Genomic DNA, 72,089 nt, shown 5'->3' on the forward strand with positions numbered 1-72,089 from the left:
AAAGTGCTGCACTGCTGCAGCAAAAGCTGATGGCTCTTACACGCGCACACATTTTCAAAATGCTTGGCACTGGAAGAACAGAAGGAGTAGCTGAAGCTCAGTCATTGACTAAATGTTGGCCAATGTCACACTTGCCGCACTAGACAATGCGCATAGACAACTTCACTGAAGCTAAACATTTGTACTGTAATACATTGTTGGCAAGCCGACTGGATTCAGAGTGGTCTAGGGACTGTCTCCCAAAAATAAAATAAAATAAAATAAAATAAAATAAAATGAAATAGAAGAAAATAAAATAAAATAAAATGAAATAAAATGGAAGAAAATAGAAGAAAATTGAAGAAAATGGAATAAAATAAAATAAAATAAAATAAAATAAAATAAAATAAAATAAAATAAACCAAGAGGGACATGGAGTACAGTAATGACAGCGAAAGCTCAATTGTGAAACTCCTTTCACTTTCACTTAGCTTGACAATATTTAAAATTATTATGAAACATTGACTCAGTAACAACATTTTAACATTCTTATATGGTCCATTGACCTTTCCATTTTTTTCTATCATAATGTTGAGACAGATGGTTATCCAGGTAAGCAGGGCACACATTTTCTATGTGATATTGGATGCCTTTTATATTGTTGTATTTAGGAAATTACACTACTGTTTATTTTTTTCAAATTTAATTTTTAAATTTAATAGCACTTTCGCTCTGATTGCTTGAAAAAAAAAAACGTTAGTGACATTATGCACACTCGTGGATGTTTTTTTTTTTTAATTCAAGTTATCAAGGAAGAATATAGAAGCTTTTTAGGCACAACAAAGGTTTGAGTTCACGCGCTCTCATATGGGATAACAGAAAGTCTGTCACAGGTGAGTATCATTCTCGAGATTTTTGCAGAGTGACAGCACGAGCAGAAAAGGCTTGCAGAGGAGGACGAAAAGTAGAGAGAGAGAGCGAGCGAGAGAGGAGGTTGACCCTGGAGGTTGCAGTCCCCTTTAAAAGTCCCATCCCGCTTGGATACGCAGAGCTCATGCAGGATCTGCTGCGGCACTCGGGGAACACTGCTGAGCTGTGCACTTTGGGCTGCCAGGAAGCGTGCAGAGGAAAGGAAGGCAGGGGGGGGGGGGGGGAGTGGGGGTGTCCACAGAAGAAGAAGGGGGTGGGAGAGAGAAAGAGAGAGAGAGTGCAAACAATGTCATTTTGTTCTGGAGGTAATGCTGCAGTCAACTTTGCAGCACCATGAGGGCACATCATCATCACACCGAGAGGCTCGCTGAAGTTTTCCTACTGACAAAACCCAACACTCGGTCTGCAGGTACGTATTTCACACATCTCCTATGCTGTCTGCTTGCATCTCCGCATCCATCCTACACTTTTGCCTCACAGCAGATGATATAAGTACATGCATGCCTACAATCTCATCACTTTCCTCCTCCTCTGCACCACCGGGCTGTCGTGAGCCGACTGTGCTCCTCTGTTCTCTTGTCCACACAAGCTACTGGCTTGAAATGGCAACCCGCGTCCCCGCTGAAAGGGTTCCCCTTGGAAATAAGAAGTTTAGAATGGCTAAATAAGAATACTTCAGACTTTTGAGAGAGAGCAATCCACATTTTCTACTCTTTAAAGGTGTAGTTTTGACATTTTGAGCTACGAAAACGGATGCATGAGTGCTAACAAGGCCGGTCGGAGAGTGATGCTAAAGTATCCCGAGTGGGACAGGGGAACTATGGTGCAGTCATGAAGTTAAGTGTGACTAGTACTTTTCTCGAAAGACAGCTGCCTACATACTTGTATTGGATTTGACTATAGAAATAAAAAAAAAAGTCTTCCAAATTCAAAAGTATTTGAATTCATACGATACAAGCTGTTCTCCAAGATACCCTCATTGGTCACCATATGACACTTCCCGGTGAAGCAAAAATTGACCGTGCAGCTTTTGACAGAATGAGCTCAGTATGCCGGTCAACTCTACTCTGAGTTCATGTCAGGTAACTGTGCTAAGACCTTGGGAAGTGTCATCAAGCGGCTCTGCGTGAAACGCACTCCTCCAGAGAGATGTCTCCTTCCTGGAGCCCCTTACCCTATGAAAGGGTAGGGGGGAAAAAGCTAACTTGAGTATCATTTAGACAATAATAATAAAAATATCCAACACCACATCCGGAGCCTGACATCCGCAGTTACCCCCCGTCATACTTCTAACAAAGACGGATGCAAAGAGATTCTGCCGCACTCACCTGATATTCCTCACACTCCCCCCCCCCATTTACCTTCTCCTCCATCTCTACTTTCTAGTGTCTCTCAAAGGTACAGTAAGCACAGCACAGCGACTTAACCAGCATGCTTTGCAACCTTATAATTCTCTCCCCGGTCTCCCCCCCCCCCTTGCTGAAAAAAAGTATGCAGCACTTGCACTCATCATCACCATCCTCCTCCTTGAGCAATTTGCCTGAGTGAGGAGGAGAGGGGGGGGAGAGCAGCAGTGCAGCAATCCTGCAATGCCCTACAGAATCAGCTGACTTCCTGCAGTGCTGACACACGCACTGCAGGAAGGCTACCTCACTGCAAATGGGACCTTTACCTGAGTTGTCAGACAAGAGCCACATACACACACACTACAACACCCCATCACCACCTTGGGATGGTGCATTGTCCCATTCTAGCACTCCAGTTGCGATGATGTAATCAATGCAGCAAGCTTTGAAGGACAACTGACGTCTCCGGACAAGTTGTGTCCATAATTTGTAAAATGGCTTCAAATGACTTCTACTGAGCGTATTTTACAAAGATTCCACCGCATATAGCTATATTTTACGTTTTAAGACTTGCACTGAATATTCCGGAAATCTTGTTTTTGAGTTGGTGACGAGTCCTCACGTTACGTCACTGAAGGAACGCCCCTGACCAAAAAAAGGACACATTGTAGCAGTCCTTCCATCACGTCAATGCATTTTGCTGTACTTGTTTGGTCTGACTTCGTGTTGCACCAAAAAGAGGCAGAAGAGGGCGACAAAGCTCCGTGTAAGGAATTAATCAGCCTGTGGAAACGGGCGGATTCATTCCTTACGTGGAGCTTTGTCGCCATTTTCTGCCTCTTTTTGGTGCTACATTTCCCCCACCTATTGCCTCAAAATGGCACAGAAAAAAATATATAATCGATTGCAAACATGCATGCTTTCCTCTTCAGAACTATTTGAATCATATTCAGAACTAGATGAGTAACAAGAAAGCATCTTCTCTGAATCTGAAGCCATTGTTTTGATTCTCCAGCAAGGCAAGACGACTTGGGGTGACACCACAAACAAGGGGGCGGGACTTTCTGAAACTGGCCACTTCCGGGTTCATTTTTTTTGCACATTTTGGACACTTTAAGTCATTTTTATTGGTGTTTTGCATTTGACTAAATATATCATTGGGTATTTTAGATGCTATAAAACGTTTTTCTGATGTCAGTTAGGAAACAAAAAAGTGATGTCGGTTGTCCTTTAAACTTGCCGGCATTCGAATTCCTCTCTTTATGCTCTTCCGCTCTCCTCCACTCTACTCCAGCAACGTCCCATCAAATGCAATCAATAAATAATAATAGCGAGAAAGAGTTCCCATAATACTCGTCTATGTTTTGCCCAAACAGTTGACGATCGCGTCCATTTTGGAACTTGTTTAAAAAAAAAGTCAGATTTCCCCAGTGCACTGCGGTGTAGCGTGGCATCATTGGCTCCAATAAAAGAAAGCAGTGGTCTGAATCCTTTTTTTTCAGCATCAATTCCATTTCCTGTCAGCGTGGAAAAGATAAACAACTGTGTAGTGTTAAAAGTGCTTTCAAGGCATAAGATCAGTGACTTAGCTCTTCCATTGATAAAGGTCATCATCAGTCTGCTGCCTGATGCGGTGAAGAGAAAAGGTGCACTCGGCCGCTTCCGGGATGCTCGGGGAGCCAGACTGAACATATTGTTGCAGGTGAGTTTTGCTGAGCTGGTTCTTGCCGCTGCAACGTGATTCTGCCTAGTGATCAACTTCCACTTCAGCATCTGTGATGAACTGGCTTCACCCTGAGGATGGGGGTGGGGTGGAGAGGTTGTACGCAAGCAGCAGAGTAGCACTGCATGAATCTGCACATCTGATCGAGATTTTGTGTGTCAAGTTGTGGAGGAGAAAGCCTGTTTAGCATATTTGGATATGTCCGTATAATGCATATTTATGAATGAGTAAACCTTGTCTGAAATTCATATGATGCCCTATCATGAATTAGCATACTGCTTCATTGCAGTTTTAAGGCGCTATTCATTTGACAGTATGTTAAAGAGCAAGTTGGCGATTGAGAAAGTAAATAAATTATATTACCCTGACATAATTCTGTATTTTAAAGATTAAAAAAAATGTAACTGACTTAGAAAAACAAAAAAATGACAAAAACCAACAACATTTTTAATATACAGCATATGAAATACAACTCACGTGGCTCGCCTGCCTTACTGTACACATGGGCCGTCCATTTTGGTTTTCATTTTTTTTCATGTACTGTACTTGATTGCCCCCAAAAGGGAAAAGAAATAAATATATAAATAAATAAATAAATAAATAAACACTAAGGTCCAAATATTTGCTAAAATGCAAAAAGTGTAGAAGTAAAAGTGCATTCCTAATTGATGATTTAGTTTAAACTGAAAATGACATTGAATTGTCAGACATTAAGTTAATATTTATTATTATTATCAATAATAATAATAATAATAATAATAATAATAATAATAATAATAATAATAATAATAATAATAATAATAATAAATTTATAAGTGCCTTTCAAAACTCTCAAGGTCAGTTGCTAAAATGCAAAAAGTGTAAAAGTAAAAGTGCATTTTTAATTGATTATTGATTGATTTTAAGCTTAAAATGACATAGAATTGTCAGACATTAAGTTAATATTTATTATTATTATTATTATGAATAATAATAATAATAATAATAATAATAATAATAATAATAATAATAATAATAATAATAATAATAATAATAATAATAATATGTAATTTATAAGTGCCTTTCAAAACTCTCAAGGTAACTTTACAGTCAGTTTTGAAATTATTTATGCATGTATTACGTGAATGTTTCAGGTTTTTGACACTTTACAGTGATACTTCCAAGCAATAGATACCCATTCAACATGAAATTCTTTACTATATTCAATATGGTAAAGATATTTACACCTTTCCATTTTTTTTAGAAAAGTGTATGAATTATTTTGGCCTTTCCTGTATATATTTACCATAATTTTAAAGTTAAATGATAGCGCCAGAAAACCCTCCTCTCTGGTCAAACAAAAAAGACAAAAAGGTCATTGCCCGCAGGCAAACAGGAATTCTGTTTTATGACCTATACCTGTCCAAAGCTCATTACGTTGGCTTTCTGTCACCAATCTGTTTGTTCAGACAAGAAAAATAGGCTACTATCCATGACATCTTAATGTCCTGTATAGAAATAAAACGATTAAAATGCTGCAATGGAAACCTACTCAAGCAGGCTGAGTCATGCTGGGCCTTTTGGACTGACTACCCCCTCCTTCACAGCTCTATTCCTCCCCTTCTGGTCTAGGAGCAGCCTCGTGCACCAGGCCGGCTGCCGTGCAGGAACATGCCTTGACTTGTTACGGTGGCCAAGTGCACAAGAGCAAGAGAGAGACACACACACACACACACACACAAGAGACTTTTTAGTCAATGTCTGCAGAAGACCTATGGACGGATGACTGGCTGGTACCAAATGTTGACTGAGGAGCTGCTTGCTTTTTCGCCTTGGGTGAGTGATTTAAAGTCCCTGACATAGAATGTTACAATCCTCCTGTACACGTCCGGATTAAAGGACAACCGACGCCACCGGACAAGTTGTGTCCATAATTTGTAAAATGGCTTCAAATGACTTGTACTGAGCGTATTTTACAAAGATTCCACCGCATATAGCTATATTTTACGTTTTGAGACTCGCGCTGAATATTTAGGAAGTCTTGTTTTTGAGTTGGTGACGAGTCTGTACGTGACGTCACTGAAGGAACGCCCCTGACCGAAAAAAAAAGACACATTGTAGCAGTCCTTCCATCACGTCAATGCATTTTGCGGTACTTTGTTTGTTCTGAAAATTTCATGTTGATCCGTGTTGATGGCGAAATTAGAAGGAAAACACATAAATAACGTGATGGTGAATCGTTGTGTGTTGCACCGAGCATCTATTTGATATTCGCTGACAACAATTGTAAGGAAAAAAATCAGCCGGTTTCCACGGAGCTTGGTCGCCATCTTCTGCCTCTTTTGGGTGCTACGCCCCCCCCCCCCCCCCCTGATACCTCAAAATGACACGAAATTCTTTAATCGATTGCAAACATGTATGATTTCCTCTTCAGAACTATTTGAATGATATTCATAACTGAATGAGTAACAAGAAAGCATCTTCTCCGAATCTGAAGCAATTGTTTTGACTCTCGAGCAAGAAAAGACGTCTTGGCGTGACGTCACGAACAAGGGGGCTTCTAAAACTGGCTACTTCCGGTTTTAAATTGAAGTACTTTTTAGACACTTTAAGTCATTTTTATTGGTGTTTTGCATTTGATTAAAAATATCATACTGCGTGTTTTGGGTATTTTAGATGCTATAAAACGATTTTCTGATGAACAGTTAGAAAACAAAAAAATGGTGTCAGTTGTCCTCTAAATGTGAACTGGTGAAAAGCAAACAAGTAAAACTCCTCATGATCAGAATTGGATGATCAAAATCTGAATGTCATGGCTTTTCGCTTCAGCAAAGTACGTGTAAGTTGATCGCTATAGGGAAATCTTGACCTGTAGTGCTGTCAATGTTGCGAAAGCATCAGCGTCGTGACGCCAAGATGACACCATGGAAATGTCTGTAGGTTACTTGCTGTTCAAGCACCTTTTGGTTTGTTTGTTTTTGACACCAGTGATTTCTACAAGCAGATACAATTTCTAGTACAAGACAGTCATTGCAATATAAATTACTAACGATCACACAATGATGAGGCAGAATTGTCATTGCTGCAATATTTTGCGGATTCACACATATGAAAAGTTAAAAATACACATACTGTCGTACGCATGTGAACTTACATTGTGGCTGGGTCTCAACTCTTCCCGTTGCAGTCGTATACTCCTCGGTCTCGATGCTGCTGCTGCAGTGATCAATTCTCTTGTTGCCCTTAGTTGTCTTTACGATGATCAACAGCCACATTCTAAATTTGGTGGACCATTGTCATCCGCTGTTGCTGTTTGGATAGCGATGCAGCAACTCTGATGCGTTCCACTTGAATCACTGGACCTAGTAGACAATTCGAGTGTCGTATTTCAAAATCCAATTCTAATTTGCACTTAGTTCTACATCGTTGACAGAAGTTCGGACAGACGATAGGATGTGACATCAAAGTCCAGATTTCTACAAATAATCACAGACGTGTACGAAGTAGATTGCACAAGTCCTACTTTTTTAAGTTTAAAAAATGTTGACCCAACAACTTCTCATGATCATGGCTTGCACATTTTGTGAATATGACAATCAATAATTAACAAAATGTGTTGTGACATGGCTAAATAAACACTAATGAAACCAACTTACTCCCAATGAAGACTTCGCATCACATAGAAAAAAAATACCTGCAATGACAGCCATAATCAAGGATTTCCAGAGTCAAGAGATAAAAATGTATGACGGGGCGAAGCTGTGTGACTCGTGTAGTATTATACAATAATATGGCACTGCGGTAAATAGTGATGTCATTGTTAGCTACAACGTGATTAGATTTGTGGGACGGGATTGGATGAGGGGGCATGACTGTTGTTAAGACAATGGAACAAGCAAATAACAGTGTAAGGCAGGGGTGTCAAAGTCATTTTTTGCCGCGGGCCACATTGTAGTTATAGTTTCCTCTCGAGGGCCGTTATGAATTTGGGGAACCCATTAGAATGTTTAAATCCCTTCAAATATTACATATAGAGCACACAGCAAATTAATGAATAACTCATTTTCAAATCTGAAGTCAAGAATAATGACTTTTATTGTGGTTGACATCCAAAAATATGACATTTTGGCTCAGATTTTAGCAATCATCATGGAATTTAACAAGTATGATTTGGTTTCGCGGGCCGAAAAAAATGATGTGGCGGGCCGGATTTGGCCCGCGGGCCTTGACTTTGACACCTGTGGTGTAAGGATTAGCTTGGACATCATGACAAAGTAGTGAACATGTGGTATGTTTCAGTAGATAAGCCATAAAAAACAGACAACAACCACATTTATCATGCTACTCACAGGCAGAACATTGATGAAAGCAGGGGGTGACAACCTACTCTTGAAATGTATCACTTCTATTATGTACATTCCACCATGATGTCCCTGGTGGAAAGATGCTTTGATCCTCTCCTCTTTCATCTAGAACTGCTTCATGTAACAACGAGGGTACAGAAAGTGCTTAAGAATCAATGACTCTGTGTCTTTATGTTGTCATCTTGTTGTCATATTATTTTGTTATTTAGTTTTTTTTGTTCTTGTGACTTCAAGACGGCGCCGTGAGAGTGGCTGCCTTTCCATCATCTCATGTATTTTGTTTTTCCAATTTCATTCCTTTCATCACTTTGCTGCTGTTAAGTGTCAATTTTTCCACTGCGAGACTAATAAAGGCAAATCCATCCATCCATGTTCTCCGTCTATCCACTAGATGGCAGTGTTAAAATACGTTTTATGATGAAAGAGGAAGGAACGGTAATGGCGACTGGTAGTGAGTTGTACGAACTCATTGCAGGCTCTTCATAGCCTTGTCAGAAAATACAGTGTTTGGCTACACTTTTGCTTTGTTAGTTTGTAGAAATCATTTGAAGCGATTTTACAAATTATGGACACAACATGTCCGGAGGCGTCGGTTGTCCTTTAATTGTTTGGGATAATTCTTCAAAATGCGTTCATTTCATTCCAAAAAAATTGCAGCTTCCACTGTTGTCTTTTCTGTGGAAACCGGGTCCACAAGCTTCTTTGAGTGTAAAAGGTCACCGACCCCTTGTATAAAGAATCACACTGTCTGCGCATCCCTGCACTGTTTCCCCAGACAAAGCGTGTCTTTGTGTTGACCCGTGGTCATTGTAAGGGACTTTGAGAGGTGGAGTCAGCGTGTGCGCTGTGAGTGCATATGCAGTAATCTGCAGTGCACTGTGTATTCTGACACCTTAATCAGGAGCAGACCATTGACTTCTTCAGGAAACCCGTGCACTGCGAGGAGATGTGTGGGATCAGACTACATGGAATAACCTTGACTACGTACAAGGATATCGATTATTAGGTTCACATACAGAGTGGAACTCACGCAACATAGCTCGAGAAAGATATTAAATCTGATGAGTGCGTTTTCCTTAGTACATGGTTGAAATGTGCCAATTCAATATGCATCATGCTACACTGCCTGTAATGACATCTAAAAAGTATATACAGTAAATACCAGAGAGATTTAGTTGTTGACACAACAAGGAGCAATTCATCATAAATTTGAACATGTACACACAATTCTGAGTAAACGAGCCACAGTCATTTTTTAAATCACAATTGAAGAATTTATCCTGTTTTGACGGGTAAATCATATCTCATGAAAACGAATGTCCGTTCACCTCACCTGCTCAAAATATGACTTTTTTTAAGGTGCAAAACGGCTTCTTCTCCCCCCCAAAAAAATATTCCCATGTGTAATAAATAAGCGATATACAGTGAGACCTCAACTTACGAACTTAATTGGTTCCCAGACAGAGTGTGTAAGGCGAAAAGTGTGTATCTCAAAAAAAAAAAATTCCATAGGAAACCATTAAAATGGGAATAATCCGTTCCAGGGTTTCCATAAAATATACTTTTCAACTAAATAAGCCTTAAAACTACACACAACATACCTTATTCTATGTATAATAAATGTGCTATTGTATTGTAATGATAGAAATACACTGCATTGTATCATAAAGTCACTTTATTTACATTTGTGATGGTCATTTATGGCTTGATGGAATGGCGTTGGAGGTCGAAGGTCAAAGGGAATTGCTGTTTGGAAAGAGAGGCGCATTACATGACCACTGTAATTAAAGAAATAAACTGTGCTGTAAAATAAAGTTTTATTTACTTTTTTGACGGTCGTTGATGGCTTATGGAAGGAGAGTCACCTTCCATAAGGACTGTTGGTAACTTAACCTCTGGTGCTGTTCGGTCGTGTGCTTCCGCCGAAGATCACGCCGCCAGCCGTGGTGGGTGTGTATTATGAAAATAGTGCTTATTATAAGGTTTAATTTTCATAAATTTTATGTTTGTAAGACGAAAAGTTTGTAAGTTGAGGTCTCACTGTATTATAAACATTTTCTGATGACCAACAGTTATTCTTGACTTCTTTATATGGTTTCAGTCATCACGGACCTCCAAATTAAACGGGAACTAAAGTGTGGCCTCTGTCAAAAAGTCAGACACAGCAGTGATCAGATTAGCTAGTGAGGCTAACCACACTGCATATCCACACGACAGACATGTGCAAACACGAAAAGACTGTTCTGCCTTCCTAGTTGGACATTTTGCCTGGCCAAAGACAGTCCAGCAAGAGCATTAGAGAGTCAAGTCGAAATCACTCTGTAAATTGGACGAATGAACAAACAAATGACAAAAACGTGATTGATGATTAATTAATGAATGCTTTAAATGACGATTGGTAGTGTTTATCCCGCCATTAAATTATGGCAAACCAAAATTGACGAGGTAGCGTTATAATTCTCGAACAATTAACTCATTCACTGCTAGACGATGTGCAAAAATGTGTTCATTCCAGTGCCAAGGTTTTTGTCATTTTCACTCAAATTCAGGACCCACAGATTATTAAATTTTAGGCCTACATCAACATTCTCTTTTTTCATTAGAAAAAAAGAGTTAATTCCTTAGTTATATAGATCTGGAGTTATCTGAGCTTGAAATAGGGGTGGCTGTACAAAATACAATACATATGAGATTTATATAGCACTTTAACAACAGCTGAAGCTGCAATAAAGCGCTAACATGCACAAAAGGCAAATGCTACCCCCCCGTGGAAGGAAAAAAAACATTGTCAGAGGTCTGACCAGCACTTTATCCCTCCCCCCGCATGAAAAACCAAAACCCGAACTAATTCGGGAATGGCGCTCCACATCATGCTTTTCAATTCTCATATACATTCGGGAATGGCAGTGAATGAATTACGCGGGAGTTGTCATTGCACTACTTTTGATCAAATTAAGCTTCTGAACTCACTTCAACAAGCCTATTTTTCCAAACGAAGCACCCTAAATCACATCAACATAGCACCTTTGCGTCAAGATGCCAAAAGATAGCGCCCAAGCAATATACCTATTGCTTTCTGTGGCAAAATGGCTTTTTTTAGCCAAAAAGACGTTAGGCAAAACAATATATAATGTCCCATCATTGTAATGTCAGTTTAGTGTGGACTCGGAGGACACGTGTGACAACTAAAATCAGGCCGGCGTCAAATCCACTCTTCCATGACCAACACCTTGCGCAACTCTTGCTGATGCAAGATGGGGTGAAAAGTGTCCGAGCGCCAGTCAAGGCATGACTTTCTGGTTACACAACCAGAGATGGATCATATGATAATGGTTTCCTGAAGCTTATTTAAGACATATTTGCCTTGCTCGCTCATCTCATTGTCCTTTAGAACAGACGACCAGAGTGCGATCTTTCGTGCCATTGTCATCCTTTCAGCAAGCGCAGTCGGTTGGGAGAAGACCATATAGACTAACATTGTGCGAAGATTGCTAGTAGACTTTTAACTTTGTTAGACTATGATCAAACATTTGCTTTACATGAAGAAACCGGAAGAAATACAAACACGTCGCTACAAATCGAGGTAAATGAATCAGATCGTTTTGATGCAAAATCATGAGTCATGATATAAAAGTCTATTTTTGGATCAAGGAAGGAACGCTGAAATTGTGCAATCTCAAAAGTGATGCTGCACACCAGACAAAAAAAGGAATAGGTTGGGTATCAACAATCTATTTGAGGAATATGCTTCCGGTCACTTTGAGCAACCGTGTGTCAGGAGTGTCACGAGAATCACGAGTTATATAAACCATGGTGGGCGGTTAGGATGCGTTTCATCATCTATTTAGGTATTTATTTGTTCTTTTAACCTGTAACAACCACACTGTGTCTCTTTTTGCGGGGAACAGTGATAACCTTCTATTTCTCTTTTAGAGCTCGTCAAACCAAGAGCAGGCATCCGATTGCTGTGGGTGTTTCTCTGGCAGTGTCTTAGCTGGTTGTTGTGAGGAGTTAGAACGAAGCAATCAGCAAGTATACTGCCGCAGAAATTCTTTGCAATAAATGTCATCGGCAGCTGCTTTGACGAATCTTAAGTTGTCACGTAAATACATAGTCGAAATTTCTGTCATGATAAACTGGAAAATGCCATTTCAAGATTGTGTTGGTCTCACGTTGTAGTTGATAAAAGGTCCTCTGCTGCCACCGGGTGGCTAAAAAAAGCTCGCAGCATGAAATCAATATAACGTTTCGCTGATGTGCCAGTGATCGATTTTTACACGAAATGCATGTTGTCACACTTGCTCAACAAATCACAAAAACTTGCACAAGTTAATGAATCAGCTTTTACAAAATTAATCATCCTGCATGCTTTCTATTTATCTATGTGACTGCTTTATTTCCTGTATATGATAGTTGTCCATGATAAGCGCTTTGTTACAGCTTCAGCGGTATTTAAATCAATATGTATTGTATTGTATCCTGCCTTACGATCCAAAAATGTTCATTTAACACAATTCTAACTGTATTTTTGAATTGCGTATAACTGTAAACCGTCTTGAAGTTAATTAAAATAATTTCACGTGAGTATGTTGAACAGCTTGGTGTCATGCACTATCGTTTGTACAGTATACGACATTGAAAAACGCGAGTGTAACAATCAAACATCAACAAAATGAAATAGATATTTCAGTGTCAATCACAGATGAGAATCATTATATTTGATAAGACTCTTGTGTGGGAATAAAATGGGATAGAGAAAATTTGCATCAGCTGTTTTTCTTTTTTTATGGCAGTCGATGAGGTCTGTTTTTTTCCAAACATGATGAGGATAAGACAATAACATGATCAAGGATAGAAAAAAAACACATTAACTCTTAAGCAACATCATCATTAGAACTATCCAAAAGTGTTTTTGTTTAGTAAGACTTGGTGTAAAACGTTTGACAACCAATGAAATACTGTATTGTAAAAGCTAGGGCTGTGAAAATTCTGGCCTCTGGTGGATTTGCAACCTGCTGTCCGGTTTGTTGACAGGCCGCTCCGTTTACAAAAATGAATATTTGACATGCCTTGTGTCACATGTAAGTATTGTAATATAATATTTATTTTGTGTACTGGGGTCGACGCAGAAGAAGATACTGTAGTTTGTTCTCATCTTTTACTTCCCTATTTTCAATTTGTGACACATTATTCGAATGTTATCGTAGCCCGTTGTCTATTTTTTCTGTCCCCATAAGAAATATTAATGGCTTTAGAGTTCATCCAGATACTGCAGGATAAATTCATTTTGGGATTATTAGTTGCTACGTAACCATTTTAAATCCATAGTTCAAATCTCGATCCCAAAATAGCCTCGAGTACTGACCGGCTGAGTGTGATCTCAGCTATAAGAAGAGGAAGAATAATAGGAGGAAAGGCTAGTTGGAAAGGAAGCTGATTTAAAACGCACTTTACCTCGCTTTTTTGAAGTGAAGCGGACCCATTGAGCTCCGCCTCCATTCGTTTTAGTGGAAGTCAAGACTTTGTTGCGTGGCGAACATGAATCGCCTGTAGTGAAGAGCAAGCAAGTAAGAAAAAACGATGGCAGCGTACAACCAAACAGTTGTGTACTTGTCCGAACAGGTGGTCGTGTTGTGCTCGTGCGCCATGTCGTTTGTGGGCTCGACGCTCATTATCGTCACTTACATTAGTTTGGCGGATTTGAGGACCACTCCGCGAAAACTGCTCCTTTTCCTCTCGGTGGCCGACTGGCTCTCCGCCGTCTCGTACGCTTTCGGAGTATGGAAAGTGTTCGATTCCGACTCTCCAGACTGCATTGCTCAAGGAGCGATATCCACCTTTGCCAACACCAGCTCCTTTTTCTGGACGGTGGCCATTGCAGTTTACTTGTATGTGTTCATCGTACAGTCCAGTCAGAGGGCTGCTGACAGCCTGATGTTGGTCTTCCACCTGGTCAGGTAGGTAAGATCAAAAACTGCGATTGTCTCTTTAAGACGCCACTGTTATTGTTGTTTTTTTTTAAATTTATTTTTACAGAGGATCATAGAAACAATGCGAATCAAAAATAAATAACAATCCAAACAATACACAACAAGAAGGTAAACAAATACAAAACAAAATACGAACATGGCAACCACATGCATCTGAAACAAAAAAGGTATGCATTCAAACATCGACGTGGGATTCAGCTCAATTAACATTCTCATTATATTTGTTTCAATGTTCTCAAATCATTAAAAATATATTTTAATGTCACTAATATAGCCTTAGTCTTTCTCCGTTTGGCACAATCAAAGTGACATTACCTATATTATCAATAACATAATGTTCATCACGTCTGAGACTGAAAACTCCAAATCGTCCACAAAGAAGACAATCGGACCGAGTTCAAATTGTAGAATTTTGTTAGATTACATTAGGTTAGATTAGATGAGCCTTAATTTCTCTCACAGTGGAGAAATTTACATTGCACAGCAGCAAAAACAAAGTACAGGAGCTGCTGTAAAGGCAGTCACTACTGCGGCGCCATATTGAAGCAAAAACAGACAAAAAAGAAACAAAATAACAAATAATGTGAATAATGTAATTTAATGTCCACCTATTTATTTTAAATCTCCATCCACAAGCAGTGAGAGATCAGGCAAAGAAAAAAAAAGCCAAAATGACCCAATGCTGCTGTGTATTCTAGCTGGGGGGTTCCTCTGACCATCACCGTTGCAGCTGTGTGCCTTAACAAGATTGGTTATACTGCATCAGAGGTGTCAGTGGGTTGGTGCTGGGTCAGAATCCACACCCCTGACCGTGTCCTGTGGATGCTGCTGACTGGAAAGATATGGGAATTCTTGGCCTACCTCATCCTCCCCGTCCTCTATATCCTCATCAAACGACACATTCACACAGCGGTGAGTAACCAAGGAGAAGCTCAACAATGCAGTGTTACGCAAAGAGTTGTTTGGTATACTCGGATTATGTATGTACTACTATCCACCAATATCTTTCCTTCAAAAAGGAAAAAAATACTACATATTTTAGTACCAGTACTTCTGTGCAGTTTTGCAGGTAACGAACAAGTCTCCCACGTACTGGTTTCAAATGTTTATCCAAATGGACTCTCAATAGGCCCATTGTGACGGAAGCCAGAGGGCAATGATTTTAAATTGTGACTGTTACTAAAAACTTGTGTGCATTTTTCACTGAAAATGCTGTAAAACAGTGTTCTCTTTATGCTAGGATCCGTCTGGAAACAAAAGAGCCTCACAGAGAACCAACCTCAATGTTTGCATCGACCACCTCAATATCATGAATTGTGACTAACAGGGTCAAAATTTCGCAGCAATTTTTGTTGAAAACAAGACTTCCTGAATATTCAGTGCAAGTCTTAAAACGTAAAATATAGCTATATGCCGTGGAATCTTTGTAAAATACGCTCAGTCGAAGTCATTTGAAGTGATTTTACAAATTATGGACACAACTTGTCCGGAGGCGTCGGTTGTCCTTTAAAATACTTCCATTTTAAGTTCCACTATTTTCATTGATCTTAGTATTGTTTCTGTATCAGTCTTATGGTGCGTTATGCTGGTATGGTGTCAAAGTCAAATTTTTAGTATCATAACAACTGTCATTACTGATTTTCCAAGAGTCAATAATTTCCTGGTGTCCTTTTTATTGTTTCTTATCACTCACAGCATGCAGCCCTTTCTGAGTACCGTCCACTTTTGGCCAATAGGACAACATCATACTCCTTCTCCTCCATGGCAGACATGAAGCTGACTCTCATCCCTATTATCTTCATCCTGTTACGTATTTGGAGTACAATCCGTTTCATCCTATTGCTGGTTGGCTCCCCGGCGAGACAGAACCCTGTGCTGGTGATGCTACATGTAAGTGCATATGACATTACGATAATTTTGTTATCATACAGCCACATTTAAATTGAACTACAGTGGGACCTTGGCTTAAGAACTTAATTGGTTCCCAGACAGAGTGTGTAAGGTGAAAAGTGTGTATCCCAAAAAATATTTTCCCATCGGAAACCATTAGAATGAGAATAATCCGTTCCCAGGTCCACCACAAAACACAATTTTCCACTTTGTAATTTTCTAAACCTTAAAACTACACAAAATATACCTTATTTAATGTATAATAAATGTGCTATAGTATTATGATTAAAGAAATAAACTGTACAATAAAGTCATTTTATTTACCTTTGTGATGGTCATTAATGGCTTGATGGAATGGAGTGTCCGGTTTCCTCAGCATTCAACACTTGATTAAACGCTGTATTATTATTGTCATGTTCTTACAGTATTCTGGTAGTGTTCAAAGAGAGCATATTAGGCCCACCGCACTATGTGTCACTGGGCCACGGCCCCCGCTGCATCTGCAAATTTGGTTACAATATACTCACCAAAACCAGGTGTAATTTGCTGGTGCAGCTGCTTCATTGGGTTCATCTTTGAATCAAGCAAGTTCAGCGCTCTATACACAAGTACGGTGGACATCAGGGGATTTCATTCATAAACATGAACATCAGTCAATCCCTCTGAATCATTGTCAAAATAATTTCAACAAAAAATTGCTTCAAGATGTGTTGTTCTTTGTCTTCTCTGGTGGCACAACAGGGCATTGGCAACACGTCACAGGGAGCAGCAAACTGCATCATGTTTGTGTTATTCACTGCGCCTGTCCGCACGCGGCTCTTCGCTTCGCTCTGCTGCTGCCGTGTGGGCTCATCAGAGCGGCAAAAAGCCCAAGACGACACTCGTGGGCTGTCTCCTGGACTTCATACTTCAAAAAGAAGAGAAGTACACTTCACGAGTGATGTCCACACTGATAGGTGATGCTCAATTGTATGGATGGTGGACTTATAAGTAGTGCATATGTCACGTCCATATGCAGAGACGTTTACAATTAGAACATAACATTGTAAAGTAAAAAGCATCATACCTTTAAGTTGATGTTTCTCCAAGATGATTGAATTTATCATGAAGCTCATGGACTCTCTTTGTCGGGTTCGTCATATGTGCATTTTATATTGAGTTTCATCAAGTATTTTTGAGGGAGGAAAAATGTATGAATGCATTTGACTATTTCATAGAAATAAACATGATTACAATTTAGTGACTTCGTTGTTTAATCATGTGTATCATATGATATTTTGAAAGTAAGCCACACCACTCACAGAATGATGTCACGTGTTATTCAGTGGTCCTTTATGTTGCCAAGAATAGGCAGCCAGAACTAAATTGGATACAGAAGAACCGCCAAAGAGGAAGTTCTAATATTGCGCAATTTTTCAGTTCAATGAATTCCATATTTACAAAATATTTGTAAAAAAACTGAGCAACATAAATAATTACTGTATGGCAACAGCTAAATACGGATTAAAGGACAACCGACGTCTCCGGACAAGTTGTGTCCATAATTTGTAAAATGGCTTCAAATGACTTCTACTGAGCGTATTTTACAAAGATTCCACCGCATATAGCTATATTTGACGTTTTAAGACTCGCGCTGAATATTCAGGAAGTCTTGTTTTTGAGTTGGTGACGAGTCCGTACGTGACGTCACTGAAGGAACGCCCTGACCGAAAAAGGACAAATTGTAGCAGTCCTTCCATCACGTCAATGCATTTTGCTGTGCTTGTTTGGTCTGAAAACGTTGTGTTGCAGCAAAAAGAGCCAGAAGAGGGCGACCAAGCTCCATATAAGGAATTTATCAGCCTCTGGAAACGGGCTGATTAATTCCTCACAGGAGGTTGGTCGCCATTTTCTCCGAATCTGAAGCCATTGTTTTGATTCTACAGCAATGCAAGACGTCTTGGCGTGACTTTCTGAAAATGCCCGATTCGCAGCTCAATTTTTTTGCAGATTTTGGACACTCTAAGTCATTTTTATTGGTGTTTTGCATTTGAATAAAAATATCATACTGCGTGTTTTAGGTATTTTAGATGTTTCGATGTTTCTCTGATGTCAGTTAGGAAACAAAAATGTGATGTCGGTTGTCCTTTAAGCGGATGAAATGCTCTTCAAGCCTAATTTGCAAAGACAATGTTTAATTCAATCTTATCTTTTCATTGTCACTATTTCACTTTCAATGGTACTCTTTTGACAAGCATGATGATGCAGTCAGATGATTATTTCACTGATGTCACTGACTGTCCTTTGTTTTGGGAAAAACCTGTGGGCTCTTGCCCATTGATGTGTTACAAAATCATTGTGTTCGATGCGTGACAATGACTGTTGTCAGGATGTATGACCGTTCATCACATGTCAGCCTTCCTCCTTGAAACCGGAGCCTTTCTTGACTGCGGAACCTCACTTCTCCTTTGACCCCTGCTGATGTTAGCTGAAAGCATACTAAGTGTGGACTCTAAACCCAAATGAACTCAGTGCCCGGTAGAAAAAAAAGAAAGGCCCTTTCTTTGTGGTAGAGAGCATTGTTGGCTGCAGAGTTTCCAAACTTTGATTGCAACAAGGTGCGTATTTTACACAGTATCCATCTATTTTTAAAACACAGATTTATATTGCCATAATTAGAAGTCTCTCAATTGTCTTCATACGCATTAGGCTAGCTTCGTTTAAGGGGCATCTGATGTTAGCTATGTGGAAGTCTTTTTGGCCTCGAGGGCGCTGTTTGAAAATGGCCATATACCAGCTAGACCATAAACGAATCCATGTTTGTGTCATTCCTTCATTCTTACGTAATGTCTGTTTTGTATTTTGACCAGTACTTGATACTCGTGGTTGCTATGCTGAACCTACCAATGAAACCGTTTCTAAGCTTTTTCTGCTGCTATTTATATATACCCTACATTTGACAACTCGTGTTCAAAGTAATGCATAAGCAACATACCTGTATTCACATTTGCATTTTTTTTTACATAATGAGATGTCATTTCAAATATGCACTGTGCACATTGTGGGAAGAGTGGGCAGCGGAGTTGTGTTTAAAATAGCATAACATTGTGAAGCGTAACATTATTTGAACTTCATTTAATCCCACTTAAAGGACAACCGACGCCTGCGGGCAAGTTGTGTTTATAATTTGTAAAATGTCTTCAAATGACTTCTACTGAGCGTATTTTAATAATATTCCACCTCATATAGCTATATTTTATGTTTTAAGACTCGCGCTGAATATTCAGGAAGTCTTGTTTTTGAGTTGGTGACGAGTCAGTACGTGACGTCACTAAAGGAAAGCCCCTGACTGAAAAAAAGACGCATTGTAGCGGTCCTTCCATCACGTCAATGTATTTTGCTGTACTTGTTTGGTCTGGGGACATCGTGTTCCACCCAAAAGCTGCCAGAAGAGGGCGTCCAAGATCCATGTAAGGAATTTATCAGCCTGTGGAAACGGAGGTGGCCACAGGAGGTCGCCGGACACTTCCGGGTTCATTTTTTTTTTTTTTTGCAGATTTTGGGCACTTTAAGTCATTTTTATTGGTGTTTTGCATTTCACTAAAATATCATACTGCGTGTTTTGGGTATTTTAGATGCTATAAAACGATTTCCTGATGTCAGTTAAGAAACAAAAAAGTGATGTTGGTTGTCCTTTAAGGTTTTAACTGAGCTAAGTACTGTACACGCATTCTAAACTAACATATACAAATAACTAAACTACATACATATATGGAATAACTAACTGATAAGAATAAGTAGAAATGAAATAACATGGGACGTTTTTAGGATGTGTATATAACTAGTTCCAACAGATATGACAAAGACTATTGAGCTCGTGTTGCTCTGCTGCCCTCAAGTGCTCGTTGTCAAAATGGTTTGGGTTGTGAACTTTTTTAAAGTGCTGATGATTGAAAAAAAAAAAAAAAGAATTGCTCAAACAATACAACCTCAAATCCGCAACAACTAAAATGGAAAATAAATTCAACATCGATGTTGAAGTTTTTTTATATTGTTGCGTATTGGATGACAAGGCTGATAAACAATTTTCGTGTTTTGTATTATGAAATGGAAGTTAACTACGTATCAAACATAAGACAGAAGCGTTAAAATTCTGACACTCTCGAGCATGCGCAGTAGACGCCAAAAACAAAGCAACCGAATCAATCCATTCATCACTATAGTGAATAAACCACACGTATCACATTATACAAAACAAAAGTGGTTAATTTTATAATAATAATAATAATAATAATAATAATAATAATAATAATAATAATAATAATAATACATTTAATTTCAAGCGCCTTTCAGAACACCCAAGGACACTTTACAATCAAAACAAAGCACAAAACAATAAAACCACAAGTAAAATGATAAATAATAAAATCGCTGATTGAACTAGACCACGAAGGTAATTTTAAACAGATGGGTTTTGGGGTGGAATTTATGTTGTTATGAATGTTAAAATGTTATCTCAAACATTTTGTGAGTAGATTGAATCTAATTTCGACGATTGCTTGCTTGTGCTATCAGGAAACTGTGACATGGATGCCTTACGTCAGTATAACGTGTGTCATCGTCTACATTACCGGTCATGCTATCGGACCTAGTGAGTGAAGACCTGAAGTAGCATTCAAGTGAACACACTTACCGTGATGATGTGCCTCAAATGTTCCTCCTTTGGTTGACCACATTGGCAGGTCCCATCCCTTATGTGGTGACCACTGAGATGTTCCGGCAGTCTGCTAGGCCCGCAGCCTTCATGGTGGCCGGCTCTGTCCATTGGCTGTCCAATTTCGCTGTTGGCCTACTATTTCCTTTTATGGAGGTCAGTTGCGCGACCTGTAGTATATTCCAAAATGAATCTTTCAAAACAAGTACCTGTAGTTATTTCTGAGTCAATCAAAACATTGTACGACAGTGAACAGGATATTGCAACAGAACTGCAGTGATTTATTTCGAAGATCACTAGAGAGAGCCCATGTACCAGTGTTCATATCACAATTAAAATAACCGTCCTAGAATATGCTAGAACTTCTGAACTGCGCATTGAGATGTCTCTTCCACCTCCAAAACATCAGCTTCATTATTTGTATAATTCAACATTATTTCGTCTGTTAATTATGGCACAAATAATTATAAATATATTTTTACATTTTATGACCAAAAAAAGTTCCACCTCATGGATGATGATCCAAATGAGGACTAGCACTACTTGTATAGAAAATTGATTGATGGCTTTAAATCAGGTTAAAAAACGAATAGTTTTTTTAGACACAAATATAATGACTTAGATAATATCAACACTTCTAGGTTAGGGCAGTCATGGAAGGAATGTTAAATGGTGCTGCATATTTCCTGTTTTTTTCCTTTGTATGTTTTGTCATAACATTTAAAAAGTGTCACAATGAGATGTCTTTGTTTGCTACCTCAACCCTTCCCCAATCTTTCCTCAGAGAGGCCTGGGCCCTTACAGCTTTATCATGTTTTTCTTTTATTTGTCTGGCCACATTGATCTACATCTGGCCGGTGGTCCCCGAGACCAAGAGCAAGACCTTTCTGGAAATCTGCCAGATGTTTGCCAAGAGGAACAGAGTGGAAATCAAGCTGGGTGATCGACCACCGAAAGGGAGAAAAGAAAACCCGTGGGATGAAGAGAAGGTCACATCCTTTTGAAGACACCAATAGATCTTTCACAGAAGAGGAAGTCCTCACTTTGGGCGGCCAGGGATTGCATTACACTCCATTTTCTTTTCATGAAGTTTTGCAATGTCTTTTGTTGAAAAAAAATAATAAACAAATACGGCACTGCATGGTTGGACATTGAACCCATTTTATTCCCAATACAAAGGTGATGAATGCAAGGATGAAGCTCAAATTGACTGTATTAACCGATATTTTTGACAGATTGGCACTTTTTTTTAAACTGGCTTTTGTGAGCATCACACTCTGTGCCAGGACTCATCAACACGCTGCCACAGTTCACGTCACATTCTTTTTATTATCTTTTAACACATTGCAATGAAGCATCAAAAGCCCCCAAGTCACCAGTGAGAAACAGTCATCTCTTGCTATTTGCAGGGAAAAAAAAATCTGCCATTTATTTTTGTTGCCACTGTTTGGCTAGAAGGTGTTACAGCCCCGTCAGAAATCTCTAAAGCCCCAGTAAAGCCCCTCGAGCATTGTATTTGCTATTCTTAAATATATTAAGCTAAAGGATTTCTTCAACATCCCTACGGATAGGTCAAGCCTCCCTTTATCCCCAAGAGAGAAAACAAATTCCGTGTCTGTTTGTTGCACTTTTGATTTGTTTTTATCAAGCACTGAGACGTGCAGATAAAATGTGAGACTTTGAACTAGAACACGTAAAATAAAGTGATCTCACAGAAATTTGTTGTAGTGATGCATCTTGACTGATAGACACCAAGTACACCATGGAGGAAATATCTTGAGTTTAAAATGGAAGTGATGAGTTTTCATATTGTAAGCCATTTAAAGGACAACCGACGCCTCCGGACAAGTTGTGTCCATAATTTGTAAAATCGCTTCAAATGACTTCTACTGAGCGTATTTTACAAAGATTCCACAACATATAGCTATATATTACGTGTTAAGACTCGCGCTGAATATTCAGGAAGTCTTGTTTTTGAGTTGGTGACGATTCCTGACGGCACGTCACGGAAGCAACGCCTCTGACCGAGAAAGGACACATAATGCATTTTGCGGTACTTTGTTTGGTCAGAAAACTTCGTCTTGATCCGTGTTGATGGCGAAATTACAAGGAAATACATAAATAACCCGATGGTGAATCATTGTGTGTTGCACAAAGACTACTATTTGATACTAGTTGACACAAATTCCCACGAGACAAATGAGCCCATTTCCACTGAGCTTTGTCGCCATATTCTGCATTTTTTGGGACACTACATGCTGTCATTGATGGCTCGAATTGATGTGGGAGGACTCCTTTAATCGATTGCGAACATGTATGCTTTCCTCTTCATAACAAGAAAGCATCTTCTCCGAATCTGAAGCCATTGTTTTGATTCTCGGGCAAGGCAAGACACCACGAACAAGGGGCCGGGACCTTCTGAAATTGGCCACTTCCGGGTTCAATTTGAAGTCGTTTTTAGACACTTTAAGTCATTTTTATTGGTGTCTTGCATTTCACTAAAAATATCATCCTGCGTGTTTTGAGTATTTTAAATGCTATAAAACGTTTTTCTGATGTCAGTTAGGAAACAAAAAAGTGGTGTTGGTTGTCCTTTAAAGCATACATTGGGTCTGAAATATCCGATTGTTTTGGCATAATCTGTGGTATATTTATGTTTAAATTATTATTGGTTTGTGAAACATGAGGGTGTTTCAGGAGCATCTGTACTGACTGTCCAGTTGCACCCCTTCATACAGGCTAAGTTGGGTGTTCCCCCAACTGAACACATTTCCCTGCGCTGTGCTGTTGCCCTCACATGACATCTGGTTGCGAATATTCCCCGTGGTCAGCACGTGGTCCCACACATTCACGTCGGTTAGCTTTCCCACAAAGTAATCCGTGTTGGAGATGCCCAGCACTCCGTCCTGATCATTTCCAAGGATGAACAACCCCCCGGGTATGATTGTGTAACCGCTTTTGAGGTAGCGTCGCTCCCCCACCATGCCGTTGACCCACAGTTCGACACCGCCGGTGCGGGATGTCCACGTGACGCAGTAGTTGACCCAACTGTCGGATCTGCCGTTGTACGGTAGGTTGACGAATTCATTGCCGATCCACAGGCCCACCTCTTTGGTGTCCCTGTCCTCGCTGATGGTGATCATCAACTCGTTGGGGACCCCTTCGCTAGCGTAGGAGATGACATTATGGGCTCCATCCTTCTCAGGAAAGACGTGCATACAGATAGTGAAGGAGTCGAGATCCATCGGATGGCTGAGGTGGCCTATGGCGTAACTGCCCAAATTCTCCCACAGGAAGGTCAGCACCAGAGGAAACAAAGCTTGACGTTCTAATCAAAACAGAAAGACACCTCCACTATTTTTACAGGTGTTGCTTCTGGATATTGGAACAGCTTCCAAATTTGAGCCACGGTATGTAAAAACTTCATGGTCACACAGTGACGGACTGTCAAGGCCTGCAAAGCCTTCTCTGGTGGCTTACAAATATCTGAATCACAGACTGATGTTAACTCCTTTACTGCCAGACAAGTACAAAAATGTGTCCACTCTCGTGCCATGGTTTTTGTCATTGTCACTTGAATGACAGGACCCAAAGAATATTGAGTTTTAGGACTACATACATATTCAATGTAGCGTAAGAAACCTAGACTCTCCTCTTATATCAGGAAAAAAGTTAATTCCCAAGTTATATGGGTATGGAGTTATATGAGCTTGAAATGAGGGCGGCTGTGCAAAATACAATCCAATACATACATATTGGTTTATATAGCGCTTTAACAACAACTGAAGCTGGAACAAAGCCGCTAACATTGGAAAAAAGGGAAATGCTTGTGGAAGAGAAAAGCGCTTTATCGGCACCCAAAAAAAAAAACCCGAAAAAAATAAAAAAATGGTGCTCATTTTATTACTTTTCCCCTGTTGCGCTGCTTCCAGATGTGTGTTTTCGTATTTAAGCATTTAACCAATCACATTTCAGCCATCATTTGTTACCAGGGTCGCAAATCTACATGGATGTCTTCCCAATCAGTCCTGCGGGCCCTGTTGCATCAACTGTGTCGATCAAACTGTTGCTCTAACCAATTAAATTTCAAGTTGGCAACCCAAAAGAGATAGCAGCGCCTTCTTGCGGGCGCTGGTCAACGTCAAAGTTTTCGCAAACTATGATTGGCTAGTGATTAGCCAATCATAGTGGACTTGTAGTAGATCACACCACACTTTTTTCAGTCTGGATTGATTCAGACATAGCACTACTGAAGGCCTAGCGATGAAATCCACGGCCCGCCACTGTGGGCACATTATCAAACAAAAAAAATCAAAAAGGATAACATTAAACCGGTACAAGGGGCAAAAAAAGGTGAAGAACGCTGGACTGGAATACAACAACAATACAGCAACAATCATCACTTTCTGTGCTGGAAATTGGAAATAAATGAGCTCACCATACGTGTTTGGCGGCGAGATATGTCGTCCACCTAAGTATACACAGACAACATACAGTAGAAGAGTGAAGAGTTAAAAAGATTGCTTTGATTTTGATTCAGGCAACTTGTGGTCACTTACCTGAGTACAAGTTCTTCCCAAGAGACGTGATCAGGCCTTCAATTTTCCGCAACTTGGATTCAATTTCATCTTGACGGCAGAATGCTGGTGAATTGAAATGACATGGCAAAAATTTCATCTCATTCTATTTTCAAATGACAGTTTAAAGAAGTATACAGGGGAATACACACATCCTTTCCCAAGTCGAGGCAGGAATGATGACTCCACCACTCGGTCATTGAGAGGCTGAGCAATGCGGTAGTCATCCCGGAGCGTCTTATTATGGATGTCCATCAGCGTGCTCTCTAGTTTTCTGATCTGGATGCAACAAAGGCAGGAGGAGGCATCTTAATCATATGTTGAGGGGGGGAACACATCATTTTTCGATTGAAAAGCATTTTCACTTGTGGCTAACTTCAGTTCTGCGGAAATGTATTTCATTTGCTTACAGCATAACGGCTAAATGCTGACGCTCCACAAATTGTCCTGATTCTGCAAACCGCAGAACCCCACTAGGTTTATATTCCATAATCATTCCTGTAATTTATTCAGAACCTACTTTTCCAGTGATTTATAGACCAAAAGTGTAATTTACTAATTATTCAAGAGCTGACTGGGAGCCATTTTAATGTCTTTAGGCTGGGCGTAAAACATTATGTTCTCATCTCTTTCTTTGGTTAAGAACTCTAAATACAGTGTTCTGATTTTGCTGCAGCTGTTTGATGCTCTTCTGAGAATCTCCAAACAAGACCATTTCAACAAAAGCTGACAAAAGATACTTTGACAATGAGACAACCTGTGATTATTTTACCAGTCCTGGATTGAATCATAACTTCAAATGTGTTGTCCTTGTAAATAAAATACCTCTGAACTGTAATTTGGAAATGCACTAAAGCAGGGGTCGGGAACCATATATGGCTCTTTTGATGATTGCATACGGCTCGCCGATAAATCTAAATACATATTCTTTTTTTCTGTTCATTTTCTGTTGGGGCTGCAGTTGGCGGAAAGCGCAATTTTGATTGGATGACACTGACCGAGGTTGGCAGAAAGCGCAATTTTGATTGGATGATACAGGTAAACACCCCTTTAAATGAGCCCGACGAGTAAAAACAAAGTGCACTTCAGCTTGAATGCACCGGAGATTCGCCTTTGTGGAGAGAAAAGGTTCTGATTCTAATTTGCAATGAAACAATACCATCGATGAAACAGTCGAATGTCAGTGACATTTTAACAAGCCCCATGTTAACGTTAGCATCAATCTACTTCTGTGAGAAGTATGTTGCACAGCAAGTGTGGAAGCTAATGAGCCATGTGCAGGCTAGCTAGCAGTAACTTCGCCTATGGAGCTGGCAAATTGACTTTCATTCCGATCGTTTGGCTGGATTTTTACCAATCATGAGGAACGGAAAACCATTCACGTTAACGGTGAGTACTATCACAAAGTTATTTTAAATAATACATTCTGACATTTTGTTGAAAGGTGGCCGTGCGTGAGTCTGTGTGCGTAGCTGTGTGCGCCCGCTCGCGTGTTGTGGCTCTCACTGAAAAACATTTCTAAATATTTTACTTTTATGGCTCTCTTAGTCAAAAAGGTTCCCGAACCCTGCACTTAAGCATTAAAAAAAATTGAGATTGATTTTAGTGATTTTCACATACCACGAGAGAGAGCCCTTCCAGTAGGCGACCCTTGCATCTTCCAATTGAGCCTACCTGGTTATGCGAAAGAGTGATGGGAGTATCGAACACTGTCCAGAGGATGCTCTCGTAGCAGGGCGGTGTGGTGAGTGAGCCCTGATATCTGAAGAAATGGTTGAGGTTTTCAGGAAGCATGGAGCGCACATCCAGGCTGGAAATGTTCATGGACTGACCTGTCACGGGTCATTTAGGAGACATGAGACTACAAAATGTCTTGCGAGTGCATGGCCGTGATATTTCTCATGATACTCACCTGCATATTCGATTTTGGCAAGGTTGGAGATGAAGTCACTGTAGTAGGTGTTTTCAAAATGCCCATCCTGAAAATTGAGTTCAAAAAAATAAAATATATGAATAAAATAAATAAATAAATAATGAAACCCCGGATCACTTTTAAAAGGCAGGCAGGGTACATCCCATACTGGTTGCCACTTATAGACATTTTATAATGTTAAATTTTCTTCACATGCATGTTTTTGGAATACAGAAACCGGATTATTCAGAGAAAACCCTCAAAAACTAAATATAGTAAGGCCAGGGCCGAGATTTGGATCCTGAAATTTAGAACTGTAAGGCAGATGTGCTGACCACATACTGGCCAGCGTATGAGGTAAGTGAGAAAAACAACATAGTTGCACAATAGCAGTAAAAGTTACTTGTAATGTGTGCGTCCATAATAGCCAAGAATGTGTATGTGTGTTAACAGTGACCTTTTCAGCAAGAGTCACGATTAACTCTGGCTATTTTAAAGCACTCGCATTATCAGCTCGTCTTGTTTCTCCACTATAATTATTTCTAATTATTACCCACCACTCCTCTGCCTGAGCCACTTATATCACAAGACATGATAAGCGTTTTGTTGCCATAGCGAAAGACGCATCAACACATTCTTTGGGTCACAACCTCTCTTGAACTACTTGAAATGTATATTATCATAGAATCGTTTTAATCCTGTTGATAGATATCAGTATCTGCATGCAAATAAAAAGAATGACAAGACAATGACCGAGATTTGTTAATGTGTATATGGTCAGTCAAAGAAACAAAAATCGCACGTACATCGTAGAAAAAGGCGAGTACTGCCAGCCCGTCTGGTTTATCTCTGGCTTCCATAAAGTTCTTGTACTTGTCCGAATTGTAATGGACAACATGGAGCTGAAAGACAAGGGATAACAAGGAGTTGGGAGAGCGTTAGACTGAAGATCTAAAGGTCACAGTAACAGGATGTAACAGGATGTTTTTAGCATGTGTATGTAAGTAGTTCTAACACAAGGGATAACAACGGAGCTTCTATTTGAGAACAGGAAAAAAAAAGCATTGTATGTGACATATAGTTAATACAGTAAAGTCTCGTTATGTCGATATCGGATATATCGATAGTCCCGGTTATATCGATACTACAGTAAAGTCTCGTTATATCGATATTCAAAGGAGTCCGAAAAAATATCGATATAACCGGGACTATCGATATATCCGACCCTGTTTGCATGTAATTTTCTCCGTGCGTGCATAGAAATAGTATCGATATAACCGGGACTATCGATATATCCGATATCGATATAACGAGACTTTACTGTATTTCTATGCACGCGCGGAGAAAATTACATGCAAACAGGGTCGGATATATCGATAGTCCCGGTTATATCGATATTTTTTCGGACTCCCTTGAATATCGATATAACGAGACTTTACTGTATTATATTTTTAGTAAAAATAATTAAATGTTTGCTCATCTTATTGATTTTTTGAATTAAAAAAATGGCAAAATGCTTGTTGTGAAGGTAATTTTTTTTTTTGTTTTTCTTATCGTACAATAAATTCACTCACCATATTGAATAAAAAACTGACAGAAAAATGTTTTGATGAAGGGAAAAATCAATTTAATGAACTGTGGGCCAATTGAATCAAAAGAATGGGTCATACTTTGCCAGCCACTGCTGTTATAGGCACTGTCACTTTGACAAATTGATGTTTTTGCAGCTTTCAGGATGTTTGCGTTTCACATCGCAAGCGCCGTCATCACTGAAGCGTGTGCCGCACAACGCTGCTGTCTGCCTGCCCGTTGCTTCTCTCAACTGAGGTAGGCTGCATCTCAATGTTTTATTTGGTCTACCTCTGCCATATAGCGGATGCCGTCGATGGTGTGTTCTGCTCCGCTGGCCTCCAAGTCCGAGCCACCCCAGTGAAGATGCATCTGAACAGCCGTGTATTTTCCCGGCAGGCCTTTTGTGATCTTCATGCTGGGTGGCAGGTCAATTTGGACTGATGGGAGGGGGAGGGGGCACGTTAACTATTAAGATAAGTACAATAGATGCAAGCAGTAGGGACAGATGGTTTGTTTAGTGAGTAACACATTTACCAATGTTGAAAATAGAGAGAAAAGTATTGATTCTTGTCATTGAGAAGCAGAACTTTCTTACCATTTGCTACTGTACTGTTGACTTACCCGAGTGTCCATTATTGGACATGAGAAAAGTCCCTTGCTGAGCATCATATCCACTCAGTTCCAGCTGCAACATATCTGGATTGTGTCTCACGCTGCGCCTTTGGATGTCAATTGGGGACTGTTTTCGACCGCCGCATGCTGGGTACTTGGTCGCCCAGTGCATCTGGTCCAAATCTCCCTCTATGAGTATCAAATGATAGTCATGAATGTACATTTTCTGGTTTGTCATAAAGCTGCCCCTTTTATGTCTAGGACAATTGACATCGCTCGTTTCATTCAAAAACATGCCACATAACATATGTAGAATAGGCAAAAAAGCAGCAGGAAAGTGTGTTTATGTCCTTGTCTTGATCCATGTATGACTTCTCTCATCCAGAAACAAAACTATTGATTTTTGACCTCATTGAAGGTTCGAAACATGTTTGCTTGTCACCAAATAATTTACGCCCCTTAAACTAATATTTGAAGTCATGTTTTTCTTTCTGTTGCCTTGATCCATGTATTACTTCTCTCATCCATAAACAAAACTATTGATTTTTGACCTCATTGAATGTTCGAAACATATTTGCTCGTCACCAAATAATTTACACCCCTTAAACTAATATTTGAAGTCATGTTTTTCTTTCTGTTGCCTTGATCCATGTATTACTTCTCTCATCCATAAACAAAACTATTGATTTTTGACCTCATTGAATGTTCGAAACATATTTGCTCGTCAGCAAATAATTTACACCCCTTAAACTAATATTTGAAGTCATGTTTTTCTTTCTGTTGCACCCTCAGCTCTCTAAATCATTTGACTTTGCCGATTAGGGAGGTGTCTATATGTCAGGCAAGGTAGATTTATTATGGAGCATCTTTCGGGTTGCCTCTCCCTCCAAACAACTTATGAAAAAAAAGCCAGGCTCTGTCTCTGCCTGCTGGAGATATGCGCTCGGTAAAGGACATTAGTCTTTGGGTGAGAAAAATAAATAAAACACTCACCAAACCAAATTTACTTTGTCCGATGAAAATCTGTGACCTTAATAGCCTCCCAAAACACAACACATAATGCGATAAATGCACGGACCTATGTGACGCTAATTATAAATCCTTAAACAACGAATGAATAGCATCGAGGTGGAAGCGTTACAACACATTCAGGACTGTATATTTGAACACAGTAACGTATCAAGATATGAAAGATAGCAACACTCACAGGCATATATTATTTATCTTCTGCAAAAACCAAGTGATATTGTACTTATATGGGGAGTTTTGAAAGGTGCTTATAAATACAAGGTCAAGACAAAAAAAGTGTTTTACTGTATGTGTTTTCAAATCTACATTTAGTCTGAATATATTACACTGCCACATGGTGACCAAGACACATACACCGGGAGGAGCAGCACAATTCATTCTGAACTATCATGATGTATAAACTGTTTAATTCTTTAGATTTCATTTGACAGTGTTATGATGACATGCTGTTTAAAAGTAGAAACTATTACAGTGCTAATTTTCTTCTTCAAAAGACATCATATTTCAATTTTGTCAAGTCAAGACACAGAGCAATAAATCAGTGGCTCCAGTTGACTTGAGTCCAAACCACATTGGCTCAGTTATTTTGACAAGAACATGCCACAGAAATGTTTTAAAGACACCTGGAAAGCGTTTTACACACTACTCAGCAAATGTTAGAGATAATGGACAAGCTTGAAAGGCATTCATAGATTTCCAGGTGAACTGATCATGACCTTAGGTTTTGAATCCACATGTCCAACCGCTAAATGTTTCAGTGCATTTTGAACCACATATATATATATTCTGTATGTGGTTTCAGTATGAAGACAAACATGGGATAAACATACTGTACTTAAGGCTTCACAATCCTGAAAAAATGTGTACAGTATAATAAAGTGTTACATTTCAACATTTCTGTCAACGAAAATAGGCGTCACAACATACGACACACTTCGATTAGCAAGGAAGGGTGCCAGCCAGGTGGCCGTTTAAAAATAGTTTCACGTACAATTTACTAAATTCAGTGGTAAAAATAGTAATCTGGAGATCTGAGAGAAGCATTTTGGAACTCTACGCGTGAGATACGACAATTAACCAGCTGCAAACGTGAGTTCATCTTCTGGGCCGTGATGGTTATGGCTCGGCTCGTGCGGTATCGGGTCGATAGCGTGAAGTTGCTTGATCGAAAAGTCAATCTTTACCCTAAAAATAAGTTAGGCGCCCCTGTTCTATAGTGTGCACCGCAGAGAAAAAAAGGTTTAATCATGAAGGCTCTTTGTGTATTTGGAGCCAACATAGTCATTTTGATAATCGGCTAATTAACAGACAGCACGTGTTGCCGTTATTATAAGGCTGATATACGTTTATTTAAAAAAAAACATTTTGATTTTTTTTGTGGCTATAGACGTATTTTTTGGTCCAATGTACACCTTTCAACTTTTTGGGTTGTCGATCACTGCCTACAGCGTAGATACCAATTACCAAATGTACACCAACCTACCTGAGTATGTCCAGTGTATGGCGTGATGGGGGATCCCCGAAGGGACGACTCCGACCCAAAAAACAGCGAACAACACAAAGTCTTGTAGCATCGCTGCGTCTCGGATTACGCTTCGAACCACGATGACACCTCGAATGAGGACTGCGTTGTACTTTTCAAGTGAGAGCATTAAAGGAAGTGCCCCAACCACGACAGAAGCCGCCCCAAGGGGCAGACCCCAGTGACGAGACTGGGCGCAGTAAAAGTTGAATGGCCGTTAGGTAACAGCATCAGAATAAAATGCAAATCTAACTATTCTAAAAAAATTCTAAAAAATCGATCAAAACGGACCAACGATACTTTCATAATGTAAGAAAGCAACTGTCCAACAAATCAATTTTATCATGAATTGGTGAAACGTGTTTATCTGTTTAGAGTGTTAAAATCTAATGAGTTGGGTGTGGTAATTACCACACCCAATAATTATGGAATTAACATAAGTGAAATATGTTTTTGGAAAAACTTCAGCACTTATCGGGCATCTCAAAAGGGGCTGCTGCAAAGGGTGTCCTGTCTTCATCCATCTCCATATCAGTTTGACATTGAAGTTAAACGGAGCCCTTTGCAATAATAATCCAGCAAAATGCACAACACAAGCAATACAGAATTGCCATTTATGAAATCCCCAACATGTTTTTGTTGAGTAGCTCGTGTGAGCCAATTGCAATTTTGCTGCATCCAGACCTTTGGTAAAATCAAAAATCTTTGTTGACAATTGGCAAATCTTTTACATACAGATGTGACTTGAGACATGACTTTTATTTGTTTAGTGCAGGGGTGTCAAAGTCATTTTTTTGCCGCGGGCCACATTGTAGTTATGGTTTCCTCTCGAGGGCCGTTATGAATTTGGGGAACCCATTAGAATGTTTAAATATTTTCAAATATTACATATAGAGCACACAGCAAATTAATGAATAACTCGTTTTCAAATCTGAAGTCAAGAATAATGACTTTTATTGTGGTTGACATCCAAAAATATGAAATTTTGGCTCAGATTTTAGCAATCATCATGGAATTTAACAAGTTTGATTTGCTTTCGCGGGCCGAAAAAAAATGATGTGGCGGGCCGGATTTGGCCCGCGGGCCTTGACTTTGACACCTGTGGGTTAGTGAATGTGCTGAGGACTCAAAAGACATGTTACATCATCTTTCCCCCATTGGAATGATTGTGAATGCCATTGATCCATTCTAAACCCAGAGTTGCCTGAAAAACAAATTTATAAAGTTTTTTAAAGCACAAATAACAATCAATAATACAATTTTACTATGATAAAAAATATTTCACTGTTTCAGTTCAAAGTTCAAGTTCCTAAAAAAGGTCATCTAACACGTCCATAATGATGTTCTAAATGAGACCATTATCAGGGTTTGAAATAACGTCTGCCTAGATGCCCAAGGCATGTAACCTTTATGCCGGGCGTACAACTTCCAGAACCTCTCTGCCCGGGTGGCCGACAACTTTTTCCAGAAATCTTTCCAAATCAAACGTTGCTTTATTCCGATTGAAACGGTCAAATAACGAGTTGTTTGGCAAAAAAACCTTGGGTCCCTCTTAACTGACGATGCAAGTCCATTCATGCATATTGTCACTTAGTGCATACTCATACAGTTGATTTTGAAGTTTCCGGTTGACTTCAAGTGACAACACGAATTAATAAATATGATCCCACACCCACAGAAGAACTCACAGTGAACAGTGATAGCCTGCTAGTTAGAGCATGTCCGATACCTCCACCTCAGATGCCAGACATGTGAGTGTCCTGAAGAAGAACAAATAGAAAGAGCATTTTAAGAATATTATTCAACTGTTTGGACAGTCATGTTGGTTCAAAAACATACCCAGAACTTCTGAAGTGTAACCAGCGCAAGTTCAAAAACGAAATTGGAAGAAGTAACACAGTCAGGAAGTCTTACCCCTGTTAAACATAAAAAGATGAAAGCCCTTAACATCGTTCCTAACACTCTTAAACAAAGTGATACTTTTCCCATGTTGGCAACCAGGAAATATTGAAATGTTGAAATAAAACTTTGTGGTTTAACGACAACTCATTCAGAGAGGTCTCATATGGCCTGCATGTGTCTACGTTTATGCTTGTGTGTGTGTTTTTTTATATGTGGAAAGAGTGAATGAGAAAATGATCAAACAGCGCACCTTGATTTAAGACCTTCACAATTGAACTGGAAGTGTGTGGCCTCTCTGATTGATTCCAGTTGGGTTTTTTTTCGGTTCTGTTTGTTGCGTATTGTCTAAAGCAAATACAGGCGAACTTTTGAGCTCAATTTTGTTTTTAAAACAAACGGGTTGAGGGTAGAACATGGTGCCAATGACTCTTAGGCTTACGAATGCTGGTGTGAAATGGCCATACGAAAATGTCACAAAAGCGGCAGAGGTGAGATGCAAGCAAATCTGGTTACACATTAGCTCACTAAACCTTTAAAGCAGTGTTTTCCCATGTGGGTTTGTATAGTAATGCGCTCAATCACTCGAAACTTCTACTACAAATTGGAATTCTCTTTTCAATGTTTGCGTCATAGACAGCAATTGGACTGCAGATGGCGCAGTCACACAAAGACCAGTCTAAGCATTACCAGTCTGAGCCCGAGCATTATGCCGCAGACACGATCAACGTTTTTTCTGCACCATTGTTTATTATTATTTGGACAAATTTCACTTCCTTCATACTTTGAGTGCTTGCAGATGTATATAATAAATACTGAAAGGAATAATGCGTTTTCCAAATATAACTGATCATTCCATATTTTACTTTAATCAAACTATTCACACTAGTATTTCCACTTCATACTAAACAACTGCACTTTGGCTCATTCGGTGCATCGTCAGGACTATGGCCATTACACAACTCTCCAAATGTTCATAATAAAGTCAACTGATTCAAAGATTTTACATGTTTACTTCGTCCTAGCAAATTCAAATGAATTTGCCTAAAACGGCAGTTGTCTTGTTAACACTACGGGTGAAAAAAGGGTCATTGTCACTCCAAACCTAACTACAATAGACACGTGATCAACCAATGCGTCAGAGTCCCTCCCTAAGGCCCCTGCATCTCAGCACGTCCTCGTCCTGCGTCGCTTCTCTGCACGTACATTTAACCGGAAAAGCAATAAACTACATTTCCCATAATTCACCAGATATAAAATCGCTCCCGCGGATTGGCCCCGTTACCCGTTCGACGTGACTCGTACGGTATTTTTCTCTGCACCCTCCATGGCGAGCTTCACCCGCGTGACCAGACACCAGCCAATGGCGTGGCTCCGAGGCTCGGTTCTGCGTCGATGCAGTCCACTTATCATCGAGCCCGGCACGTCACGAGCGCCTTCCCCTCTTCTGTCTGCCTGTTTGACACAGCCAGCGACTACACTGTCCTTGCACACGGCTAGGCCGGAAAGGTAATTTAAAAATCCACTTGTCTTTTCGATACAGTCACTTTGACTATAGTGTTACATTTCCTTTTATGTGTTATATAATTTTATTTCGTCGTGGATAAACGCTATTGTTGCGCCTTTCATCCCAATAAACGCGTTGCCCTTGACCATTGTACGCCGTTTCGAGAACTGTCTGTCGAGATTTTGCTGATGCTGCTCAGTGGACACAGAAGTGGATAGCATGGCGGCTATTTTTAAAACGACAGTCAGCTGGCGTGGAAGCGCCCCAGTCCCCACTTTTTTTAGAACTGGGGTAGGTGTCAGAAACGGGCGTCATGTTGCAAACTTCCCGCAGTCTCTGCAACAAGTTGCGGAACTTTTAGATGCACGACGCGGGAGTTCTTCGGACACGTTGGGACGTGACACCGATTGCTTGCCGCATTTTTAGCGACCAAGGGCTTGTTGGAGCGAAGGGGGCGTGTCGACCAAAAGCATTAAAATATGGTTACTGACTAGCGAATTAATCGGACATCTTCGTCGAGACGGCGATAAAAAAAAATTGAAAGACAAGAAAGCACGTTTGAAATTTATGGTGTCACGATTCTGTTAACATTTTTGAAAACAAATTATTCGTGAATCTGGATGTTGTGCAAACGTTCTGTCAGACTGACAGATTGATACAGTGTATTTATGTATATACAAACAATAGCATGGGTGCTGCATGGTACATAAATACGATGCATGATGGTTATTTTCCGGCTTCCATTTTGTGCTGCCATTTTATGCTTCCTGCAATGATGAAGCAGTAATCCAAAGGGAGCTTTTGGAAGAGCACAATAGTGGAATTTCATGAGATCATTAAGAAAACACCTTTATTAATATGTGTATCGACAGAAAGTTGTTTGACTGTACAGTACAGTACTATGTATGGCTTCAAGTACAAATATTTTCTCTCTGATTTGTAATAATCACAAAAACGAGGCACGTTATGTTGATTTATACTTTTTTTCACTGCTGTTTCAAATTTTGAACTTTCCATTTTTACAATTGTTTGCATTACAGAAACACATTTGAGTTGGTTAAAAAGTTTTTTTTAAATCGTTGGGGAAAGGAGGTGGGGCTGCACATTTAACTTTGATATCACCAATGCCGGGGAACTGTTTGGCTTACAAACTTCAGTGTAACCTATGAATTTTAAACTAGAGCTAATTATAAAAAGAGACAATACTACCAATGCTGCATTAGCATCAGGTCATGGATTCAGAATCAGAATGGTCAGAGGGTGTGTTTTGTCACTATTTAAAATAGATAACAAACCAACAACGGGACAGTCAACATCTCGGCCAAACAGTCTGGTTCTGTGACCTCCATTATTTGCTTAACCAAGTTAACCACGTCAAGGTTCGATTAAAGCGTGACTTTGGCCTCCGCACAGTATCAATTTAAAGATAGTATTGATATTGTAGTTTTGTCACTTATTGCGTGACTTTTTTTGTTATAGAATTTTGCAAATGCTGAGCAATCTCTTTGGGCGCTCATGCAAAGCATATTTATTGAGCTAAACCACACCTCGCAGGGACTTGTACATCTTTGCTGGGCAGATTTCTCTCAGTGCTCACACACAGCACACATGGTAACACAGGAGAAAATAAAACAAAAAAAACTAAACATTTTTGTTTTTATGTCATTTGTTATTTAACTAGGTGAGTATGAGGTAACCTAGCAAGAATATCCTTTGTGCTGACCGCTCAGCCTGTTATTGTGTGTCTGCAGATCCAACGCAATCATGTCCATCCTGAAGATCCACGCCCGTGAAATTTTTGACTCCCGTGGGAATCCCACCGTGGAAGTTGACCTCTACACCAAGAAAGGTACTTGTACGCCTGAATCGATTCTTGTGGCGTCTTTTGTGAGATGGAAAGTAAAAAATAACCTGAGGTAACATGGGCGCAAACATGTTCTCCTGGTTATAGTTGGTAACGCGGTTGTGTTTAGAATTAAGCAATCACATTCAGCATGATGACTCAAACCTGGTCTTAGTTCTTTTGACTGTCTTTGAGACTCATTTATTGCTTTATTGTTGTGTATATGATAGTTGCTCCACATATACAGCACTTTGTATGCATTGTTCGGTTTTTGAAAGTGCTCTATAAATACTGTACAGATGAGATGAGATAACCCTTATTTGAGTTGGGTTTCTGACTATGACCCCTGAAAGTTGCCAATTTCAGACTTTCCTGGTGAGCTCAGATTTTGAGCATGTGCAAATAGCTCATATCACTATGGCAATACCGGGTCACTATCATTTGTTTTATATATGAGTACAGAAAAAAAGAAACAGTTATGCACAAGCCACAGTTTTAGGTGAATATTAAGTTCATGGCAGCAACGTCATGAAATAATTACGCGAGAGCAATTGCAACTGAGGGCAAATGATGATCATCCGAAGCAGGTGGAACCGCTTCTTGCATTTACTGCTAGCTACATTTTGGTGACTTCTATTTGGTTAGTCAAACACTCTGAGGGCTGAAACAAAAGATGCTGCTCAATGAAAAGTCCTGGGAATGTCAATGAGGCAACCTGAATGACCGCTGACATGGAAGGAAGGCCCTGGTTACACGGCTTACAGCTTTTCTTTTCCATCTCGTTTGGATAGAATGCCGGCTAAGTATTCCCTGTTTACTGTAAATGAACATTTTGAACTGTGGAAGAGATTTCATGCCAAGGCCAGGTCTGATTTTGCCATCTTCACAGTTTCAATGACGGCATGTCCACTATACAAGCGCTTACATAAGCAGCCACACAAACGTAGACAAGGTTGTGTATGTCATCGCCGTGATCCCGGGATTGAATTTCAGCAGTTTTGTGATTCAAGAAATACACACGCATTTTCCAAAATTGCATACTTTGCCTGCATGGCTGCCATGCCCCCACCACTCTAGCATTAAATCCCCCCCCCGAGTGTCGGTCCACTGGGCTAACTGAATAGATTGACATGCTTTCACAGATGGACTGCACATGCTCAGTTGCTCCCCAGGCTGGCCCTGTTACATAACAGCACAATGCAGCAGAGCCAGCACAATTTTCCCCCGTTACATGGTCCATTTGTCTTTGCATGGGAAATGGGCACCTTGTTGCGCCTCCAAAAGAGAGTACCATCTACTTAATTCATAAACATGTATTACAGAAATGTTTTTATTCACAAGCATCAAGTGTTATAGAGCACATGAAAAAATCACTTTTGCATTGGGAGTGCAGGAACTTTAACTCATTTGCTGTCATTCCCAAATTTATTCGGGAATTGAAAAGTGTGATGTGGAGCGCCATTACCAAATTTGTTCGGGTTTTGGTTTTTCTTGCGAGGGCTGCGGAATAAAGCGCTGGTCAGACCTCTGACAATGTTTTTTTCCAGTTCCACGAAGGTGCAGCATTTGCCTTTTGTCAATGTTAGCACTGTCTTACAGTTTTAGCTGTCCTTAAAGTGCCATGCGAATCAATATGTATGTATTGTATTTTGTACAGCCACCCCCATTTCAAGCTCAGATAACTCCAGACCCATTTAACTTCGAAATTAACTATTCCGATAAAAGAGTCTAGGCTTTTTTCCGCTTAATTAAATGTTTATGTAGTCCTAAAACTCAATATTCTGTGCGTCCTGCAATTTTAGTGAAAATGACAAAAACCCTGGTACTGGAGTGTACACATTTTTGTTGAATTTTCTGTGACACAATTTATTAATGAAATGCATTTAAATGTGTATTAACTTCATAAACATTTCCAGGTAGTCATTTTGAAGAACAAAAAATATGCCTTCTATTATCTAGGTCTTTTCAGAGCTGCAGTGCCCAGCGGTGCTTCTACGGGCATCTATGAGGCTCTGGAGCTCCGCGACAATGATAAAACTCGCTACATGGGCAAAGGTAAAAAAAAAAAAAAGACTTTGTTAACCGTACCCCTTTTCCACACTGTCCCCACTCATATCTTTGAACCATTTTTACCCCAACTCCTGTATCTCTGTCTTCCTCCTGTCAGGAGTCAAAAGAGCAGTAAAATATGTAAATGAATTCTTGGGCCCTGCATTGTGTAATCAGGTAAACAAAAGTGTGGAACAAAAATCGTAACTAACATAGCGCTCAGTGCCAAAGCATGAAGAGTGGAGTTTTCTTTTTAAACTAACTTTGGCAAACACTAACAGAGGTTCACAGTACAATGGACAATGCAGTGTAGTCTGTTATCCGTTTCAACACAATACCATATACGATATGTTACAAGACAGTTAATCAACAAGATATCAATCGTGGAAGGAAACCTCACAAGGCATTGAACTCTTGGTGACACCGGATTTGACAATGCCTGCAATCTGTCCTCCTTGCCAGTAAGGTGACACGATTTGCTTCCACATAAAATGGCGTATATAAGAAATTATACTGCAAATGAAAGCCAAAATACATTCTTGTGACTATAAATGATGCCATCTTGGGGATTGAGAAAAATATCAAAATACTGTGCCACGGATTTATTATTATTAGTATTTTTTTAGATTATGATAAAATTGATTTTCAAGATTTATGCTGCACAACGATAAAGTCTAGCATTGGCCAGACATGTATTTCAATTATTACAGTTTCTTTTTCCTTCGGACAGATTTTTTTTTGTGTGTATTGTCAAAACTACTATAAGGTCCTCATATGAGAGGACAGCATGTTCCGTGGCGGTTTTTCCTCCCCCGCTGCTCTTCTGCACGGTTTTCCTAAGCCTGGGTCAGTTATGGTCTGCTTGTCCTTTGCAGGTGTCTCAAAAGCTGTTGAGCATATCAATAAAACAATTGCACCTGCACTGGTTAACAAGGTAGGACCATTTATTATCTGACTCATACTATCACACATTATATCCCCTAATAACAATTCCTTACATTTATACATACATTTTAGTGTACCATTGGTGTTAGCTTTTTGGCGGCTTGACAGATGTGTTGTTTTAACAAATTGAGTTTCTGATTTGAAAGTTTAACCATGAGATGCTGTGAGTCTCCTAACTGTTTGTGTGTGTTTTGCCATATTGACTGGCAATTAACATACCTTTTTATATTTTCAATATCACCGTTAACATATCCTAATTATTTTTTTTTTTCTCCCTGGAATCCAGAACGTGAATGTCACCGAGCAGGAGAAAATTGACAAGCTCATGCTGGACATGGATGGAACAGAAAACAAGTGTAAGATATTTAAATCCCACGCCACCGACAGTACATCCAAGCCTGCTTTGGAAATCAATGATTGTACAATGTGTGTGTTTATCTTGTTTTAGCTAAATTTGGTGCTAACGCCATCCTGGGTGTGTCCCTGGCTGTGTGCAAGGCTGGTGCAGCTGAGAAAGGCGTGCCGCTCTATCGCCACATTGCTAATCTGGCTGGCAACCCGAATGTCGTCCTCCCTGTGCCTGTGAGCTCACAGTTAATAAAAATCAAGAAAAGGCAAAATGCTTAGTTGGACATCATCAAAGTTGATGTTTCTCAACCTTTATTTGGCCATGGAGTAGATTTAACATGAGAGGGAAAAAATGGTAAAACAAATATCACAACATGTACAGTGAGACCTCAATTTACGAACTTATTTGGTTCCCAGACAGAGTGTGTAAGGCGAAAAGTGTGTATCTAAAAAAAAAATTCCATAGGAAACCATTAAAATGGGAATAATCCATTTCCGGGTTTCCATAAAATATACTTTTCAACTAAATAAGCCTTAAAACTACACACAACATACCTTATTCTATGTATAATAAATGTGCTATTGTATTGTAATGAAAGAAATACACTGCATTGTATCATAAAGTCACTTTATTTACATTTGTGATGGTCATTTATGGCTTGATGGAATGGCATTGGAGGTCGAAGGTCAAATGGAATTGCTGTTTGGAAAGAGAGGCGCATTACATGACGACTGTAATTAAAGAAATAAACTGTGCTGTAAAATAAAGTTTTATTTACCTTTTTGATGGTCGTTGATGGCTTATGGAAGGAGAGTCACCTTCCATAAGGACTGTTGGTAGCCGTGGTGGGTGTGTATTATGAAAATAGTGCTTATTATAAGGTTTAATTTTCATAAATTTGACGTTTGTAAGACAAAAAGTTTGTAAGTTGAGGTCTCACTGTATATGCTCCTAATGAAAAAAATGGGATATATGGCTGCCACTCTGATCTAAATCATATTTCTACCTGCTGTTCCTTTTTAGGCCTTCAACGTTATCAATGGCGGCTCCCATGCCGGAAACAAGCTGGCCATGCAAGAGTTCATGATCCTGCCCGTGGGGGCCAGCAGCTTCAAGGAAGCCATGCGCATCGGTGCCGAAGTGTACCACAACCTGAAGAATGTCATCAAAGAGAAATACGGCAAAGATGCCACCAACGTGGGGGACGAGGGCGGCTTCGCACCCAATATCCTGGAGAACAAGGAAGGTGAGAGCAAGCTGGAAATAGCAAACCGTTCTAGAGTTGCCTTCAGGGAGCTTCTTGGTTTACATTTGGCTTCTGTTGACTTAGATTACTAAATAAAGACTTTGACTTGAGTGCATTTGTTGCCTGCCTTTTACTTGATGTGTTAAAATGGCAGCAACGTCAGCATAAACATTTGTTAGTTATATATATGAATGTCTCCATTATATATTTTAAACACACCAGGCATTTACTTTCATTATAATATATACATATATATATTTTTTTTAATGATTATATTTAAGCCCTGGAACTCCTCAAGAATGCTATTGCCAAGGCCGGCTACACTGACAAGATCGTCATCGGCATGGACGTGGCCGCCTCAGAGTTCTACAAAGGCGGCAAGTACGACCTGGATTTCAAGTCACCTGATGACCCAAGCCGCTACATCTCCTCCGACAAGCTTGCTGACCTCTACAGGAGCTTCGTGAAGGACTACCCGGGTGAGTGATATGCATATTTGTTTGTGTTGTCCGTCTTGTAACATGTTTAAAGCTGGCCAGGCCCAGAAATCTGTGATGCTATAACAGGGGCCGACAAAGTATTTATTGTTTTTTTTTTTAATACTTTTATAATGGTTGCTTTGTCACAGAACCAAATTGCCTGGCATTCTTAAACATTATCCAAAAAGAACAAAAGAAATTAAATATCATGAGGCCATTTGCCTCAACAAACATTTTTAATAGGCACTAAAAATGTAAACGTTTTTTTAAAATCAAATAATTACTTTGAAGTAAATACATATAATTAAATTATCAGGTAGAATTATAATATCTGTACATGTTTCTACAATACATTACATATTGATTTATATAGTGCTTTATGAATGAAATGGTTCATTTAAATAATTCGGAATAGGAAATTGAAACAAATCTAATTATATTTTACATGTACGCATTTTAAAAACTAATCTACAAATGACCTGGTTCTATCTTTTTACACATTCCAACGGTTGATTCCCAAAATGTCCCCAGCCCTGTTCTCATTGCTTCCTGACCCTCCACAGTCGTGTCCATCGAGGATCCCTTCGACCAGGATGACTGGGAAGCGTGGGCCAAGTTCACCGCCAGCACCAGCATCCAAGTGGTGGGCGATGACCTCACCGTCACCAACCCCAAGCGCATCGCCAAAGGCGTAGCCGAAAAGTCCTGCAACTGCCTGCTGCTCAAAGTCAACCAGATCGGCTCCGTCACCGAGTCTCTGCAGGCGTACGTGTTCATCTTGTAGTCTCAAACCCAGTTAGGAACAAAGCGAATGTAGTGTGGCTGCGTCTGTGTTTGTTTTCCAAACAGCTGCAAGTTGGCCCAGAGCAACGGCTGGGGTGTGATGGTCAGTCATCGCTCTGGAGAGACCGAGGACACCTTCATCGCGGACCTTGTCGTCGGTCTCTGCACTGGACAGGTGCTGCAGCTTTCACTAATAATTGAAGTGTAAATCCGCAACTGCGTCTCCATGGCAACCATCTCAGGGGGTATCCCGCCTGCTGCCCAAAGGCCGCTAGGCTAAGCCGACCAGATAATAAATTAATATACTGTCCAACAAACTGAACACAAAGCAATTGAATGTCACATCAAAATCCTTCTTTCAGTCATACCTTTAAAAACTCTTGGTTCTCTCTCATTGGTTACACGGAGATTTGCCTTCTACTGCGGTCACTGGCAGTGATGGTTTTTCTAAATAAAATGGCTTGCAAATTTAATTTGAGGAAAAAATACCCTCCAATGCTATGCGCACATGCCGCAAAGGCTTTCCTCAACTACTGCTTTGATTTAAATTTAGCTTCTTCCGGCATGCATAGCTTTTTTTCTGACACTCGAGATGTATCACTTCGAAATACTTTTGTGGACTATTACGGTACAACTACATGGTACTATTTTAGACGGTGCTGCAGCGCCACCTGTTGGTATACTAGGGGTATATCAGGGCCAAAAACCAAATCGTTTGAGATATTACACAATATCGTCCAATCCAATGTGTATGTTTTCAGATCAAGACCGGCGCACCTTGCCGTTCTGAGCGCCTGGCAAAATACAACCAGCTGCTTCGGTAAGTCACCTTGGAAATACACAATTTGGGGTTGATGGAAGCCATTTTGAGAAAATGTCCACGCCCTCATTCAGGATTGAAGAGGAGCTTGGTGAAAAGGCCCGTTTCGCCGGCCAGGATTTCAGACACCCCATCTGAGCTGCACGTCATCCCCAGGCTTCTGTGTGTTCATCACTCATAATCGTCATACTGAAACGCCACGAAAGGCACCTGCCTTGTTTCACTCTGCGGCACGGTGAAGTATCAAGCACCCCCTCAAAGTATGCTTTAGTTCCTCAAAAATAATTGTCGTGAAACTAATCATAATCCCTTCTGTAGCTACATGTGTCTGAGGCCTTTGTGTAGCTTCTTGTGAGTTGTAGTAAATATTGGTGCTCTCCTAAGTATTGGAGCTACTCTAACTTTACTACTGTCTCCAGCAATGGAAAATTGTGTTATATGTGCAATGTGTCGCATCCGACAAACGTCTTGTGTTGCTGTAAACCTTGGCACAAATATACAATAAAAATATAGTTTGAAATGGTGCTCTTTGTAGCCCCTTTATTGTATTTTTTTGACATATTTCACACACCATTGCTCAATGACTTTTCTGGTTTGTATCAGTTCACCGGTCCCTCGTCTTCTTCCTAGCAAATAGAAGTAAAATATATATGATGTGACTGTTCTTGTCTGTCAGTGTGACATGTTTGATGTAATTTGAGTACCACTGGGAGGCAGAAACATGAGCACAGCATTCCCTCTTAGGATGCCATTTCGGTCTCCGAAGGACTCAAAGTATCATTCTTTTAATGGTAAGCTTTACCAAGATAAATAAAGGGCTATTCTCAAGCATCGGGTTCTCACCTGTTCACTTGTTTCAACCTTATGTCAAGCTTTTGCTTTTGGTTCGAATATGAAGTAAGGAAATGTCATTCTGGATACAAAAACACTACCAAACACAACAGATAAGCATTTTCTTTTTATGGAAATTACTGGACCAAATCATAAAAGAATCATGTACCGATAGGTGCTTAGATCGGATGTGTTGTTACAGCATTTGCACCTTGCGTCACCTAGTGGAGACATATTAACATGACACGTGATGAATTCCTTGGCGATCAGAGAGGCTTTTTGGAACTTGTCCACAATGCACAAGAAAAAACAAATATTTTATTCTTAACATTTCAGAGGCAATCAAACTTCACAATGACTTACGTAAAACTTAGCAAAAAAACTAACCAGCAATATGTAGGCATCATATTGAACGTACATGAATATTTATAATACTGTTGATTTCCGATAAGAAAATGGGAAATTCTTTCAATTCCCACGTGAATGCTCGGAAAAAAATGTAGGTTGACTGTCATGCCTTGTCATGATTTTTTTTCCAATGATACGCCATCTAGTTATATTTTCGTCGTCATTTATTTAACCTGCGGCCAGTTTTTAAGTGCTCTAAACTGAAAGTTGATTTAAAGGACAACCGACGTCCCCGGACAAGTTGTGTCCATTATTTGTAAAATGGCTTCAAATGACTTCTACTGAGCGTATTTAACAAAGATTCCACCGCATATAGCTTTATTTTATGTTTTAAGACTCGCGCTGAATATTCAGGAAGTCTTGTGTTTGAGTTGGTGACGAGTCCGTACGTGACGTCACTGAAGGAATGCCCCTGACCGAAAAAAAGACATATTGTAGCAGTCCTTCCATCACGTCAATGTGTTTTGCGGTACTTGTTTGATCTGAAAACCTCGTGTTGCACCAAAAAGCCGCCAGAGGAGCGCGACCAAGCTCCATGGAAGGGAGCTTGTGGAAACGGGCTGATTAATTCCTCAGAGGAGCTTGGACGCCATTTTCTGCCTCTTTTTGGGTGATACATTTCCCCCCAATGTTGCCTCAAAATGGCACGGAATAAATTCTTTAATTGATTGCAAACATGTATGCTTTCCTCTTCTATTCTCATGTATGCTTTCCTCTTCTAACTATTTAAATCATATTCATAACTGGATGTGTAACAAGAAATCATATTCTCCGAATCTGAAGCCATTGTTTTGATTCTCCAGCAATGCAAGACGTCTTGCTATGACGTCACGAACTGGGGGCGAGACTTTCTGAAAATGCCCAATTTGCAGCTCAATTTTTTTTTTTGCAGATTTTGGACACTTTAAATCATTTTATTGGTGTTTTGCATTTGAATAAAAATAGCATACTGCGTGTTTTGGGTATTTTAGATGCTATAAAACGTTTTTCTGATGTCAGGAAACAAAAAACTGATGTCGGTTGTCCGTTAAGTTAAAAAAAAAAAAACGAGGTAACGTCCGAGCCGTAGAATCGGAACTGAATCGTAACACGAGGCTCTCAATCGTCACACGAGAGGCCCTTTCATTGCGTGTTGTGGTACTCTCCCTTTCGGCCAGTGGGTGACGACATTTTACCGATTGAACTTTGAGAGCCCCCGACTGTTCTCACCCCAACATGAAGAAGGATGCTGTCACGAGCCTGAGTGCCTCTCACACACACCAGTCCGAGCATCCCGGCTACCATTACTCCCCCTTTGAATCCCAACTTCATCATTTATGACAAGGTTGCCCCAAACGTGGTGCGTTCGCGATCAAGTCGAGAAAAAAAGACACACAAGGTGGCACTGCGGCTGTCTTAAAGTGGCGACCACTTGGCTAACTAACGTTGGCTAATTGCCCCCACCGCTGCTCCGCTCCGCTTTGCTCGCCGCTATTGTTTGTTGTTGCAGCCTCTCCTCAAACAAATCACAGATGTTGTAGATCAAGCTCTCCAAGGTAAGTGCCGTGAGCGCACACGATGAGCCTCGTTCTTTTGCTTCCAACGAGTCTTCCTGTTGGGGGAAACGTGCCAAATTACGCTGTACAGTGTGGTTTGTTTGGAAACGTCAACCTGCTAGCCACTCTGCTAATTTCCCTGTTAGCTTGAGGACCGGTCTTATCAGTGAGCTAACGCGGCGAGCCGGTTAGCCGCAACCGCTAGCACTGATTGGGAATGCCAATCGGGGGGATACTGTCTGGCTGCGAAAAGCTAGTTTCGCACCGTTTCTCATCAATAAGGCGCAGCGTAAAGCTCACGGCTCGTGTTCGCACAGCGTTTATGTTTATGACTGCAACAGCGAAAGTGAAAGCACAGAGCGAGTCCTATTTGAAATGACCCCGTGCAGTGTGTGCATGAGTGCATGTGTGATTCAAGGAGTAGTCGGAGCCCATTGAGCTATTGTCATTAGCTCATGGAAATGTTAGCTGCCAAATGCTCTCATGCTGATTTTAGTGTGCCACGCTTGTGTTTTGACTATTTGCAATTTAACTGCTTTTGGGATGTGAGAAGGAGACAAATAAACACTAGTTGGAAAACAGGCACATTGTCAGCAATTAGAGGTGGAAAAATGTCCTGGCAGACACTGAAGTTCAAAACATCTGATGAACTATGATGAGTAACTTTAGATGAAAGCATATGACTTCAGTATTTCATTCACAACCCCTTGAAGAGAAAAGCCGAAAGGAAAATAAGAGGATTTCTGCTATAATATAACCTCCTCGCAATGTTAGGGTTCAGGGTTTGAATCTCTGCAATAGCCTTCCTGTGTGGACTTTGCTTGACCTCCCCATCACTATGTGTTTTTCTGGGAACTTCCTTCCTATTCCCTAAAACATTTGAAGTGAGTTGCATATCCAGTACATTTTTTTTTCTAAGTCCATTCTCATTGTGGAAAATTTGTTTTGAAGTTAAAACTAGCCCAATTGTTGAGCTTGTAGTCAGAAGCCCCAGCTTTGAAAAGCATTTATTTGTATCTCCGCATTCCGTAAATATATGTGCTAGGTTAATTAAGGATGTTAATCTCAGATAGTCCAGTGGTTTTAGACTATACCTGTGGTTCGGCTGACTCGGGATTGTGTCCCCCTTGCAAATTTCCCCACTGTAGGACTATTCAAGGCTTTCTGACTCTAATTATGATTTGCCGAGAGTTGTCAATGTGTGTGTGAAAGATGATCAATATCTACCCCATACAGTCCAGGTTGTACCCCACCGTTTGCTCAAAATAAGATGAGATAGGTTGAAGCTCACCAGGGGCCTTAATGAGCGACATAGAAAATGGATGGAAGGATATATAGCAATGTGGTTTTTTTTATATGTAAAGGAAGTCAGGCCACCCATGTGTTGTTGACCTCCCCAGCCTCAACGGCACCTCATTTCAGATACTTTGCACAGATGCTGGACTCTCACTGATATTTGACGACATTATAAATATCAAAAGTATACTCTTGTAGATTTAGTTGTACATCATTTAGAATAATTTATAAGGATATGAAACGTAATTTGACACCAACGCAAACTGCCAGATTCGACGAGCAAAGTTTTCTTTTTAAAATCAGGCCGCTTACCACGTGTCTCCTTTAAAAAGACAGCAGCCTTATCTAGATTTAGCTCAAGGACAACATCGGGAATGTTACATTTCAGCCGTATCTTGGTTAGATTACTAAAGAAATGCTTCTCTATGAACGGCATAACTCTCTCTTGTTTAATTGTGACTGGGTCTACTACAGAGAAACCTTCATATGGGATCACAGTCCGCTCCTGCACACTTGTTGACCCCAGATTTAAAATCCAAATGATCCCTTTTGATTAACTGATTAAAAAAATAAATCTTGTTGGGCTTTACATAGATCTGATCCCCTGTATCGGTACTGCTACTTCATCTTGTGAGTTGGCTCTTGAAACGAATAAAACTACTTAATGCAAATGTAACTTAACCTTGTGTCACAACAAATTGGATTGGATTGGGTTAGTCTTTATTAGTCTTGCAGTGAAGAAATTTAAATTTCACAGCTGCAAAGTTATGAAAGTAAGAGGAAAGGAAAGGAAGAAGTAGAAAAACAAATACAGGAGCTGTTGTCAAGGCAGCCACTGTCGCTGCACCATCTTGAAATAAAAAAAACTAAATAACAAATAATGTGACACAAAACAAGACACAGAGAGTCATTCTTAAGCACTGCATGAAGCAGTTCTAGATGAAAGAGGAGAGGATCATAGCATCATTTTCACTAGTGGATCAAAGACATCCTGTTCAAATGTGTACGTCTGCTACAAGTTAAATGTTGAAAGCAAACAAGAAGCTGTAGCATCCATTCACGAAAGAGATTGTCTCACATCTCCTCTCCCACGTAAATTCGCTTCAATTCCGAGCCGCGGGAGTACCACATACGCATGGGCGCTCTGCGCTGACGCTCCTTTCTTCTCATCGCGGGTTCTTCAATTTCACTGCTTGCATCGATATACAGTAGTCCATGTCTATCAATTCAATATAATGCTGCCCGACAATTCCTAAATGTGACCAAGCATATGATCGTATTGCATCTCATATTATTATTATTTCATCATGATGAAATGTATAAATTGTTGACCAGTGTTATTAAAGTAATTGTTCGTGAGTCGATGTGATATCTAAAAATGTGCAGGTAATGGAACATGTTTTCTGTGGTATGACAGTTTTTGTTTTCGGGCCAGAGCATTTTAAACGTGACTTTGGTGGCTTCTGTTGGATTCTGGACATTGTTGTTTGGTTTTATTCAATCACTGTTTTTTCCCCGTTGTGTTTGTGATATCCTATTTTGTTGGCAGCCCTTGAATGCACCCTTCCACTCCATCAAAAGTGAACTGATATTCTGCTTTTCTTGTGATGCAGTCACAGATGCAGCTAGCCTCTGTGGTCTACTCTACTTCCCGTTATCTTACTTCCTCAACATTTATTTTGTGTTTAGGCCAAAAAAGTTTGCTTGCATTGCGTGTGCGTATATTTCACCGTCTGTGATGCCACGCCAATTAATGCCAGCGTGTTGTGAAAGGTTTACGCCGGCAAATATTGTTGATGAGCCTAATGTGAAGGTGCTCGGTTTGCATTGAATAATTTTATGACCACTACTTCTTCGAAGCGATTTCACTGTCCCAACAGCCCACCACTTACTGTGTGATTTATCCTCAGATGTTGCCTACAACTCACTTGTTTATTTCAAGTGACACAACCCTTCGCTCGTCTTTGCAGTGACACGGGATACTTCATCTCACTGCTTGTCAATTTGCCACGCCGTTATTCTACACTTACATTAAATTGAATGACCCGAAAGCTTAAAAGCATTGCCCGGTAAATCACCGCTATCCTCAGTGCTACATTATGTTTTAATGCCCTTGATCGACGTGGACATGTTGGGCTGTTTTCCAATCGCTTGTAATCATAACATCTCAAGGCACCTGCTCAGGCTTGTTGCAGGTCTAAATGGTTAGTGTCTGGAGTCGTTAATAAAACAGTTGCGCTAGGCACCGGACAGTCATTTTATCGGTTATTATTCGCAGCTCAATTATGATGTTTTTCTTTATAGAACTGCTGTTTCCTTAACAGGAAAACAAAACTCATTATCTGACTAGTTTGAGGGTTAAAGCAGGTCAGGGTGTTTTATAGTGTTTCAAATTGAGCTCAGGCGCAGCAGTGGTAAAAATGACGAGTGACACACCCCGTTCCACTGAATGTTAATGCATCCCACCGGTTGCAGATTAATCGCAAGAGAAATAGCCCCGGTGATTTCCTTTTAATGGCTAATGTGCGTTAGAGGAAGGCCAGCTCCTTGTGAGTAGTAATATGTAGGACAGAAATATGTGATGGGGGGGAGAAAAAAAATCCATTTTCACGACAGTCTAGCACTCAGAGTATTTGTAGGCTGATTTGTCATTACACACACTCGGCAATTCAACATTGACACGCTGCGTTCGGATTGCCTCTCGCTGTTTTTCACCCGCGTGCCGTCACTGGATTTTTTTTTTCACTGCCATGAATGGCCAAGATGATTGCCCATTATAATGCTTGGCTGTGGTCTCCGAGCGATATCAAGCTCTGCATGAGGTGGTGTAATAAAGGTATTGGTGTGTGCAAAGCCTGTATTGAAAAATAGATATTGCACTTTCTGCAAGGCTATTGTGTGTCAAAGCAAGGTGAAGAGCTGATATACTGGCTTTTCCGGGCATTTTGTTTACACTTTGAAATCACGCTGTTAGGGGAGTGGAAAAGTTTGCATCGTGAAAAGCAACACAGTCGACTAGTCTTCCGACAGCTTTGGAACGGTGGCAGTTTTGAAATTCTTAGAATGGCATTTTGTGTATTTGCAAACCCACTAATGCATTGGAAATGTTGTATTGTATTACAAATGAATTCACAAGAATTTGAGAAGCATATCATCGTCTGATAAGAAAATGAAGCAAAACGATTATTTTAAAGCAGCCAAAACGTCACAAAATACACGAGTACACACTGAGCTCCCCTTTTAAAAAAAACTTTCCAATGGATGTTGCGTTCACCTTGCGAGGCGAAGAAGATCAAGCGTTTGAGAGATACTTGGCTCACTGTCTCGTGAGACCAAAACCTCAGTGAAAGCTCGTGCTGCCCACCGCATTATGAGCAATGTGTTCAGAAGCAAGTGAAGTGGAGAAATCTGGAAAGAAAAAAAACACAGGGCAGTCAGCCACTTCATGCTGCGCGTTATGAAGAAAGATCCAATGTTTTTTAATACTACATCCTTATTGTTTGCCAGTACTCAATCATGATGTAGTTGTTTTTTTTCCTGAATGTGCTTCTTTCTGCGCCAAAAGCTTGATAACTGTCTGTAGCAAAAGCCTGCCGTGTGTTGTTTTAAGATATTGGACTGACACGCACTAGCCACACTGGCGGATCGGAAGCAAAAACAGCAGTACAACCTCCCCTTCACTCCAACCTTCAGCAGCAGCCCATTTTCTGCCGGCTTTTCCCAACAAGTCCGTGGAGACGAGATACTGGATGTGATGTGTCTTCTTTGTCAGTTTCCCTTCATCGCTCCTAAGAGCTGCCTCATATCTCATCCAAGTTTGATTGAGGCCCAGCTCTGCAGTGGCAGAATTGTACCAAAGAAAATCATTTTTTTTATGAGTGTGTATGTTTTGTGAGCGTGTGTATGAAAAACAGGACATGTTTTTGGATGTACTCACTCACTCACTCACTCACTCACTCACTCACTCACTCACTCACTCACTCACTCACTCACTCACTCACTCACTCACTCACTCACTCACTCACTCACTCACTCACTCACTCATTTTTAAGAAATACGAAAATGGTACAAATGTATTCGAGAAGGGTAGCAAAAAACAAACAACCGAGATACAAATGGGTTTGCACAAGTGTGCACACCCTCTTCAATCACATTCAAACTCATGTCACTTTATAACTGCGCCTACCACCATTTTCACACCACACCCATTTCAAGCGCAGTTAACTCCATACCCATATAACTTAGGAATTAACCATTTTTTTCTGATGATTCTTACGCTGCATTGAATGTTTGTCCTATGTATGTATGAATGAATGTAGTCCTAAAACCCAATATTATGTGGGTCCAGGAATTTGAGTGAAAATGACAAAAACCCTGGCACTGGAGTGTATGTCTGGCAGTGAATAAGTTAATGCACATAAACAATTCTAATGAGTTTCCATAGCATCAGCAATTTCATTGTTCAAAGGAATTGGGCGGGGTAATTGTGGTTGGTAACAAAATTGAATGATGAATATGTACCATAAATCATACAGATAATATCAGTATCAGTGAAACAGCATTTGGACAAATAAAGATCCGAAATGAATGCCTTTAAATAAACAGTGCCAGCGGCCACTATTTGAAGATTTCCCATCATCAGTTTTGTGTAGTTTTGAGCCATCATTGCCCCCGTAGCATGCAAATGACTTGATTTTTTTCTCTCTGTGCATTTAATAATCAACACACACAAGCGCGTTGTGTAAGCAACATGGCATATTTCTTTTGCGTTTGTCCCCCACGATTAATTTCAGAAATTAGAACCGAAGCGTCGGCTAACGTTGGCGGTCGCAACACGATTGCCACAATGAACACATTTATTCACTGAATTCATGGAACGGACAGACGTTTTTTTTAATAGAATTTGTAAAGGTGGGGTAAACAATAGCTCAATTAAACTGCAATGACGAAAAAGGATAAAAAAGAAACAGTCAGCCATTTGGTATCTCAGTCAAGGAAGAAAATGAAATGGTGTAGGATCAGCTGGATGGCCCCTGAGGGGGATTTAGAAAAAGGCGGGGGTGCTGGTGGGGATGAGGAGTCCTTTTGCTGTTATGTGGGTGTCAGTACTTATTAGGTAAGAGATTGCCTCATCTAATGACACGGCATGGTGCTAGCAGTGCAGAAACACAAACAATGCATACCAGTGTTTTACTCTGCACTCTCCCTGCAGCTGCCTGCCTGAAGACGTTTGCATAGACATACTTTCTCGCTCCAGTATTTCAACGTCTTTTAGGATGAATCCCTTTTCTCCCTCTCTCGCGGCGACATACATTTACTCCTTCCGCGAGACAAAAGGCCTATTTTTTCCTCACCTCGGCACGCTTTCTTCGCCGTGGCGCCGTTGAAAGATAGTGATTTAAGGGTTCCCGAGCACAATGGATTGGTGCGTCTTCCCCTCCGCTCTCATTGTTTCGATTGACAGCAGCAGTCGTTTTCAGCTCCAATCTATGTTGTCACGTAAAGCGACATCACCTGCTCTGTTTGCCAAGCACCAGCTCAGGGGGACCTTTTGTCCCTTTGTGCACCTGTATGGTTACTATTGACGTCTTTGACCTCTTATAAACACGAATGTTCACTCTACCTTGTTTGTTATAATCATCTACCAGTGTCATTGTTTTGTTGAGTGGAAGCGTAAGATTTCAATGTCCCAGAGGTAGGCAGCTTGGGCTGCTAACTGGGGAAAATATAACAGGTGTCAAAGTTAAGTCCCGGGGGCCAGATCTGGCCCACCACATCATTTTATGTGGCACGCAAAAGCAAATGAAATTTTACGATGCTTGCTAAAATCTGTAGCAACATTTCAAATTCTCATTTGAAATAAATAAGTGACACCGTACGCATTTTCTTGTTACCAACCCCTCGTTACAGTATCTTCAATAATAGGTGAATGAACCATTTTTCTCGACGTCTAACGGCCTTCCAAAGGAAACTGTAACTAAAATCAGACCTGTGACAAAAATGAGTTTCCCACCTCACCCCCAACCCAACTCTCGCGGCGACATACATACATACAGACTTCATAAAATAGCACCAACCCTGCAAAGTGACCACATCCAGGCATTATTTCTACCGCCTTCTTAAGATCTTAAGATTTTCCATGTTTTGTGACGTTACCACAAAAAACATGACGAGCAAGGAGAAGCGTTGAATAGGAAATTGACCATTATTATCACGGGGTCATGAAGATGATTGGTCACTTTGAGTTCTCCTGTATAGCTTTAAATACATTTTAAACTAGACCTGAAATGAAAAGGTTTCATCAGCCGTCATCTGTACCTTTTCATCGATGGACCACTCCTGTACGACTGAGAGCTTACACAGACTAGACCTGAAATTTCACCTGAAAGCCAAATATCACTAACTTTTGTGGGAAATTTTGCCTGAAAGTACTTACACATTATTGTATAAATATACAGTAAAGTCTCGTTATATCGATATCGGATATATCGATAGTCCCGGTTATATCGATACTATTTCTATGCACGCATGGAGAAAATTACATGCAAACAGGGTCGGATATATCGATAGTCCAGGTTATATCGATATTTTTTCGGACTCCCTTGAATATCGATATAACGAGACTTTACTGTATATATTTTTGGTTTACCCAATGTCTCGACATCATTGGAATGGCGCTTTGTATTTATTTAGAAATGTATCAACAGCGGGTGCCGATACTTTGTTGCTATTTGCGCCAGGGCTTGGTTCCTATTCCCCAAGAATTGCGCAGCTTCACTATATGAACAAATCAGTCATGTTTATTATTATTATTATTATTTTTATTTTATTTTTTGGGAGGGGGAAGTGGGGTGATATTCTGGTGATTTTACCCCCGTCGTTTGCTGCCAGTGTGGTCATTGCACGTACCGCTGCATTGTCACCGAGCTGAAGACCTTCAGACTTTGGATTTAATGGCAACGCCACACAAGGCAATCCTGAGTTCAGGGCTTAAGCAGCTCTCAGAAAATAACCAGCGTCTACCGTCCCTCGCCTCGCCTGCACCGGGCCACTGTCTCCTCTCCTCTTCATAGATAGCTTCAGGTTTAGTCTGTCCTTGCTCACACCTTTCTTTGCTGCGACCCGAGCCTCCAGTTTAGTATGCTGGTACTTAAAGCTGGATTGACTCAGTTTACAGATGGACATGTTGCCTTGGCACCGCAGTTTCAGCAGCCGTCACCGAGAAAATGAGTTCTGAGGATTGGGTTTTAGATTTGCCACCGTAGCACTTCCGCTTCGGCAACCATCAGAGCAGAGAGAGAATATGAACACTGAAGCGCAGCACTGCTATCTAATAGATCAATTTGTAATAAATCTCTTGCCTCAAGCTGTTGTTTCGTCCAACTCACTGTAAAGTGTCTGCATTTCTTCAGCAAAGAAATGTTTGTCAGGCCGGATGTTCGGAGCGCCTGCAGCTCACTTCATCTTTTAATGTTTTTTTTTTCTTCTCCAGTGTGTGAAGTTAACGCATGTTGAACAGATTGCTGCTCTCTTGTCAGTGCATTCAATTGGAGGGAAAAAAAGACGTGTGGTTTCTCAGCCAATCGATGTGACTTAGCGCTGAAATGAAGAAGTAACGCTCCTCTCACATTAAATCTCCCCACTATCCAATGTGAGCCATTCATCACGACGATGGAGCTATTGATTCACCAACGTTGCTTAATGTATTTGCCAAGCATCGTTCCACAATGTACGGATCTGTTGTAGTTGGCCCCCCTTTAAACCCCCCCCCCTTCTGAAAATTAAGCGAATCCAATTGGAAGGGCTTTATGATGACAACGGTTTGATCATTGCAGGTAACAAAAGAACGGACCTCTCATGGGATTCCACTGCTCCTCCTCCACGAGCAGCCATATGGACCGTACTAATTGTGTTTTATGCCGGCCATTTTCACCCGTCCATCAGGGACATGACGGAGTGCTGTAGCTATAATGTCACAGTCAATGGAAGCTGGCCTTGTGAAAGAAACATTAGTGGGCAGGATGAAGAGGCAGGAAGGCAATAGATTGATTGAACTATAGAGCTTTTCCGTACCTTTTCTTTTAAATGCGACATTTGTGTTGTATGCGTTTTAATTGGAACGTAACCTTCACTACTGATACCATCTTGTTCTGGGCATCCAGCCAGCATATGCGTACACGGCTACAGCTAATAAAAAAGTCTTTTTTTTTAAATCCCTTCTTATTGCCACACATTTTCTCCCATCCGGCCAGTTCCTTTGCTGTGCTCATCTATTTTGTTTAGCGACAGCCGAATTGCTGAGGTAATGGTGTGGAATGTAAATGTGACATTTTCAGTATTTGCCGAGCCCTCCGGGGGTGGCGATTGGTGTTTGAAGCGTTAAGAGTGACTGTCGCAAATCAGTGTACGTTTTAATGTGTTTATAATATGCAATCATTAAAGGGCACCTTTATGGAAATGAGATCCAACGCAAGTCGCGAGTGATGGAAGCTGGTTAAAGACAAATAAACAAAAAAAAAAAATGATAAAAGAGGCGCGCCTGTAACATTGTGTCCCTCTTAACGACTTTCTCGTAATTATTGAAATTTATGTTTTCTGCAGAGCTGTAAATCTGCAAGATATTTTCCTGTTAATAAAGCGACAGAAGCAGCCCAGCCGTTAGGGTGGGAAATAAGAAGCGATGAAGCTGCCAACATCCTTTCCCCTGCCTCGGAATAAAGTGGCACGAGCCCTAATTAACTGAGAGGATGAGCGTCTCGGCTCTTGCTAATGAAGACGCTCCCGTAGCCGCATGCTTCCAGCGCCCGTCTATCTGGTTTTGGCTGGCCTCGAGTATTTTTTAGCCCCCACCTCGTCCATATTATGTGTGAAGTTGTGACTAGTGCGCTGATGCACCGAGAGAGGCTGTTCGGTGCGCTACAAGATGGCGCTTGTAGCTTATGTATGTTGTTGAAAGAGTGAGTGGGAGAGACAACATTGATCCCATGTCATCGATTCCAAAGATCCTCTTCAAAATGACAATCAACTTGTTCCCAGTGTCATCTTATGGAGCACTCTTTCTTAAAAAAAAAATCAGCGGAGGAGCAAATTACTCCTGTCACCATCCGCCGCCGCCCAAAAGCTCTGGCGTCGTCGTGTGATCATCTGCCGAGTTGAAAGTCAGGTTAAATCTCGCTTTTGTTTGGGCTTCTGTCATTGGCACTACATTGCGAGTCTTTGAAGCACATCATGTTGGTTTTGTAGCGCTGCCTAGATGTAAGCCAATGCGCTGTGAATTTATAGAGCAACAAAGTAGATGTAATATGATCTGATGTATCTCTTGTATTCCAGGCATATGTTGTTGTGGAGGAGTAGGTCATGATTGATTGCTGGAAACCAGAGCTCGCCTCACCTCCCACACATTATTTACCTTTAAGCTTTCCTCCATTGTGCCCCCTCCGACTCCCACCCCCCTGCCTATGTCTGCGATATTCCCCATCTTGTCGCCTTTTCCCCTCTCCTCTTTGTCGTCGCAGGCAGCGCAAAAGCCCCCGGGGACAAACGGACAAATAAAAGACAGCAAAAGGTGATGCTCTTCATTTTTCTTCCTCACCAGCACTCAGTCAAACAGGTTCCAGGCGCTCCCCCCCAAAAAAAAATAATAAAATATAGCATTCACGGTCACTAAACTTGAGGCATAGCATGCCAGGAGTCATTCATAAGTGCGCCGTTGTAATGGAAAATCTCGAATTTAGTTTGATTATGTACAAATATTTCAGTGAGTGGTAGGGCTATGCAATATTTCTAGCTGCATCACAGTTCAATATAAGTACAATATTATTTACCTATATTTTCCGTTGTATAAGGCGCACGCATAAGCCTTCCTTTTCTTCCAAAGATGACCCTGCAGTTTATATGCAAGTGTGCCTTATATGTGAAGTCATATTGAGCCACAAAAGGTTTTGCAACTACTGTCAGCAGCCGCCGACCCCATTTCCCCCTGTAGAAGTAGTGTGTAACGCCAGCTTCTACTGTCGTGCCTCATAATGTGGTGTGCCTGATATTTGGATAACGTTTCTATAATTATATATTATATTTGGAAAACGTTTTTCATTTATTGATAGGGGGTGCGCCTTATGCTCCGGTGCACCTCATACATACTCCGGTGCGCCTTATACACTGGAAAATACAGTACATATACAAAACAATCAAACTTGTACATTTATGCGGGTATTTTATATTTGGAAAACCTATTAAATTCATTTAAGGTGCGCCTTATATAAGTTTGAAAGTACACCATTCATTGGGGGTGTGCCTTATACACGGGAAAATACGGTATGAGACATGTTCAACATTACTTTTCCGGCCAGTGCGTGTACACTATTCTACTCTTGACTACTCACGGATACTGATACCGAGTCACTAATACTTATATTCACAATGTGAGAAAGCAAGTCAATGAGTAAAATAAGTACAGTTGGTGCATCCAATGTCGTGATGGTGGTCTTATATTAATAATAATACATTTTATTTCTAAGCCTTCACCCAAATTACCAAATGAATTCATTCTTTTTCCTTCCAACATATTAATTATATCACCGAGCTTGCTGATTTTGCCCCTGAATTTGATAACCATATCATTTCTTTCAGTGCATATTCAATATCATAATAATATACCGTATTTTCCGGTGTATAAGGCGCACTCAAAAGCCCGGTGTGCCTTACAGGTATGTGGAAAAAGTTTGAAAATACACCATTCATTGGTGTGCGCATTAAACACGGGAAAATACGGTACCTCTCGCAATATTCAACACCCATATATCACATGTTTTATCAATCTCGAGCTGCCCTATCGCACATATTTTGAAATGAGAAGTTAGACATATCTGTGTGGGTTCTTCATCAATGGGAAATTAAATTGTGGACAATTACCAATCGTTATGATTTTTGGGTGTTTCCCCGTACATGTTGCCCTCATGTGCTTAATCAAGATTATTACTGTTAATTATAGCGCAAAAAGTATTCAAAGCTATATTGAATTTATTCATTTACAATGCTTCATCTTACATTTGAAATGGTTTGCAATTTGATTTTTTTTTCTTTTTGTAATTACAGAGGAGAAATTTGAGTTAGCGGACCAATTAAACGCCATCACATTTAATGTTCCCCCCTCGCCCTCTGTCAAAATATGCTCATGTCAACATGAACGCCGCAGAGACAAGTGAGTCAATCACACAGAATCACAGACTGACTTGCTTCATTTGCTAGTCTGAGCAGGGCTACACTCCATTTGTAAAAAAAAAAAACACAGTTGCATCTTCTCGAATTTGATTACGTGCTTGCCTCATTTAAAACGATTCCAACTAGCCTGGCCCACTGGGTTTTTATTGATCAGCTCTTGATTTTAAAAATGATTGGCAGGTTCTGTGGCGCAGGTTTTCCATTCGCTCGACATCTTTGCAGATTTGACAAGTGCGATTGAGCTCTTCGAGAACGCTGAGGCAATTCAAGGCACAAAGCAACCAATCTGCTCGTCAAAAACTAGATGTTGCCTCTCTATCTGCGGAAGATGGTGACTCAATACAATACAGGTAAAAGCTAAAAGTGGAACTCATTCACTGTCAGACGATGTGCAAAAATGTGCCAGAGTTTCTGTCATTTTTACTCAAATTGCAGGACCCACAGAATGTTGAGTTTTAGGACTACATAAACATTCTATTGAGTGTTAGAAACCTTAGACTCTCTTTTTTCATCAGAAAGAAATGAGTTAATTCCCAAGTTCTATGGGTCAGGAGTTATCTGAGCTTGAAATGAGGGTGGCTGTCCTAAATACAATGCAATACATACATACAGTAAAGTCTCGTTATATCGATATTCAAGGGAGTCCGAAAAAATATCGATATAACCGGGACTATTGATATATCCGACCCTGTTTGCATGTAATTTTCTCCCGTGCGTGCATAGAAATCGTATCGATATAACCGGGACTATCGATATATCCGATATCGATATAACGAGACTTTACTGTATTGGTTTATATAGGGCTTTAACAATAGCTGAAGCTGTAACAAAGCGATAACAATGGACAAAAGGCAAACGGTGCCTCCTCATGGAAGACAAAAACAGCGCTTTACATGACACTTTTCAATTCCCGAATACATTTGGAACACCAGCGAATGAGTTAAGTTTCAGTCCTCAAATGTGCTTGCCACGCTTGGAGTCTAAGGGGATAACAATCCCCACCAATGAGTTACGTGGTCTTCTCTTGCTTCTTTCCCCTTCCTCTTTACGCTCCGCATTTAACACTGCAGCATTTCCATTAAGCAACTGAGAGCTTGTGAAAATCGGAACATAAAACAAGTCTGCTTCTGATACTCCCCTAGAGTCGCATTCGTCTTGTCAGTGATGCTTGTAAAAAAAGGGTTGACAAGAGGCCAAGAAAACAAAACGGGCATGTCCTCTATATTTCTGTTTTTTCTTTGATGGCCTCACTCTTACCTTTCTAGTGCGGATGCTTACATTATAGCAACCTCATCCACCTTGTACTTTATTTTATGGGGAGATAAAAACACAAGCCTTTTTTGGGGAGTTTACTATAGATAGATAAACATTGGTTTGTTCGAGAACTAGAGGTCACGGTTTGCTCTTAAAGGACAACCGACATCACTTTTTTTGTTTCCTAACGTTTTATAGCATCTAAAATACCCAAAACACGCAGTATGATATTTGTATTCAAATGCAAAACACCAATAAAAATGACTTAAAGTGTCCAAAATCTGCAAAAAATTAAGCTGCGAATTGGGCATTTTCAGAAAGTCCCGCCCCCAGTTCGTGACGTCACGGCAAGACGTCTTGCATTGCTGGAGAATCAAAACAATGGCTTCACATTCGGAGAATATGCTTTCTTGTTACACACCCAGTCATGAATATGATTCAAATAGTTCTGAAGAAGAAAGCATACTTGTTTGTAATCGATTAAAGAATTTATTCCGTGTCATTTTGAGGCATCAGGGGTGGGAAATGTCACACCCGAGGGAAGCAGAAATTGGCGACAAAGCTGTGTAGGGAATTAGTCAGCCCGTTTCCACAGGCTCATAAATTCCTTCCATGGAGCTTGGTCGCCCTGTTCTGGCGGCTTTTTGGTACAACACAAGGTTTTCAGACCAAACAAGTACAGCAAAATACATTGACGTGATGGAAGGACTGCTACAATGTGTATTTTTTTTCGGTCAGGGGCGTTCCTTCAGTGACGTCACGTACAGACTCGTCACCAACTCAAAAACAAGACTTCCGGAATATTCAACGTGAGTCTTAAAACGTAAAATATAGCTATATGCGGTGGAATCTTTGTAAAATGCCCTCAGCAGAAGTTATTTGAAGCCATTTTACAAATTATGGACACAACTTATCCGAAGACGTCGGTTGTCCTTTAAGTTTCTGAGTGTACTGTATTGTATTTGTAAGGTAATTAGCAGTAAGGGAGTTCATGGGTAATGAGGATTGAAAGGCGTACCATAATTGTTTGTGGCATGTGAAATGAGAAACTATAATGTGTGACTTGCGGCCCCAGGAGATGGCAATCTGTTTGGCAGCTTCAGAAGAGCGTCCAAGAGATCCGTTTGCACATGTCTCCCTTTGCTCTCTCCAGCCATAAACCTCTCTGAGGTATTTGGCCAGCAGTGATTTTTTTTTCCTTCCTTTCACTTTACCTCCTCATGCTATTTGTGATCCTGCGCAGAGGCTTGAGGAAAACCTCGCAGGCAACATGAGTGAATTCTGTGGCTTGTGTGTGTGTGTGTGTATGTGTGAGTTTGCTTGCAGTCCTTGTTCTCTGCAAAGCTCTGCAGCGCCACCTGATTTGACTTGGTAATGGGGCATTGATGAGTCTTTGGGGGAAATCGAAAATGGCTCACAAAGCTGTGTCGCCAAGACACAGCAGTGTGGAGATTTCACTTCCAAAACAAAGGCAGAGATGTTAGAGATGTGGTGTTATGAAAGAATTGCCTTGTCTGTGTTAAATGTAGTTTCCATTGGAATTGGCACAATTCATAGTTTGACGACTGATTGACTGATTTTGATCGCCAAATATGTGGCTAATAAAACAGTAGGATACATTACAATACATTTGGCCGGTTCGAACATCTTTGTATGTTGGAAAGTACCTAAGTATCGCACGATTTACAGTCCTTGCCTCATGTTTGTGTTGGAATCACACTCAAAAAGCAAATTTAATAGTCCCACAATGGGAAAATTTGCAAGTATGCGCTGCTGTAAAAGCAGCCGCACAGGAGTGCTGGCGCGTGTGGCTGCCGCTGCTTACCTGCAGAAAAAAATATGCTGTGATTGTAAAATGTCCTTGGGAGTTTTGAAAGGCGCTTATAAATAAAATTTATTATTATTATTATTATTATTACTTGCCGTCTGTTAAAAATCAAGCAAACCAATGACAAGGGTATCATTATTGCTTGACAATTGCGATAAAGTGAAATGGCATTTGTGTGTGTTTTGTTTTTAATGAAATCATATGTACGCTATTTATTTAGGGTGGAATGTGATAAAGTACATATGAAATGATTTTTTTTGGATTAAAGTGTGGTATGGAAGTCGATCAAATGTTGCTCATTCTTCTTTTGCTTTGGGCTTTTCCCTTCAACGGGTCGCCACAGCGAATCAGTGTCCTCCATTTTCAGAGGTTTGATTCGCATGTTTGTTTGCTTTCTGACACAACCATTGCGGGCATCAATTGTTTTTCAATTATATTTATTTATTTCTTTTCACAAATAGTGGTCATTGTGGTAAACTTGACAACATGGCATGAGTTATCAAAATTTTTGACATTCGGACAATACAATGATTCACACCACACTAGGAAGGCGGTACTAAGTTGTCAGATGGTGACTGCATCGATATGTATAATAGGTCGATAGATGCTGTCGCAATAAAGATATTGCGACACCTGCTAATTGTCCCAGTCCTATTCTGTTCCCCGGCAGCAGATTGAATCCATATTTAGCAGCGCTCATAGCTGAATGAATAGTGCTCTTTCTCAGTGTGGAGAACATAAAAGGTAGCCGAGCAAGCAGTAGCAGGGGAGATAAAAGCGGCTTGGTTTAAGCACTCTGTTATTTGAAGCACATTTCTACTGCTGTTGATGGAGCCGCTAACATAATAATTCATCTCTCTGACTTTTTATCACTCGGCGCGCGCAGCCCAACACACGCCGACGCACACATCCACTTAAAGTAGCTGCAACAGACAAACAAAAATTCCTCCCAACGCCACGGGTTAGCCCCTGCTAATATGAAAGTGATTCAGAAATGAAATACTCATCATTCTCCAGAGTGGTGAGGGAGGGGAAAAAAAATGGAATGGGGGGGGGGGGGCAAGGACTGCCTTGCTGGGGCATCGTGTCTCTGTTATCTTTCCCGCTAGTGCTGCAATTAATATTAATGTGCTTTAAAGCTCACTCCGACATCCCCTCCCCACCCCCTCCATCGCTCGTGCATGCTCGCATGTGTGCAGTGCAGGGAGGATGAGAGCAATAAAGCCAACAGGATAAAAATCGAGGCAGGATATGACAGTCCTCATGTCAGATGTCTTTGGAGCTGGACGGATAAAGGCGAGTGATGAATGCGAATCGCCGTTATTGAGGCAGAGAAAAGTAGTGCTGCGTTTAGGTGTCTATTCGCAGCGTCCACCACCGTGACGCTACGGGCGGTGAGCGGCCTGTTTATTTAGTCGTGTTGTAATAATGCTTGACCTTTTCCACTGCCTGCCCTTTAGCGCCTTAGCCTCCCTTCAAATGCCTGCGTGTGTGCATACTTGTGGGGGGGGGATGAGGACCGCCTTTACCGGGAGCTTCATGCTCTGCCAACTCCTCGAGTGGATTGTTCCAAATTAGTATGCATTAGGTGGTTAGTGCAAAGCATTTAATTATGCAAGATGGCACTAAACTGTCTATGTTATGATTAGCCCAACATGTTACACCCTTAATTCTTCATCCCCCCCCTGCCCGTCTACCACCACACAGTCCGTCTACCACCACCACCTCTGTCTCTCAGTGGGCGAGTTGGGGAAAGTGAGGGGGGGGGTTGATCGACTGGCAAAGGTGGAGAATGCTCCCTTATTCCCCTTGCAAGCGTCACTTTGTATCTCCGCAATTTTCTTACTGGAAGTCTTTATATCTCATCTCTTTCCCCCCCACCCAATATTTTGTTTGACAATGCGCAATCAATTAGCGTACTTGTATTTGCTCGGCCGCCTTTCATAGTAGGCAAAACACAAAAATCTTGGGCAGCGGCGTCAGGGTGACAGAGTGAGAGGAAGGGAGGTTAGTTGTGTAGCTGCCGGCGGAGCCCATTATACAGAGAAGATATCAAACCATGAATCATTTACGTTCGTCCTCCCCTGCTTCTTCTACCCTTGACGCCTCAGCCTGCAGACCGTATGCATACTTTCCTTCTTGCTGCATCTTTAATGAATGCTAATTGAATCTGATCAAAATTGGATGCTTTCATTGATGTATTATTGATGATAAACGTGTCGCCCCTACCACAGACAATTTGTATTTATTTTATGTCACAAGCTTAAAAAAAATAGCTTTAAAAAAAAAATCTGCAAATGGTAATAAAAAACTAGCTTTTTTCCCCCCAAAAAATGTTTCAATGGTAATAGTATATGTACCCATTAACTCATTGACTGCCAGACATATGCAAAAATGTGTCCACTCCAGTGCCAGGGTTTTTGTCATTGTTACTCGAATTCCAGAACCCACAGACTATTGAGTTTGAGGACTACATAAACTTTCAATGCAGCATATGAAACCTTAGACTGTCTTCTTGCACGAGAAAAAAAAAGAATTAATTCCTAAATTATATGGTTGTGGAGTTGTATGAGCTTGAAATGAGGGCGGTTGTCCAAAATACAATGCAATACGTACATATTGATTTATATAGCGCTTTAAAAACAGCCAAAGCTGGAACAAAGCGCTAACTGTGACTGTAAAGTGACCTTGAGAGTTTTGAAAGGCGCTTAGAAATTAAATTTATTATTATTATTACTATTAGAACAGGAAAAAAGGAAATAATGCCCCCTTGTGGAAGGGAAAAACATTGCAAACATAGATATTTTTCACGTGCACTCGATAGATGTGAACATTGGGAACAATTTTTACATGTCTCTGAAGCCTGTGAATAAAGGTTTCACAAGGTCAAAGCTCGACCGAGTACAGTGAGACCTCAACTTATAAACACCTCAACTTACAAACTTTTCATCTTACAAACGTCAAATTTATGAAAATTAAACCTTATAATAAGCACTATTTTCATAATACACACCCACCACGGCTGACGGAGTGATCTTCGGCGGATGCACACAACCGAACAGCACCAGAGGTTAAGTTACCAACAGTCCTTATCGATGAGAAGGTTTCTTCAGACGTCATCTGTACAAATTTGTCCAACAGTCCTTATGGAAGGTGACTCTCCTTCCATAAGCCATCAACGACCATCAGAAAGGTAAATAAAACTATTTTACAGCACAGTTTATTTCTTTAATTACAGTCCTCATGTAATGCGCCTCTCTTTCCAAACAGCAATTCCCTTTGACCTTCGACTTCCAACGCCATTCCATCAAGCCATAAATGATCATCACAAATGTAAATAAAGTGACTTTATGATACAATGCAGTGTATTTCTTTCATTACAATACAATAGCACATTTATTATACATAGAATAAGGTATGTTGTGTGTAGTTTTAAGGCTTATTTAGTTGAAAAGTATATTTTATGGAAACCGGGAACGGATTATTCCCATTTTAATGGTTTCCTGTGGGAATTTTTTTTTGAGATGCACACTTTTCGCCTTACACACTCTGTCTGGGAACCAATTAAGTACCTAAGTTGAGGTCGCACTGTATATGGTGCATGCTGATGTCAATCAGCGACCCACGACTGTTATAAAATGTGCACGTGGGGTCATTATGCTCCTGATGTTTCTCAATTCTTCCTACTCTGTATACTCGGATCAAGTCCTCCATCGTGTACACCTTCCTGACTTTGACTGGAGTGGGGTGTGATCTTTTAATCACACCAACTCATCAGATATGCACATGGAAACCGAGAGAAATGAACTGTGACTTTTCTCTGTAAAACCAGTTCAACACTTTGTCTGCAAGAAGATCAAAGCTGCGGCGCTACACTGGAAAGTCGTGATGTGACAGTGATGTCGTGGCATCGCCGGAAACATACAAAGCACCCCCGTGAGATTGCTATGTTGTCATGACTGCGCTGCTCACAGCGTTTGTATTACTGTCTGGGACGTGCTATGGTTTGGCAGTATCATTCGCGCAGGTAGGCGGCATGTGTTTGCAGAATTGTTGCTCTTGCATTTTGCAAGACATATCCGTTACATTGGGGCATATAACACTATGTATTTGGTTTGATTTTTGTTGGTGTCATATGTACTCTGTAGTATGATTGACTTAACAGAATATGTATTTGCCTTGTAGTATACAGTGATACCTTGGCTTACGAACTTAATTGGTTCCCAGACAGTGTGTAAGGCGAAAAGTGTGTATCCCAAAAATTAATTTCCCGTAGGAAACCATTAAAATGAGAATAATCCGTTCCCAGGTACCAATAAAACATAATTTTCTACTTTAAAACAGATTCTGTTCTTACAGACAGTGTATTTTATTACCTGGCATGTTTCGGCGTATACTTCCGTCTTCGTCAGAGTGACACAACCAAAATCGAACCCTGCACCTCTACATTGTGAGGCATACGTGCCAAGCAGTCTGCCACAGGTTCCCTGGATGATCTGGCTCTTTTTTGTAGTGGCTCATATGGACCATTTGTTTGAATCGTGCATGGTACTGACACATTTCAGATCAGATTGCAAAGTGAAAGAAGACTTTTGTATTTTAGAAGGGCCGAGTGCATCACGCGTGTCGAAAAGATGGTGTTTGTTGTGTTGTTGCCGCCGTTTTGTGTGAAAGGTGAATGGGGCATGGGGGTTAATGTGGTGGAAAAGAGTGATTTAGGTCAGCGGTCGTGTCTGCATCTGTCACTCTGACAGGCTGGTGCTTTACGAGGCTGTGTGGTGTTGAATAAAACAGAGCGACTAAACACAAGTGTTGGGGGGGGGGGGGGGGGGGTTTTCAACTTTTCAAATGGAAAAGAGACGAAACCTGACTCGACTGTGATTTGTGCTCTCAACGACAGGTGCGCCGTTACAAGCGACCGTTTGATATAAACCTAATCAGCTTCACCTCTTTATTGAAGATCAAGACTGTGAGAGCTGCGGCAAATAAGTGAATGTCTCCCTGCTTTTCCTCCACCGGTTTATCCTTCACGCCCATCGTCTTCTCACGGTCACTCTATCTCCTTCCCCGTCTATTTCTACGTAACCTCTCTGGTTCACTCCCTCCATTTTTAGTCAGGAGAGCACTTGAATTTCTGTGTAAACACCGCAATCACTGATGAGGAAAAGAGCTGCCATCTTTTTCGCAGGGACATTTTGTGTTTTACATATTTATGCATCCGTCTCTTTTAAGCGCAATTGTCTGATGACCTATTCTGCGCCGATTCTTTTTGCTCGTATTTAGATCTGTTTTTGCAAATATTGTAGTAATACGTCCATTTATTATGAATGATTTCTTTTAATTAATCCACCAGAGACTTTCCTTTTTCCGCATTCATTGTTCCTTGCCGCTTCTTTGCCATTTTATAATGAATAACGTTTCCAAGGAAACACTGTAGTAACTAGAAGGAGTGGTTACTCAACTATCAATTGTTCCCTTTTATATAAAGAAAAAAACATTGATTGAAACTTCCTGCTAGGGTGACACAACACTGTACAAGGCATGTAATTATATTTTTGGGCACAATTTGGAAATAGGCAAATCTGACCTTGTGGTGATAACTGTCAGTGCATGTCATGGGCACAAATAAACATTGTATACAAAAATAAAAATTAAAAGACAATTTGGCATCATATGAAATGCACTAAAAGCATCATAAAGACCCTGCATTATGATGCAAACATTGCTCAACTGATGATATTAAATAAACTTAATGTGCTGGTTGACTTATTAACTCAATCACTGCCCTTCTCCATATAATTCAGGAATTAACTTTTTTTCTGATGAAAGAAGAGTCTAAGGTTTGTTACGCTGCATTGAATGTCTGTGTAGTCCTAAAACTCAATGTTCTATGGGTTCTGCAATTTCAGTGAAAATGACAAAAACCCTGGCACTGGGGTGGAGACAGTTTTGCTTATGTTTGGCAGTGAATGAATTAATATTGGTGTTGACATAAACACACTTGAGCAGTCCATGCAAAAATTGAGCTGGACTGTACTCATAAAGGATTTGGGCAGTTGTTCTGATATTATAAATGTTGCCTTGGCTCCTCGGGTTGTTGGGTCGCTCATTTTACATTCAACAAACATATTGCAACAGTGTTGTTTTTTTTTTTTTTTTTACTATTTTGGGTGCGATATTACTCTACTTTTTCCTAATCTGATCGGAAAATTCACAGCATGCTGTCCTAATTTGTATTTATTTATTTATACAGTAAAGTCTCGTTATATCGATATCGGATATATCGATAGTCCCGGTTATATCGATACTATTTCTATGCACGCACGGAGAAAATTACATGCAAACAGGGTCGGATATATCGATAGTCCCGGTTATATCGATATTTTTTCGGACTCCCTTGAATATCGATATAACGAGACTTTACTGTACATTTATTTATTTATTCCTCCATTCATCCACCCACCAGCCATCCAACCATTTATTTTTTCTATCTATCTATCTATCTATCTATCTATCTATCTATCTATCTATCTATCTATCTATCTAGCTAGCTAGCTAGTTAGTTAGTTAGTTAGTTCGTCTGTGTAAGCTCTCAGTCGTACAGGAGTGGTCCATCGATGAGAAGGTTTCTTCAGCCGTCATCTGTACAAAAGTGAAGGTTTCGGACGTTTCGCCTCCTATCCAAGAGGCTTCGTCAGCGAACTAAAGTCTGACTGGTCGTATCGGCCCCATTTATATATCCCTAATGTCCAGACATGGTGGCGCCGGACACAGCTATGATAGGTCCCTACTCTCAGGTTGGGGGGGCAGGGGACCCCTCCCTGTGGCCCCACTGATTGTTCCTACATTCCTGACTAACGACTGGCCTATTACCCCCACTCCCCCCGGTATCACCTCATCAGCATAACGACCCTCATCAGCATTGCGAAAGTTGCCTAACCTGTTTTGCCTAAGCAGGCTATTGTATGAACGATCCAAATTGAACCTCACCCCACCAGACCGGTTTAATGAAGGATTTTGTTGTTTTATAAGAATCGCTTCTTTTACCCCCCTTTCAAACCATCTATGTTCTTTCGCTAAGATTTTAACCTCATTGTCGTCAAATGAGTGGTTGCTAGCTTTTAGGTGCAAATGTACTGCCGATTGAGGCCCACTAGTATTATCCCTGCGATGTTGATAAAGTCTTTTTTTGAGAATTTGTTGAGTCTCCCCAATGTACTGCTCTTTACAATTTTCATTCTTACAATGTATGGAATAAACTACATTACTTTGTTTTTCATTTGGTAGCTTATCTTTTGGATGCACTAATTTTTGCCTTAACGTGTTTATCGGTTTGAAATAAGTAGGAATTTTATGTTGCCAAAGGACTCTGTAATTTTTCAGAAACTCCTGCAATGTACGGTACTGCTACTCCTCTCCTTTTTGAATCTTTTAGTTAGTTGACAAACTCATATTTCAACCAAACTAGTCTTCCTTTTGCAACTCCCCAGCTGCTCTGTTTTGTGTTGTGCGCACCACTGCTCTTGAGAGGTTTTCGTCGACGCACGGCAACGTATTCATTGGCAGCCCACAGCCTAATCAGCCGAAGCGCAATCATTGTCAACCAATTGCATTCCTCTTGACCTCCCACACGAAGGGAAAACGGCACTGGCTTTTCTCTCCGTAGTTGCCACCCCAATTACTGAAGCGGTAATGGTGCTAAAGAAGGCTCGAATGAAAATGAATGATTGGCGAGGACACACACTGCTCATAATGGGATTAGAAGCAAGGTTACGGTAATCGTGTGTGTGGCCTCTGTGGTACAGCCACATTCGAAACACTGACCAGGTATTTTGTGATACAAACCCCCTCCCATCAGCTCTCCCTCCAGCCCCATCTGTATCCCGCCCTAATGTGCATCTAAGCAGCGTCCTCATGGGGAACCTCGAGCTCAACCCCCTTGTTCGACTTCTGCTGCAGTGTCAAGGGGCGTGTGTGTGTTTAACGGGGCTTTTATGCCGATGTGAGCCGCCGCTGACGGCCACGCTCTCACTCTCGCTCCTCTTTTTCTTGTGACAGCTGTGGGATCAGAACAAAAAAAGCTGTCAATTTCTAAAGCAGCCGCCTGCCTTATCCTTCTTTCACACTCACGCACACACGCTCTACAAAAAGCTGAATTGAGAAATAACCGTGCCAAGAATCAGCACTCAAAGCCTATTTTTAGCTCATTTATCATCCATCGGGTTACATTATAGAGGGAAAAAGCTCACATATGGACCCCGTTTCCGCGGATTGATATTTTCATTCTTGAATTTGTGAAACAGAGTGGCTCTTTGTGTGAGCTCAGAGCTCCCTTTTGTTGTCTGACAACATTAACGGAGGCATAATTAATTGACCTTGGCAGCTCCAGCAGCAGGTGCCGACTTGGACAGGATCTAGCACTTCCTGTTGAGTGCTCACCCTGTTTTTTTTTTCTTTTATTTGCTTTTTTTTTGTCTGTACCTGCACACACTGGACCCATGTGGCATATTCCCAGTTTACGCCTGAAGGGGCGCACTCCCCAATTTTATTCTGCCTCCTCAAACCTGCCCAGGCCGATGCATAGCAGAGTTCACTCCTCCCTCTTTTCTTCTCTCCCTGGCAATTTATTAAAAGCAAGGCAAGCCGTTTCATCATGCCCCAGCGTTTTTTTTTTTTGCCACCAGCCGACACTTTTGTGAGAGATAAAAGACCCCCGACGGTGTTCCGCAGAAGTCCGCAGCGCACCGCATCTGTATTTACTGCGGCACTCCCCCTGCCTCTGCAACGGGAGGAGGAAAAGAACATGGAGGCTAGACAGGCTGCTGCATTCATGTGTCTTTACGTTGACGTGTTTCATCCGAGAAAGAGGCAGTGGACAGACGGTGGAGAGTGAAGATGTCAATCAACCCTTTTTCTACAGGCTAGTCGGCCGAGCTCACTATATTACTCACATAAAAAAACTAGCGAAGGAAGGCATTATTGCTGCTCTTGATATTTTCCACTTTTGACCCCTCTGTCCTTATTGGTAGAGAAAGCAGGACAGTTTTTGTTTGCTGGCTCAGTCAAGGCCAGTTTTTTTTCTTGCCAAGAGGAATTGACATTTAGTGTTAGTATGGCCATTTTTCTTCTTTACATGATGAAATGGTTGTTACCTTTGGATTGTGGTATAGGTCCTATGAAGAAATGATTGACAACAAATCAATGATCCCAGGAAATGTAATTATTTATGGTCATTGATGAATCGTTTTCAATTAAATTTGTCCAAATGCTTGGAATTTGAACTTCTCAACGATAAATAGTCATCCAATTTCTACAGTTTCCAACAAAAGCAGAGCGATTAAATCCAAGCAAAACGATTGTTTCTAGTATGAAAACAACAATCAATATTTTTGCACATTTTCTGACATGTTATGGAATCAATACAATTTGAATCAGTGTCCTCTTTTTTGTTGTTGTTTTTAATTTTACTCATTAACTGTCATTAACGAATTTATTTGAGAATTAAAAATATGACGTTGAGCACCATTCCTGAATTTGTTCGGGTTGTATTTTTTCATGCTTGGGTACCGATAAAGCGCTGGCCATGACCTCTGGCAATGTTGTTTTTCTTTTCCACAATGGGGCGGCATTTCTCTTTTTTTTCAGTTAGTGGTTTGTTCCAGTTTCAGCTGTTGTTAAA

General features: G+C 40.6%; 3 protein-coding genes and 1 long non-coding RNA gene across 7 annotated transcripts; 2 read left to right on the forward strand and 2 right to left on the reverse strand.

The window, feature by feature from the left end:
- Positions 1-685: 685 nt before the first annotated feature.
- On the reverse strand, positions 686-14,147 carry LOC148903990 (uncharacterized). Of its 3 annotated transcripts, XR_016116924.1 has the most exons (6): positions 14,007-14,147; positions 13,776-13,868; positions 7,112-7,319; positions 6,827-6,951; positions 5,510-5,637; positions 686-4,049 (listed from the first exon to the last, which is right to left on the reverse strand). It is a non-coding gene; the product is annotated as an uncharacterized LOC148903990 (long non-coding RNA). The 3 variants fall into 3 exon arrangements; XR_016116926.1 differs by lacking the exons at positions 6,827-6,951; positions 13,776-13,868 and having other exon boundaries at positions 14,007-14,128; XR_016116923.1 differs by lacking the exons at positions 6,827-6,951; positions 14,007-14,147 and having other exon boundaries at positions 13,776-13,879.
- On the forward strand, positions 10,933-17,440 carry gpr157 (G protein-coupled receptor 157). Its single transcript, XM_089012301.1, has 4 exons — positions 10,933-14,278; positions 15,010-15,223; positions 16,007-16,201; positions 16,943-17,440. The coding sequence occupies exons 1-4, from the start codon at positions 13,902-13,904 to the stop codon at positions 17,159-17,161; spliced, it is 1,005 nt and encodes a 334-aa protein (XP_088868427.1). The 5' UTR covers positions 10,933-13,901; the 3' UTR covers positions 17,162-17,440.
- A 5,511-nt stretch (positions 17,441-22,951) lies between these two features.
- ca6 (carbonic anhydrase 6) lies at positions 22,952-32,334 on the reverse strand. Its single transcript, XM_089012289.1, has 10 exons — positions 32,080-32,334; positions 29,577-29,756; positions 29,244-29,392; positions 28,190-28,285; positions 27,384-27,450; positions 27,146-27,303; positions 25,624-25,750; positions 25,454-25,537; positions 25,333-25,365; positions 22,952-24,222 (listed from the first exon to the last, which is right to left on the reverse strand). The coding sequence occupies exons 1-10, from the start codon at positions 32,246-32,248 to the stop codon at positions 23,588-23,590; spliced, it is 1,698 nt and encodes a 565-aa protein (XP_088868415.1). The 5' UTR covers positions 32,249-32,334; the 3' UTR covers positions 22,952-23,587.
- Positions 32,335-35,365: 3,031 nt separating this feature from the next.
- Positions 35,366-44,563, forward strand: eno1a (enolase 1a, (alpha)). Of its 2 annotated transcripts, none has more exons than XM_089012333.1 (12): positions 35,366-35,526; positions 37,276-37,373; positions 39,327-39,422; positions 39,535-39,593; positions 40,648-40,717; positions 40,810-40,943; positions 41,734-41,956; positions 42,238-42,435; positions 42,999-43,200; positions 43,285-43,393; positions 43,980-44,038; positions 44,113-44,563. In XM_089012333.1, the coding sequence occupies exons 1-12, from the start codon at positions 35,381-35,383 to the stop codon at positions 44,174-44,176; spliced, it is 1,458 nt and encodes a 485-aa protein (XP_088868459.1). In that variant the 5' UTR covers positions 35,366-35,380; the 3' UTR covers positions 44,177-44,563. The 2 variants fall into 2 exon arrangements, with proteins under 2 accessions (XP_088868459.1, XP_088868451.1); XM_089012325.1 differs by lacking the exon at positions 39,535-39,593 and adding an exon at positions 40,292-40,350.
- Positions 44,564-72,089: the final 27,526 nt, after the last annotated feature.

The sequence above is a fragment of the Hippocampus bargibanti genome, linkage group LG01 (genome assembly GCF_051943395.1).
Source record: "Hippocampus bargibanti isolate YZ-2025 linkage group LG01, ASM5194339v1, whole genome shotgun sequence".
Taxonomy (NCBI): domain Eukaryota; kingdom Metazoa; phylum Chordata; class Actinopteri; order Syngnathiformes; family Syngnathidae; genus Hippocampus; species Hippocampus bargibanti.

Bases quoted from the DNA above. Each gene is read 5' to 3' on its own strand.
- gpr157 (XM_089012301.1), top strand. From the start codon at position 13,902: ATGGCAGCGTACAACCAAACAGTTGTGTACTTGTCCGAACAGGTGGTC. The intron at 14,279-15,009 runs GTAGGTAAGATC...TGTGTATTCTAG, and splicing joins TTGGTCTTCCACCTGGTCAG to CTGGGGGGTTCCTCTGACCA. The intron at 16,202-16,942 runs GTAAGTGCATAT...GTGGCACAACAG, and splicing joins CTGTGCTGGTGATGCTACAT to GGCATTGGCAACACGTCACA.
- ca6 (XM_089012289.1), bottom strand. From the start codon at position 32,248: ATGCTCTCACTTGAAAAGTACAACGCAGTCCTCATTCGAGGTGTCATC. The intron at 29,393-29,576 runs GTAAGTCAACAG...CCCTCCCATCAG, and splicing joins GTCCAATAATGGACACTCGG to TCCAAATTGACCTGCCACCC. The intron at 25,538-25,623 runs GTGTGTATTCCC...TCAATTCACCAG, and splicing joins GCCTCGACTTGGGAAAGGAT to CATTCTGCCGTCAAGATGAA.
- eno1a (XM_089012333.1), top strand. From the start codon at position 35,381: ATGGCGTGGCTCCGAGGCTCGGTTCTGCGTCGATGCAGTCCACTTATC. The intron at 35,527-37,275 runs GTAATTTAAAAA...GTGTGTCTGCAG, and splicing joins CACACGGCTAGGCCGGAAAG to ATCCAACGCAATCATGTCCA. The intron at 44,039-44,112 runs GTAAGTCACCTT...GCCCTCATTCAG, and splicing joins AAATACAACCAGCTGCTTCG to GATTGAAGAGGAGCTTGGTG.